Source organism: Tachysurus vachellii, chromosome 3 (genome assembly GCF_030014155.1).
Source record: "Tachysurus vachellii isolate PV-2020 chromosome 3, HZAU_Pvac_v1, whole genome shotgun sequence".
NCBI classification, from domain to species: Eukaryota; Metazoa; Chordata; class Actinopteri; order Siluriformes; family Bagridae; genus Tachysurus; species Tachysurus vachellii.
In genome coordinates this window covers 15,090,966-15,158,559 of record NC_083462.1, presented here as the reverse complement: position 1 = coordinate 15,158,559, position 67,594 = coordinate 15,090,966, and the positions used below count along the sequence as shown (strand labels likewise).

Sequence of the window (67,594 nt, the reverse complement as noted above, 5' to 3'; positions counted from 1 at the left end):
TTCCGTCAAGCCAGTATAGATTTCTGGGCCAGATGCGGCAATTCCGAAAGTCCGAAGTGTAATCCCCGCAATTCTTCCCTTCAAGGTGACTATGCAGATATTCTAACATAGGTCACAGTGGCAAGTATCACCCAGTATAATATGACGGCCGATGGTGCCAGGGGCAACTTGTATCGCCAATGGCTGATAGACTCAGCCCATCAAGTCACCACCAACAGCACTTGTGTGGTATGTCATGACAGGTCCAAACAGCTTCCCTATATAATGCCCATTAGGGGAATAGATGAATGTGATAAACCCCCCTACAATGATACACATCTATGCCCTGCGCTCTGCCTGCTAGGATCAGCGGCCAGGACACATGGGCCGAAATGGATGGGCAATATAAGTAGATCCTGCACATATCAACCTGTAGCCTCGCCAATTCCAACAGATATGACAGTTAAGATGCGACCTAACCAAGAGTTTCCCCTATGTATTCGTTCGAAGGGAGCAGTGTGGGTGGGATTCCTTCCTAAGGTGGCCTGTAAAAACACGTTAGATGCTCATCATCCCATAGTAAATGTGCTCCCACCTTGTAACACATCAGAGTATGGTTGTGAGACGCCCGTCCCAGGATTAATGACTGTTCCCAGTCTTAGATTCGGCACACTGCCACTGGCTGATATCTTTTGGTACTGTGGGGATACAGCACTCCAAACGCTCCCCCGAATGTGGCATGGCCTATGTGCCCCAGTTGTACTAGAAGGGGGTCTTACAGTGCTGGCATTAAATGACTCCCTCTTAGACCGTCTCCTGACTCAAACCCTCACTCACGCCTCACGCGCAAGGCGAGATGTTTCGAAGTATTTGGAGCACACCAACTCCTCTGTGCTCCCGGCCTGGTCAGAGGACCCCCATATATACAGTATATAGACTGGAAAGGAGAACCAGTAGGCGTCTCAGAAGAACACAGAGCACTTTCTGAGAGCACTTCAACCACATGGACTGTCCTGCTACCGCATGTACAAGCACATAGAAACATGAAGTGGATAAATTATATATGGTACAATCAGCAGCGCTTCATCAACCATACGATTGCCGCCTTGGGGCTCATTTCAGAACAATTGCACGCCACAACACTGATGACTGTAGAGAATCGATTTGCTATAGATCAAATGCGTGGGCCAGAACAAGGCGTATGTGATATGATTGGTACTGAGTGTTGCACCATCATCCCATTGCACACGGGTCCTATGGGACCATTATCCGCACTACTAACCCTTATGAAGGCAGCCCGAGACCAGATGGTTCGGGAACTCGGGCGCACCAGATCCCGCATGGTATAAATGGTTGCTCTCAGGAGATTGGATAGCAGGGCTGATGCGCATAGGCATGATAATTCTTGTAGTATTATTAGTCATAGCTTTTATTGCTTGCTGTGGAATACCACTACTACGTGCTCTGATTGACAAGACAGTCCATTCTCTCTTCGGACAGTACATGCAAATGCAGATGATAGACGTAGATATAGAACCAGACCTGTTTCCACTGTTGGACGAAGACAATAACAATCCATACGGGAACTGATTGAGCTTAAACACACCTGTATTATGTTGTCATAATGTCCCGTGTCTATTGTCCCTGTTTGTCCATGTCCCCCATGTCCCTGTGTGTACAGAATAATGGATTGTCTCCCATTCCGGCGTCCTCCACGCCAGCCAACTCGCCGCCACTATTCATGTGCCTGCCTTGACTCTGATTCTGACGGCCTGGCGTACCGCTTTTACAAAGCATCCAATGCCCCCTACCTTGCTTGCTGTTTTTCATGCCGAAAGTTGGCTATGGAGATCGACCTGTCTGCTTATTGCTGGTGGCTGTATCTTAGACTCGACAGAGAGCCCCAATGGACCTGGAGGTCTTACCCGCCCCGAGTCTCGCAGGATCAGTGGGTCACTCTTCAGGAGGACGCACGTCCCATCCCACTGATACTCTCACACGCAGATATCATGCTCAAGGAAGGGTCATGGATAGCTTGGCATCAACCAGAGGACTACTGTCTCACAGACAGACTCGTCCTACGTGTACATGCCTATGAACTCCGACGGTGCATTTCGGTGGCATCACTGTATGGACCGAAGACGAGACACGCATATGTTATCTCGCGTAATATCCAGCAGACCACAGTTCGACAGTACTATACCCTCTTCTTTTGCGGATATCCAATCTGGACCACCCACACCAGTGGGGCACAAAAGAGCCTGGCAATCCTCCCGCCACAGCCTGCCTGGCTGCATCCTGTATCCGTAGTGATGGATCCAATCCATTACGATAGGCTGTAATCAACGCCGTTTCATTCCAGCCACTCACAGCTGCTAGGCTGCGAAACTTCAAAGCATAGTCAGTTACTTTCATGTCACCTTGTTGTAAGTGATACAACTCGTCACATGCTGAGGAATCAGCATCAGAAATATGAAATACTTCCTTGAAATGAGAGATAAATAAAGCATATGACTGCACTGTCTGGGAGTTCTGTTGCCACAACGAATCTGCCTTTCCTCGGAGATGTGAGATGATGAAGGCTATTTTAGAGCGCTCGGTGGGATATTGTTGAGGTTGCATCTTGAACACTAAAGAACACTGCAGCAGAAATGTGGTGCAATTCTCCGCCGAACCAGACTAGGGCGCCGGGCTGGCCATGGGAGATGTGACTACGGTAGCAGAAGAAGAAGATGGTGCTATGGCTCCACCAGAAGATCCACCAGTTCGCGATGGGATCCGACGCTGGAACGTTCATCGTGCTTCCGGTCTAGGTCTGGTCTTCTGTCAAGAAACACATGCCACGGGCCAGGGTAAGCAAAACCAAAGTGATGTTTATTGAAGTCTGTGAGCATATGAATCGAAATAGAACTGTATGCTGTAGTACAAAGTAGCTGCACGCATAAACACAAGCTGGGGATAACACAGGGAGAAGAGACACGGGATCCTTAACTGGAGGTAATAGAAGCAGGAGATAAACCTGTTGCCCTGAATGCGAGGGAGGAGGAAGGAGAGCCGATTGCTGTAAACAAACGGGAGTCTGGAGCTTGAATGACTGCAGGGAAAAAATCACGTTAGTGCATACGAGACCAGACAAAGACTGAGTGACTGAGAGTGGCTTATATAGGGTGTGTTGAATGATGATTGCAGAGCAGGTGGTGGTGATTAGTACTCAGGGGAGTGTGACTGCTGGTGAGTGAGAGAAGGACCTGGTGACTCCGTGACAATCATTCAGCAAAGATACATTAAAATGCCAGTATGCAATTCTATGTTTAAGATTTGCAATAAAAACTCTACATCTGACTAAAAAGTGGTCTGAGAAACTAACAGGTGTTATTTCGCTAGTTTTAAAAACATTGAAATTATGTTTAGAACAATAAAATCTGTCTAATCTAGCTAACGAAATAAAATTGTCTTTGCAATGCACCCATGTGTATTGTTTTTCATTCCCAAGTTGTCTTCTCCACACATCTACCAGATCATGAGTTTTAATCAGACGTGTAAGTGCATACTTTGACGCTGCATGGGGTTCCGTGTGGTTTCTATCCACTGAGTCATTTTGAGTACAGTTAAAATCTCCTCCTAAAAACAGATAATCTTTAATATCACAGCTGGATAAAAGTTCACATAATTTATTTAAAAATAAAACTCGTTCAGGGCCTTTAGTTGGAGCATACATGTTAATAAATACAAGATTAAAAAGTTCAAATTTAGCCTTAACCAACATTAGTCTACCAGCAATAACCTCTTGTGTGGTGTAGGATTCTGGTACAAAATGTTTGGCAAAGAGAATGCCCACTCCAGCACTTATTGAACTTAGTGAACTTAAAACTACTTCACCTTCCCATTCCATCATCCATCTAGATTCATTGTCTTTGTCACTATGCATTTCCTGTATAAACATCACATCTACTTGCTTCAGTCTCATTAATTCATAAAGTTCAATTCTTTTTTAACATCCCTTCCTCCCCGTATATTTAAAGAAGCAATGCTAAAATTAGACATAAGAAAAAGTATAACATAGAGGAAGACTAGCATTACGTCACAGAGTAATCAGTTACAGTATGCACTGTCTTCCTCATCATACAGCAGATCTTGTCTTGTTCTAGTTATAAGCTTCTTTAAACGGTAGACTTCCTGGTGTATGAAGCTTTTATTTTTGTCCCTTATTATGGTCGTGGCAGAGTCCACAAAACTTTGTCTGTCAGGGAAGTGCTGGTCTACTTTAACTCCTTTCATGTTTTTTGTTTTTTGGAGAAACCTCTTAATCTCTTTAGCTGTGTATGTACCTGCCTGTTCCTTATTGTGTTTGGCCTCATCACTGTCTGTGTCTGTGTTGGTGTCCTGCTCACTGCCCGACTCCATCACTGCTTCTTGACTGTTTACAATTTGTTTTTCCTGTTCTGTTTCAACAAGCCCTTTCTTCCTAGTCTGTGGGCCACTACTGCCTGCTTTAGACTTTCTCTTGGATCTGACCACAGTGAAACCTACATCTCCTGTGATCAGATCCGTGTTGTCTGTAGCTACAGACTCTTCACCACATTGGTTTACGACTGCCTCTGTGTTCTGTTCTGGATTATCGTTAGCTTTTGTATTTTCCTGTCTCCATCTGTTCTGCTTCTGGCCCAGTTGTTTTCTCTTCTTCTTGACCTTCTGTGTTACTTTTTTGCTTTTTTATTTCTTCCTGCCTTTCTGTCTGTACACTGTTTTCCTCACTGTCATGCTTGTCTTTTTCTTTCTGTATTTCTGTCTCCTGACCACCATCAACCTCTTTCTCAGGACAGTTCCTGAACTGTCCCTCCTGACCACACCCAAAACACTTTAACACTCCAGAAGTTGCAAAAATGACAAATTCCTCCCATTTTCTTTGACTTTAAACACAATATTCAGGTCTTCATCCCTGTTGTTTAAAATCATGTACACAAATCTCCTATAGGACAAAATGTGCTTCATCTCGGGGTCTTTATAGCCTGTTGTAATCGGTTTTATTTCAGACACTGGTTTCCCAAATCTAGTCAGTTGTTCTAGCAGTACCTTATTGTCTATGTAGGGGGGACATTGGACAAAATAACCCTTTTCGAGGGGCTACTGAGGGGAAAAACTTTGACTAGCATGTCTTTAATCACAACCCCTTTACAGACCACAAACTCAACTTTGTGAATCTTGTCGAATCTCACGAATATCACCTCACTCTATCACTCCTCTATGGTGCATGCGACAGTCAGTAGTGCCGCTACTCGATCCGTACAGCAACACGATCGGTTCCGGAACAGCGCATGTGCGAAATGACGTCACTTCCTGTCATCGCCGACGTTTTACGACAGTCTGCTAGACTGGGATCAGTTTTGTTCTGCTCGACTGGGATCAGTTTTGTTCTGCGCATGTGCTGGATTAGAAACATGGTGGAGAGAGACGAATATTTGTGATAGCGGTATGGATTCCTTTCAATTTTATGTACAGCTTCAAAAATTTCTTTTAAAGAGAGAAATTCCAGACACTCCTACAGAGTTCCAGAAGGTGAAACGTGCGTCTTCCAATTTTACCATCAAAGGTAATTGTTAATAATTTAAATGTACCGATAGATTTTATAATGAATAAAGTAAACTAACTCACGTGTACAGCATGGGTCATGTGTTTAATTTACAAAATTATTTTTAAAATATTAAGCCACGTTAACCAATTTTTCAGTTCACATATTTGGTTATCGGGGGGCACGGTGGCTTAGTGGTTAGCACATTCGCCTCACACCTCCAGGGTCGGGGTTCGATTCCCGCCTCCACCTTGTGTGTGTGGAGTTTGCATGTTCTCCCCGTGCCTCAGGGGTTTCCTCCGGGTACTCCGGTTTCCTCGCCCGGTCCAAAGACATGCATGGTAGGTTGATTGGCATCTCTGGAAAATTGTCCGTAGTGTGTGATTGCGTGAGTGAATGAGAGTGTGTGTGCCCTGCGATGGGTTGGCACTCCGTCCATGGTGTATCCTGCCTTGATGCCCAATGACACCTGAGGCATAGGCTCCCCGTGACCCGAGGTAGTTCGGATAAGTGGTAGAAGATGAATGAATGAATAATTAAATATTGTGTTTTAATCTTATATTAATGTGTTAAATAGAAACATACACAAGCAAAAATAAAGTTTGTTCCCATAAAGCTCATTCCAGCAAGATCATACTGGTTAACCAGCTACACCAGCCCCATTTTGCTTGATAACACCATGACTATGCTGGCCACCCAGCTATACCAGCACTATACCAGCACTGACCAGCATTATACCAGCACTATACCAGCATGAACCAGTAAAAAACAGCCTGGACCAGCATGGAATTCATGCTGGTTTATGCGTAATTTTGCAGCATCGTATTTCCTGAACAGCCACAAAACTAGCATATGTAGTTGAACTTCCAGACTGCATCCACTTTTTGAAATAATTTTTGCTCAGATCAACCTACCGCAACAGTTCCGAAACGGCTTTTTTCTCTCATCTCCATCCGGATATTTTCCAGCAAAGGCTGTGTGTTTATTGTGGAAATGCCTAGCAACATTTGACTTTTTATTGTTAGCGAATATTTCACCACATATTAGGCATACTGGGAAGCCGCTCTCGTCAGCAGTAACAGCAAATAAATCTGTCCACGTCTCATTAAATGTTCTGTTTTCTTCAGAAACTTTATCCATATTTTTTCTACCTGGGGTTGAAATGCTTGATCCAAATTGAACGGAATTTTCAATTCCGCGCCGGTGGATTTTAATGTTACAAGAGCATCATAATCTTACAATTTTGAATTAATTTTTTTTTAAAAATAACTAACTAAAATAAAATCAATTTAAATTAAATATTTATTTTCCAAATCTACAGGGAGCCGCAGCAGACGGATGAAAGAGCACTTTTGGCTCCGGAGCCGTGGGTTGCCGACCCCGATCTATACCATTCCAGTTTATCAAGTACCGTGGTGCACTTAGATTTTTTCTTTCACAGGTGCATTATGGGAGTATTCCAACATTCATTCGCATCCTAGTTCAGTGGTTTGTTCTTTACTTGCTTCTTCAAATCGAATTTAATAAATAAAATTGAAATAAAAACAAAGATCTCTAAAGAACCAAAGACAACATGACTGACAATCCCAGTGTGTAGACTACGAGGAGTCACAGAGTCCTTTCCTTTCATTTCCTTTTCGTCCCTTTCCTTTCCTATCCTTCCCTTTCCTTTCCTTCCCTTTCCTTTCTTTTCCTATCCTTTCCTATCCTTTCCTCACCTTTCCTTTCCTCTCCTCTCCTCTCCTCTCCTCTCCTCTCCTCTCCTCTCCTTTCCTTTCCTTTCCTTTCCAGTAGACAGTGATGTTCTCCTCCTTGTTTAATTCAATAGAAACAGTTTTCTCTAAACCTCTTTCTAACATCTGGCCTGTTTGTCACCGGTGTGTTGGGGGCTTCTACAAAAAGACTGACACAAGACTGATCTAAACAAATCTGGTCCTAGGTTTGTTTCATCCACATGATAATACTAAATAATACTAATAATAATAATAATAATAATAATAATAATACACTCCTGCTGAGGCCATGGATTAAACCGTTACTACTACTATTTTATTTACTCCTTTACTACTACTACTACTACTACTACTACTACTACTACTACTACTAATAATAATAATAATAATAATAATAATAATAATAATAATAAAAAGAAGAAGAATATGTATTTTTAATTAATATCTTACATGTTATTGGCACAAATAATAAAAACAACTGTTTTTGTTAGAAAGTAGAAACTGTGTTAGGAAGTTTTAAAAGCCAGTTTCCTAGTTTAAACACTAGGTGTCGCTATAATACAAATATGATATTAATGATATTCATTTTACAAAGCTACATTAATGTTGCCAATCTATTGAGGACACTGAAATAAAAAAAACCAAAAAAAACGAACAAATAGAAAGCCAAGTTGTTCAACGTTGTCTTTGTCTAGTTTGTCAGGAATCAGTTTCTGTAATTAAGTATGAAGCGTCTGAACAATTCTTCAGCCCCAGGGACATCACTGTGCCCGTTACAATGATTAACTGGGGAGTGAAATCTGTCACGTATTCAGCACAAAAAGTTTGGAAACCCATGTTTTAAAGAATAGTATTAAAAGGTTGCCATAAATTAACATTTTCTAATAGTTTTGCCTTTTATATTTGTACAATGGTGGACAATTAAATGTGTATTGTGTACTGTATTAAGTTACTTATTAGGTATTTAAACATGTGCGTGATATCCAAACAAACTGATTTCTTTTGATATGAAAGACAAAGAGAATATAAGTAGGACAATCCCATATATCGGTTTATCAGTAGTACTAATTTATTACCTTAACAGGCTAATAATAATATAAATAAAAGATACTTATAAATATTCATTTACATACCCATCAGACCAGAGAGTGTAATTGTCAGTATACTGTACACATTTTACCCAAAGCATTACCCTCTGCCCCAAAACACCAATGCCCGGATTTATCAGAGGTATAAAAATACTTTGTAGATAGTGATTTTTGTAAATATATTAAAAACAAAATCCTAGTTTTATGCAACAGAATATTACAGCTTTCTCGTACCAGTAAACACACTGAGAAGAGTGACACTTGAAGGAAAAATCTGACCAAAATATTACACTTGTGATACCTTTCATCAATTTTTTAGCAGTGTTAGCATTCTGGGACAAGATGCTCCAGCAGAAGGGGGGCAGCGCAGGAGTGTCTGGGTTTGCAGCAGTGTTGCACTGAGCATTGCAAAATGTTGTAATATATAATATATTATTGCAATATATTGACTTTTTGACAGTTCTAAAACTAGGATGCAGGTAAACTCTATTTTGATTATATAAATAAACAAGGAAATATAAAATTTGCTAAGAAATGCTAACATGCAGGGTTGTGTCTATCTTCCAACCCTGCCTCCACACACACACACACACACACACACACACACAATGTCAAAATGACTTTCATGCGGTTGTCATGCCTACTGGTTAACTCTATATGGAGTTTTAAAGACCTATTGTTATGCCACACCAAATTATACTACACATGCTCTTAAAATGAAAACAGGCAAGACCTGAAGATATTTTTGTAGATGTAGATAATCAAACTGTGCTGATAATAAATATGCACTAAATAAATATGGTCTTAGTAACTGACTAAAGGGCTGTTGAATATGTGCACAGACATGCATTAAAATTGCTCACTAAGCAGATAACATAAACCTTTTCATTGCAGTGATCATCTGCAGGCTTCTTCCATGAATTTAGTGCATTTATTAACAGCATTGTTTAAGGCCTGCATTTTCATAGCAGAGGAAGTGCAATTTCCCAGTTAATGGAAATGTCATGCTATTTTGGTCAGACTCAGCATTTGTTTAGTGTGTTTTTTTTAGTGTTTGCACTGCGTTCATGGTTAAACATAAATGAATGATCATACATAGGTAGGCAGAGCAGTATGACAGGGTGTGATGTACAAAATCTGCAACTACATTTGAATTTTTAAACCCACCATAAATACAACACGTTACTGTCTTTGAATCATTTGCGTCTATTAGAGACCGAGGAAGTGCGTGTTTTTTCATGTATTGAAAGTGATTTATACACAATGTTTTGAAATAGATTAGACTATATATCTAATCGATTACATTAAACCCAAAGCAGAGACTTGACTTCAGCCACATTTAGCGTGAACTTGTTTAGAACTTTTAGACAGTTTAAGAGAAGTTAAGGTCAGAATATGATAACGATCAGCTCATTTCCCTGTAGACTGTTACCAGAACATTGATAAACTGGTAATACAATTTAAGATTTAATAGCTTCTATTCAACGTGTATGTAAATAAATATTATTTAAATTAACTTGTGCGTTAATCCACACTTCTGAGTCATAGTTCACATGCCTCAGGGTTTCACTTAAGATTACCCGGGGATTTGTCCATTCGGACTGTGTTGCTACAAACCCAGGGGACTGTGACTTGTCCCTTTTTCGCATGATAGCTTTGCAGTATGAAGTACTGTTCCAGTGATGTGAGTGGGTGGGGATTGGTGCAAAGTTTTTAGGCTTTGGGATCTGCTTTTGATGGTACTAGTGTCATTAATGCCTGATGGGGAAAACAGAACAGAGGGACACAGGTCCTGTGCTGTGATTGTTGTCAATCCTCCAGGAGTTAACCCAGTCTGCACCAGTTGGGAATTAATCCAAGGTATGACCTGGTCTTCAGGAGTAACAGGAGTAAGGGATTGTATGGAATGTCCTTTGGTGCAGAGAGGGTTATAGATATCGGCTGTTTGTGGCAAAACCTTCATGGATTCGATAAGAAAGGCAAGGCTCTTCATTACCCGGCTAAGTTCAGCTACTTCCTGTCCAAGGGAGCTTACCTGGAATACATAATCAGCAATCACTCAGCATTAATAAAGAGGATGATAATTTCTTTTTGTGCACAGTGTAGGTTTACCAAGCTTTAGGTAATTAATGTAAATTAATGCAAATAGGATGACAGTGATGTTGCAGGACAATGATATAATGTTTTCATTTTTCTTTTTTAAGGAAACAAGGCACAGCTAATCACTTGGCTGGTTCCATTCTTACTGTGAATTAAATTGGGGGTTGCATCACAATCTGGTAAATAAAATGAAGATCACATGATGGACAGATCAAAATATGGAGGCCCATTTGTGAGCTACAATAATTATAGAGCAATCTGTTGTTGTACTTCCAAAAGACAAACATATACTGTAAGCAAACTTTGCCTACTGTAAGTGTAAAATGATATAAACTATTTTACAGTACCTTATGGTCAAGATGGCCTAAATGTCCCCTGGTCTCTTCTGATTTAGCCGCTAGCTCAGCCGAGCTTACCTGCAGAATACCTGGAATAAAGAGCAAATGCAGATAAAAACAAAGAGAGTTAAAGACAGTTAATTTTATAGTACCAGTAATCAATTTATTAAATATACTACATTAATTTCCTTCACATTTACACACTTTCCTCACATAAACACGTACCTGTTTTACTGGTATTTGTGTTTGCTGAACTGTTCTGAAAACCAGAAGTGAAAGAGAATGCTGAAGAGTTTCCTGTCTCTGTTCCGTCACTAGCTTCTGTACCATCAACAACCCTAAACACAAATGTACACAAGGTGTAAAAATCCAAGAAACCATCCATGAATCCTTGTATATATAACAACAGTTGACAGCAATGACAACAATAAAACAAATAATATTTTAGTAGATTCACACTGTTTTTTTTCCATTCCAGAAAAGCTCACTGGTCATGAGAACAGGATCTACTATAAAGCTGGGACTCAGGTTTTATATTTAGGTTTTATTTTGAGTTCAGTGTTTAGGTTGGTTAGCCACTGAGGAAAACCTTGAGTGAATATTTTTTTTAATCTATTGTGAAATTTGTCAAGTTTCTTGTCAAAAATACTCTGTCTGTTTTTTGTTGGTGCCATTTTATTCATTTTGTTATATTTTAATTATTTAAATATTGTATTCATATTATGTTATATCCCAAATGTACATGTACTATACATACATATACTGTATGTACAGTTTATGCAATAGTGTGTGTGTGTATGTGTGTGTGTGTGTGTGTGCACCTGGGACTGAGATTAGGGAGGTCAGGTTTGGTAACTGCATTGTGTTGAATGTGAAGTTCTTCCTCATGTCGGTGAGAGTTTGTGGTTCCACTGTGTTGGCTCAAGCTTCCATTTGTCCTCCTCTCAACCTATGAGGCAATAATCGCTCAGAGTTATTACGCCCCGCTGTGAGAGTTCTAATGCTGGAGTTGGGGGATTACTGTCACTATCCCATCTGGATGCTCACCTCTAATGCTGCAACCTTCTCCTACAGAAAACCTAACTAAAATAGACTTATCACAGGTATTACTGCTAATGACAGAGAAAGATTTAATGAACATTATGCAGCTAACAACATTTTGCAAGCAGGATTTTTACTTTCAGGCCCCATAAAAAGTACCTGAATCATTCTTCCTAAATTTATCCCAAATGCTTTCTTATCTAATTTGTTAGGTGCTAGTTAGTAATGTGTATTAAATAAAATAAAATGTGTATTAAATTTCTCCACTGTGAATTCTCTCTCCACCATTATGCCTTCAGGCATGACAAGACAGGAGGTGGAAAAGACGACTCGTTGTCATGATGATTGTCACATTATCATTCCATATCATTCTGCTCTTTTGGTGCTATAGTACCTTTAGCCATGCATTGTTAGACAAATGAGCAAAGAGATGGATCCTCATTAGGGAAATGAGCCCAGAGCTCATTAAACGTACATTTACATCTGCTAACGCAGAGAGATTTACCAACAGTCTCCCAGAATTATCATCCATGATTGGATCGCCATCTGACCCCACAGAACTTGATCAGGTGACTGACTATTTAGAGTCAGTGTTTCGCTACACCTCAGATATTGTAGCTCCACTTAAAAGAAAAGTAATTCGAGAGAAAATGCTTGCACCTCGGTACAATGACAACACAGAAACTTTAAAACATTCAGCTAGATAAATAGAATGTAAATGGTGTCTAACTAAATGATCAGAAATAGCATGGAAGGAAAGCCTTCATAGCTACTAAAAAATCTCTTAGCGCTGCCAGATCAGTGTATTTCTCCAACCTTATTGAAGATAACTAAAATAATCTAAAATTTTTATTTTATACTGTAGCAAAATTAACTAGGGATAAAAACAGATGCAGAATGCAGAATTAGCCTTCTTTAAACTCAAGAACAGTTTCACTACGGCCCCCAACCTTAAGCACCCTGACCCCAATGCGCCTTTCGTTGTGGAAGTGGACAACTCCAACTGTGGGGTCGGGACATTCCTCATCCAATGCCATGGTAAACCAGGAAAATTATACCCAAGTGCCTTTTACTCCAGAAAACTCATCACTACAGAGGCTAACTACAATACTACAATAACCTCCTCTTTATCTCCAAGATCCCAGTAAAGGTTGTAGCACAGCAGTCATGCTCATACACATGAATAATACTTATGAAATGTAACAGTCAGGATTTAGGCCTCATCATAGCACAGAGACAACACTGGTTAAAGTGGTAAATGACCTGTTACTGGACTCTGATCAGGGTTGTGTCTTTTTGCTGGTGTTGCTTGATCTTACTGCAGCTTTTGATACCATTGACCATGTTATTTTACTTGATAGACCAGAACATGTTGTTGGTGTTGTAGGTAATGTAGGTAATGTTCAGTGGTGTGCAAGGTTCTATTTTAGGCCAATTGCTCTTCTCCTCATATATGCTACCCCTTGGTGCAATTATTCATAAACATGATATTAGCTTCCCCTGTTATGTTGATGACATACAGCTATATGTTTCAGATAAGTCAGACGTGAGACACCAGCTTAATAAGACTAAAGATTGTGTGAAGGACATGAGACAGTGGATGCTTAATAACTTCCTTCTGCTTAATTTTGACAGACAGAAGCTCACGTAAATAATATCACAAGAGTAGCCTTCATTCATCTTAGAAATATTGCTAAAATAAGAAATATGATGTCACTACATGACAAACTACAGAAACACTAGTTAATGCATTTGTTACCTCTAGGTTGGATTACTTGTATACTTTACTGTCTGGATGTTCCAGTAGGAGCATAAACAAGCTTCAGTTAGAAGGTTACAATCATACCTAATATTTTTCTATTTTTCTCCCTTCTCTCTCTCTCTCTCTCTCTCTCACTCTCTCTCTCTCTGAGTCTCCACAGGTTTACAACCTTAGGAAGTATTCTTCAGACAGCAACCCTGGAGACTGTTGGACATGGCCAGGGAAACTTGAAAAGAGCAACTCTCACTGTTCCACTCTCTCATAGAGTATATGCAAAACACGCAATACCGGATCAAGCAAGTGGCAAAGATCATCCAAAAGCACATGGAAGATGCCCAGCGAGAGCAACAGTGGCATACAATAGACCGGCTCAGCCCCAAGAGTTTCACCTGGGTGATGCAGTAATTCTCCTTGTCCCCAAGACTAACTGCATGTTCCTTGCCTGATAAAGGCTTTGTAATAACTTCAGAGGCTCAACAGGTATCACTCTTTGACAGCTATCCATACCTTATGTGGATAATCTATTAGATCTGCAAAGAGCCTGGTTTATCTCCACACTGGATTTGACCAAAGGCTACTGGCAAGTGGCTCTAGCCCTAGACACCAAACCCAAAACTCCCTTCACCAGCACTACAATCACTGGCAGTCCTTTGGCCTGCATGGGGCCAACCTTTAAAAGACTAACGGACATAGATTTGAGATACCAGTAGCAGTATGTAGCCGCCTACCTCGAAGATGTGGTCATCCACTCCTCCACTTGGTAGGACCACATGTTCCACTTCAGAGAGGTCCTGGGAGACATCCAGAATGCCAGGCTTACGGCAACCCCACAGAAATGTCACCTGGGGCTGACAAAGTCACAGTTCCTGGGATATTGCCAGGGCCTTCTCAATCCTCAACAGAAGATGATTGAGGCATTTAAGGAATACCCATGACCCAGACAACAAAGTAACAGAACATGTCTTTCTGGAGTTGGCTGGATACTATCACTATTTTGTGCCTAACTTCTCATCTTTAGCCTCCTCCCCTCAGACCTCGCCAAAAAGGGCTAGCCGGACTGTGTGCCATGAGCCAGTGTGAGATAGTGCGGGCATTTTAAGGGATGAAGAGAGCTTTTCCCTACCATCTGGAACCCCGACTTCAGCCTCTCCTCCTCCTTCACGGTCAAAGGGGAGGAGCACCTGGTCCTGCACATGTATCTTTTTATACAAAATCGCTGGTGAATCCTCCCAAGCTAAAACCCAAAAGACATGGGAAAAGTGGTAGAGAAGAGTTATAATAATCTGAGGCGATGAACCCTTTCTTTGCTAAGCACGCTCCTTTCTGCCATCTGCCTACCAGTTTATATTTCTGTAAACAACTGCATTGTTATGGGATGATGTAACTGTTGCAGGTTGCAATAACGTCATCACAGAGAGATGATTCAGTGGCCAGGTCAGGAAGTATAAGAGAGGAAACAGAAAAGAAGACCAAGTGGTGGAAGTTGAAAAGGAAGAATGTTGTGAGGAATTCAGACAGAATCTGTGACAGGCTTTGGATGGTCAGGAAGAGCTTCCAGATGACTGGGAAACTACAGCAGATGTGATCAAGGAGACAGGAAGGAGGGTGCAAGGTGTGTCATCTGGAAGGAGAAAAAAGATAAGGAAAGATGGTAGTGGAATGAGGAAGTAAAGGACAGCATTCAGAGGAAAAGGCTAGCTAAAAAGAAGTGGGAAGTAGGACCAACCAATGAAAATAGACAGGATTACAAGGAATTGCAGCACAGAGTGAAGAGGGACATGAAAAAGGTCAACAGAAAGCATACGATGAGTTATATGAGAGATTAGACATGAGGGAAGATGAGAAGGACTTGTACAGATTAGCAAGACAGAGAGATAGAGATGAGAAGGATGTACTGTACAACAGATAAGGGTGATTAAAGCTAGAGATAAAAAGCTACTGACAGGCAGGGAGAGTGTGCAGAGAAGTTGGAAGGAGTATTTTGAAGAACTGATGAATGAGGAAAATGAGAGGGAATGACAGGGGAGAAAGTGTATATTTCACTAGATTGAGATGGTTTGGACATGTACAGAGGAGTGAGATGGTTATATTGGTAGAAGGAGGTTGGAGATGGAGCTGCAGGTAAGAGGTCAAGAGGAAGGTCAAAGAGGAGATATATGGATGTGTTAAATGAGGACATGAAAGTAATTGGTGCGAGAGAAGGGGATGCCAAGGATAGAGTAAAGTGGAAACAGATGATTCACTGTGGTGATCCCTAATGGGAAAAGATGTTTCAAGGTATTTAACACTAGATGTAATTATCAGTAAATGAAATCTGAACCCATCATCTCATATTCATCAAATTACCTCAAACCCAAATGTATAACAAAGACAAAAGATTTGGTCTTGCCATTTCAGAGTGGACTAAATATACCCCAGAGTGTGAGGGAGAATGTCCCCTAATGGGTGCACACCTCATGTCTCCTTAAATCTTTGCTGATCCCACAAAAGCTCTGGTCCAACATCACTCTTGATTGACCTCCTGACATCTCAAGCAATACCAAAAGGGCGGAACAAACCGTGGTCCAAAATTTTAAATAGAACCCCAAGACAACAAAGGACATAGTGTGGTACAACAACAGGACAAATGCCTTAGCCTTTTGACATTAGCATTGTGGGTCAATTAATGCATACACCTAAGTTTTTCTTATAGCACCTCAACATAAAGTCATACATTTGTATTGCATACATTGGGTATATAGCTGTACCAATACCAGTTGAGTAATAGATATCAAATATATGAAATGTAAGAATAAATAAAGAACAATGGTTATTGTCTTTAAATGAAGTTGGGGTTTGCCCAAGGAAATGGCTGATGAGATTTTAAAAATATGCAATGCTTACATGGCTCCCTTTCTTCTCTCTGAGGTTGTAGGTGAGGTCTTGAGTGATGTCCTGAACAAAATGGTGGGAGTACTCCGGGTACAGGTCTAGCACCTCATACAGTCCCCTCAGATTAATGCACTGCAAATCACAATATGTCAGTGCTTTCACGTCTGCACTTGTCTTTATCACCCAGTTTTCCACTGACAAGTTGGCACCAATCAGGTCCCCTTTACCTGTATATGCAGACACGTGTACAATAAAGTGATGGTCAGTTATGGCCATAGTGAGAGAATATATAATGGGGTAGATGTTCACATATAAATCAGTATTCAAAAATCTGCAGACATACTAAACATCATCAAAGTGCTTTAAGTGCTGATTTATATCTCTCTATCATGTTCAGTGAAACACACATGCTAGTGGTGATACAGTATCATGAACTTTTACATATATCTTTTATGTATATACACTGTACATAAATGTACATGGTTACATTACCATATATCTAGAGGAATATGTAAATATTCAGAGTTACTAACCAAGAATTGCAAGCACCATGCCATCCTTAAGCACCTCCATGGAGCCAGAGCAGACAAAGAACAGGGCCTGCAGTGCATCTCCTTGTCGCAAGAGGTATTCTCCAGGTGCGCAAAATGACGTCTTTATGTGCAGCGACAGAGAGCGAAGACAACCATGGCTCAGAGATGAGAACACAGTCAATTCCAGAATTTCCTTGTTCAGGTGCATGGCAATGTCTGAACGCAACTCATCAGGGAAGTCTTTCAGGAGCTAGACCAAGAGAAATAATACTTACACAATTAAAACTCCAATTAAGCAATCAACATGTGTTAAAATAATTAACAGCAATGATTTGCACTTTATGTAACAACAGTAAGTGACATCCAGGAACTGTGCTTTCTTAACAAGTCAAAGAGTGTAGTACTGATGCTTCACTCTTCACTACTGCTGAAGTTCATTCATCAGTCATCTTTCTAGCCTGACTGGAGTCTGTCACTTCCTGATCTACTTCCTCGCTCTCATATCGTCCCACTCCTCCTTCACGCTCTCAATTCCCTCCTGTCGGTGCACCATCTATTATTCATAACTCTGTGATTTAGCGACGTGTTTATATTCTATCTCGTTTTTCCTCACTGCTCGTGCTTCAGATATAGGGTCTTGGTTCAAAGGTAGAATGAAGAAACTCTGCCTTTCTTGTCATAATTACCCTCTCATTTAACTGACTATAAAATCTTTCTAAGCAGTTATTGTTAATAATACAAATATATAAATTATTTCACTATATTCAGCCAAAAGTGTCATCAATGCAGTCGTTTCGTAAAACCATCAAACACACTGAAAATGAAGATTAGTGATGTAGTTATTTTTTTTAACTCATTCTCAGAACAAACAAATTGTACAGACAGTGGTACCTCATTTGAGTCTATGCCATTGTTGACAGACCAGGTCGTCTGGAAATATTCTAGCATGCGCTGCTTGAGACTCTGCGGCAGGTGATGCACTCTTATGAAGTCCTTCAGGTCTTTTGTTCGTGAATGGTACAATGACCAACGTGAATACATGCGCTGAATGATGGCTGTCACATTACCAAATACTACAGCATGCATTAGTGCTGTCATGGAGAAAATCACACACAGACACACACACACACAAAACAACTTTAGTATTTGTATATAAGTTTTGCATTAGTAATTACTGTACATTTGGTATGTACAGTATCTTACAGAAGTGATTACACCCCTCGCATTTTTGTAAATACTTTATTATATCTTTTCATGTGACAACACTGAAGAAATGACAATGTGCACCAATGTAAAGTAATGAGTGTACAGTGTGTACAACAGTGTACATTTGCTGTCCCTTCAACATAACTCAACACACAGCCATTAATGTCTAAACCACTTGACACAAAATTGAGTACACCCCTGTGAAAATGTCCAAAATGGGGCCCAATTAGCCATTTTCTCTTCCCGGTGTCATGTGACTCATTAGTGTTACAAGGTCTCAGGTGTGTTAAATTTGGTGTTATCGCTTTCACTCTCTCATACTGGTCACTAGAGGTTCAACACGGCACCTCATGGCAAAGAACTCTCTGAAGATCTGAAAAAAAGAATTGTTGCTTTACATACAGTAAAGATGGAGTAAGCTATAGGAAGATCGCCAAGACCTTGAAACTGAGCTGCAGCACAGTGGCCAAGACCATACAGCGGTTTAACAGGACAGCTTCCACTCAGAACAGGCCTCGCCATGGTCGACCACAGAAGTTGAGTGCACGTGGTCAGTGTCATATCCAGTGGTTGTGTTTGGGAAATAGACGTATTAATGCTGCCAGCATTACTGCAGAGGTTGAAGGGATGGGAGGTCAGCCTGTCAGTGCTCAGACCATACACCACACACTGCATCAAATTGGTCTGCATGGCTGTCGTCCCAGAAAGAAGCCTCTTTTAAAGATGATGCACAAGAAAGCCTGCAAACTGTTTGATGAAGACAAGCAGACTAAGGACATGGATTACTGGAACCATGTCCTGTAGTCTGATGAGACCAAGATAAACTTATTTGGTTCAGCTGGTGTCAGGCATGTGTGGAGGCAACCAGGTAAGGGGTACAAAGACAACTGTGTCTTGCCTACAGTCAAGCATGGTGGAGGGACTGTCATGGTCTGTGGCTGCATGAGTGCCGCCGGTACTGGGGAGCTACAGTTCATTAAGGGAACCATGACTGTAACATACTGAAGCAGCACATCATACCCTCCCTTTGGAGACTGGGCCACAGGGCAGTATTCCAACATAATAACAACCCCAAACATGTAAATTGTGAGGTGGATCCTCCATAATCATGACTTGTTTGTCCAGCACATGCCACAGACACTTAATCCGATTGAGCACTGGAGTATTTTAAGGGCAAATCATCATCTTCAACTATATGTCATTTTCCCCTTCTGTTAGTCACCACATGTATCACTGAGCCTTGGGCACCTACAGTATAACACTTGATACCTGTTTATCCTTGGACCATGTTCAGTAGGTATTAACCACTGCATACTCTGAACACCCCATAAGACCTGTTGTGTTGGAGATGGTCTGGCACAGCTGTCTAGACATCACAATTGGCCATTGTCAAAGACTCTCAGATCCTCACACTTGCCCAATTTTCCTGCTTCTAACAAATCAACTTTAAGAACCGATTGTTGATGCTTAATATATCCACTTGATACCTAATATATACAACCCACTGAAAGATGCCATTATTACCAGATATCATTACTGATCTGCTTAGATCATTAATACTGATGTAAAAGCCAGTATAAAAGTGACTCACTTAAAATATTACAGTACTGCACCCTTTATCTAGGTTATTATTATCAATTTGATCTAGGCCTTCCGGAGCCTCTGAACATTAGAGAGTTATCTGATAATAAGATGATGAAAAAATTACTCTATTGTACTGTACGTGCTTGGCGTTGTCAGAAAGTCTTTCTGTGGACTGTATGTGTTGTTTAGGTGTGTGTATATGTTATTGTGGCAAAAGTTAACAGTGGGGAACAGTCAGTTTCAGACAGAGGGTGCACAAAGAAAAGGCCATAAATTATTGGTGTAAAATACAGTATTAACACCCCATTGTACACCACAGCCTATTTGCACATGGTGTAAAATGAATAGAAAATGTTAGGCACCTCCTCGGGCAATCAATAAATATTAAAATATTATACTTGGTTTAAATGTTTTTTGTTTTTTTTTAATGTTTTTCTTTTAGAATTCTAAACAGAAATACATGGTCAAACATGTGCTTGTTGAAAGACTGATTAAAGATTTATTCCCCTGTTCTAATGAGCTCCACTCTTCTGTGAAGGCTTTCTACTAGATGTTGGATTGTGGCTGTAAGGATTTGTGTTTGTTCAGCTACAAGATCATTAGTGAGATCAGACACTGATGGTGTAAGAGTGAGGAGGTCTGGGGTTCAGTCAGTGTTCAGTTCATCCCAAAGGTGAAGGACACTTGGAGCTCAGGGGCATTTTTCACAGTTCCATTAAAGAGAAATTGTAATGAGTGAGCATAGAAAGACAATCTATAACTGTGTGCTCCCAAATTTGTCACAACAGTTTGGGGAAGAAGCACATATTTGTAGTAAGGTCTACTAATGGTCACACATATAGTGAACATCAGATAAACATGTCCTTACTTACTTTTAGTTTTCTTCCATGCATGATGCATAAAGGTAAAATAATCATGCTTCAAGTTCAAAAAGATTTCAAAATGTTACAGTGCCAGTTGTCACTTACTTACACACATGCACACAAACACACACCCACCTCCAATAAGCATTGTGCAGATAGAGAAGATCTTCTCAGCATCAGTATTAGCAGAGACATTGCCAAAGCCCACACTTGTCAAACTGCTGAGAGTGAAGTAAAGTGATGCGATGTAGACACTGCGCAATGATGGACCGCTGTTAGCAGATCCATTCACTGTGGTATAAGGGAGCTCCAAACGCTTTCCCAGCTCATGTAACCAACCTAATGAGTTTTGCATGGATGACCAATGTCAGTTCAATCACGAGAAGAAAAAAAAATCCAAAGTTAATTTTTCATCTTGCATTAACTAGTTTTTTTTGTAGAACTTCAGTTACCGTATCCACTGTAACTCAGTGTAACTCAAATATTGTATAGCTTTAATCTTTTAACTGTGTTGAATGTAGGATAGCAAACCTGGTTCCCTAGAGGACATAAAAACTTCAAAAACATTGATTGCAAGAAATAATATGAATAAATTTAAAGACACATGAATGAGCACTGACAAGAAAGTGCCATATTGGGGACTATTCAAATGCACATGTTCCATGAAATTAATATGGTTCCTTAGACTCTACAGTAAACCAATTATATCTAAGTGATCTGCAAATTACCCTAATAAACACTTGGAGTATGTAATGCCACAGAAGGCATAGTACGTTCATAATCTAATCTCCATCAGCTCATTATATATGTGGGATGTAGTAGCTCAGTGGTTAGGGTGTTCGACTACTGATCGGAAGGTCATTGGTTTGAATCCCAGGTCCACCAAGTTGCCACTGGGCCCCTGAGCAAGGCCCTTAAAGCTCAATTGTTCAGGTGTATAAACTGAAAAAATGTAAGTCACTCCGGATAAGAGTGTCTGCTAAATTCTTGATTTACCTACTGGATGGTGGTGCAGCATGAACTCAAATGAACCTACCACTGGGTCAGTCTGTGGTTCATTATGAATGCATGAGAACACACCTGAACAGATCTTAAAGAAAAGCCACTTAAATGACATCCACAAACCCCCAAAATGGGGGACACCATGGACAGGATCCTGTTCAAGTCATTTAATTTAATTTCTTTCTTTAATATTTGAATATGAAAATAATTTTTTCTCGATTTAATGTGAATTATTTACAGACTGTCAACCATGTTGGAATTTTTGCTTATAATTTTAGTTGGCTTTAAGTTAGATGTGAATTTTCCAACTCATGAACTCATGTCTTTATTTATTGTTTGTTAAAACTTTAACATGAAATACCCGTTTATTTTAGTGAATTCAGTCGCATGCCACTGCACTGATGCTTCACAGTCATTCATATTTCAAGGCATGACCTACACATTTAGTCAATAAAGTTAAATTTCTTTGCCTGCTCTGCTGTACTAGTTTTGCACATTTTGCATTAACATCCTTTTAAACAAATAAAGCTTATGAATTCTGAGTAACATTATTGTTCAAAATTTTGGTTCACTTAGAGAAGAAATCTGAGTCTGCTGCTATAACTGAGCTGATACCAGGGAAAAAAAAAAGAAAAAACCACAATGAGACATTGAATTGAAACTCTTCAAAGATTAACAGGAAATATTTATACAGAAAAAAATTGTGCCATTTTCTGTATTATCAATATGCAACATTGGTAAACAAAAACAAGGTGTGGTGGTTAACACATTTACTGATGGTTTGATGAGTTGATAATGAAGTCTGGGTTCAGTGCATGTTTATCAGAACAGAATGAATGTCTAGGCTAAAACAAGACGAGGGCATAAATGATGTCATAAACAAACAATCTCGCACATTTCGCCCAGGGCAGAGCATGCCAAAATATATTCAGAATATATCAGTTATTTACTAGTTGAGTAGGTGCTTGATAAAGTACCTGAATACTCATGCTCATTTCTAGTTGATTCTTGTTTTGATTTCATTTAATAAATTAGGTGTGTTAGCTTTAATCAATTCAGTTTTTTTATTTTTTTTTTTTACTTTTTTTTTATTGGATTAACTTTTTTGGTGCACTTAACCTTGATGTCATTGAAAGAGGTTACAGATGATGATACAGAAGTGACGTTAAACTACATTTTCTCTGGAAAGCAAACAGATCATTGTAGATAACAACCCTCACAACCAGTCTGGAAAAGTGGCTGCTCTTTCTTTGGGATTCTTTGGGTCTGTCAATCTAACAAATTAACAACAGATTTCTAAACCAGACATCCAGTCGAATTTTCTGGAAAGATTACTATCTTATGTCTATCCAAATCAAGAAACAGATATCTAAAATGATTTTACCAGATTTACTTCAGTTTTTTTTTTTTTCACCAGACACTAGTGAGGTTCACCAGACACTAACATAATCAACTGAGACAAACAGAGCTTCTAAGAGCCAAAATTGGGTTCTTTAAGCAGAATTTCATAATAATATCTCTATGATTTTCTGAGAATATTTTATTTTAATAACAATTAAGGCCCCCTGACCCGAGGTAGTTCGGATAAGCGGTAGAAAATGAGTGAGTGAGTGAGTGAGTGAGAGTAACAATTAAGGATTATTTAAGACAGACACAAAACATCAGCATTGAATGTTCAAGTTTTACTTAATGAATTACTTCAATTATTTTTAAGAACTAGCAGATGTATGTAGCTCTGTGCAGCTCTATGATCAATCTGTGTGAGCTATTTGGAGCAGTGGATTCATTTATTAATTCTGTCAGCAAGGTATCAAGGTTAGATGTATAATGTCTGCACATTGCCTTTATATCTGCAAATCTATCTATCTATCTATCTATCTATCTATCTATCTATCTATCTATCTATCTATCTATCTATCTATCATAACAGTAATATATAGTAATTCTCCCTAAATAGTAACCAAAATAAATTAATTCTGTGTTTTCACTGCTTACTTGCCAATAATTATGTTGTATTTAATTTAATTCTTTTGAATAAATGTTGAGTTTTCATTGCCTTGCCTTAGTCTATTCCTTTATTTAGTTATTCTGTTTTTTATGTTTTTGGTTCTTTTCCAGTCTCGTTTGTTCACTTGCATCTGAGTCCCTGGATTCTGTGACAGAAACCTTGAAGAGCATCTTTAGCACCTCACATTTATATTCATCCTCTGGCCCTTCCTTGCTTTCTCTTTCTCTGTCTGTCTGTCTCTCTGTCTGTCTGTCTGTCTGTCTGTTTGTCTTTGTCTCCCTCTCTCTCTCTCTCTTGCTCTCTCTCGCTCTCTCTCTCCCCTGCCCCAACACCCTTTTCTTTGCTTTTCTCTCTGCCCCACTTTGATCTTTTCTTTCAAACAACAGGAACAATTTTATGCACAGGGACATTGTCATGCTGGAACAGGTTTGAGCCTCATAGTTCCAGTGAAGGGAAATTGCAATGTGACACAGACATTCTCTACAATGGTCTTCCTCTAATTTTGTATTAACAGATTAAGGAAGAACAACATGTGGGTTTGATGATCAAAAGTGCCCATATATACAGCCATATAAAGAAAGAATGGAGTCAAGCTCCAGACTGGATTAGAATATATGAAACATCATGGGGAAGCTCAATTTAGAGGAACACTAGCTATCCTGTTGCCCCAGTATGTAGCAGATATACTGACCAGTTCTGTAGACATGTATGACTATATCTCCATCGCTTTCTGGCAAGCTTGGGCTGTTAATCCCCTCAAGGGCAATATTGAGTCTCAAAATTTTTTAGAGTTGATCATTTACATTTGAGTGTAAAAAGCATTTAACAGATTTTTAAGTTAAGTTACACCTCCAGGGTTGGGGGTTCGATTCCCGCCACCGCCTTGTGTGTGTGGAGTTTGCATGTTCTCCCCGTGCCTTGGGGGTTTCATCCGGGTACTCCGGTTTCCTCCCCTGGTCCAAAGACATGCATGGTAGGTTGATTGGCATCTCTGGAAAATTGTCCGTAGTGTGTGATTGCGTGAGTGAATGAAAGCGTGTGTGTGCCCTGCGATGGGTTGGCACTCCATCCAGGGTGTATCCTGCCTTGATGCCCGAAGACGCCTGAGATAGGCACAGGCTCCCCGTGACCCGAGGTAGTTCGGATAAGCGGTAGAAAATGAGTGCGAGTAAATAGTATTAAAATAGTTATTAGTAATATTATATAGTTAATACAGTAACACTTAATAGCACTATAGGTTTTTCTGTAGTACAACAGTTTTTCATTGTCAGCTTGTACCAGACAAATTTCAGGCAATAGTTGCTATGGTAACTACTGTCCAGACTCAACCTGAGTTCACTGGTGGCACAAGGGGTGGCAAAGGGATCTCCATCAGTTCTGATCAGAAAGCCCTCCTAGAAAAAGCCCCTCATTTCAGCTTGGGCCTAATTACAGAGAGAGGGAAGAGTGAGGCTGCAGTAGATCAGTGAGGCCTTTCTTCTGATTACCTCCTCTGTCAGGAGTCCCTCAGGCCCAATCTCTTGTCATTTTCATATCTCTTCCTTTCATCTCCTCAAGTCATCCATCACCCATGTGACTCCACACTAGTAGTATAATTACCCTGTAAGCTGTTTTTCACTCAATCTCCTTTTGTCGCTATGTTGTTTTCACTTTTTATTATATAATACTGATTGAATTATCTCACTCTGGGGTCTCTTATTTACAAGTGATAAATCTCTTCAATGAGCATAACGAGAATAGATATTCAGAACTGATCAGCTCAATTAGACCGGTGTAATTCCATCAAGGATGTTTTTTATGCCACTCTGAATTTCTTGTTGTGTCACTCCACAAATTTTTTTCTTGATTCTTATTTAATAACGTGATGTAAAAGTAATTTCCATGTGCAACAAGAGATATAATTCCGAGAATGAAGAAAGACAGAATGAGTTACAAGCTTTGCAGACTGAATATATAGTAAAAGTGGAACTATTGATGTACTGGTTATAAGAAGCCTGGTAATAACATTCTAGTATAACATCTATAATATATAACATATAATATCCGACATCTCGGATATTTTGTATATTTACAAATGTTTGAGCATAACTATCTCACCGATATCCCATGTCGTGTTCACATTGCTGTCCATCTCCTTCTTTCCAATGATGTACCAGATACAGGCCATCCAGTGGGCCAACAGGGCAAACATGGACATGAGCAGGGTGAGCACCACTGTGCTGTGCTGGGAGTATCGGTCCATTTTTTGCAACAGACGCAGCAGGCGCAGCAAACGTACCGTCTTCAACAAGTGCACAACCGAGATCTGTCACACAAAGTTAAACCATTACTTTGGCATTACTAACATAATGAGCTGTAAATGGAAAAAGACAGAAACCACGGTCAGTAATGGCGATGTTTTTTAAATCACTTATTACTTATTTAAATATTTATATAATATACATGAACAGTGAATAATAATTGGGTATATCATTTAGGGCTCTTCAGTTTACAGTGCAAGGCAAATATGTTTTTTATTTACCACAAAGCTTGGAGGCTCAATTCTGCAATGCTACTCATTAAAAAAACTAATTAACACACAGAGTTGACCAACAACTATAGACCAATGTATACCTGTTTGAAGGCAATATAAAAAAATCTTATTAAATAAAAATAAATGTGCATATATAGTACAACTGGGACTAATGATGCAGCAATAAAATAGACTTCTATTAATTGTTTTATTTTAATGCTTGGTATGTTCTCATTCCTAAATTCTATAATCATATTAGTCCTTTTTATTACTCAGTTTAATTTATTTTTACATGATATAAATACTTCTGAGAAGTCATTCAGAAATTACAAACATACCCCTGATTAGCATAGTTATCATTAGTGCTAAAGGAAACCAATGGTAAAGCATGTGAGCACAAAAATTAACACAAAGACAATCATGAATGTATACTGCAAGCTACTTACAGTAAATATACATAAACATTCACAATTATTTAAAGTTCAATTACAATTGATAGGGCACCATAATAACATGCACGCACACACACACACACACACACACACACACACACACACACACACACACACACAAACACACACTCCTGTGTGGAACTAGCCATGGCAGGAATCGGAAGATTATGTGCAGTATGCACATGTATGCAGTCACATCTCAACTATGCCATACTATTTACATCATCACTAACCACACAGAGTAGCACATGCTGTCTGTCAGCTTGTTACACTGGTGCCCCAGGCAGAGTCTGTAAATAATACTCATTATATTATCTATTATTATAATCACAGTCTCTTTCCACAGAAGGCAGGCATTCTCATATCTCACAGCAGACAAAGTGATCCACAGCATAACAGACTATTAAATATTAACAAGGGGGATGATTAATAGGAGGCTATGGCAGTGGCTTTTGCTCTAAGAACATTAATGTTTTTAAGAGATGAATACTGCACTTTGAGGACCACATACAGGTGCATCTCAATAAATTGTCAGGGAAAGGTACATTTATTTCAGTAATTCAACTCAAATAGTGAAACCCGTGTATTATATAAATTCCGTAAACACAGTCTGAAGTAGTTTAAGTCATGCCAATCAGCTAATCAACTCAAAATAACCCAAAGGTTTCCTGAGCTATCAAAATGGTCTCTCAATTTGGTTTACTAGGCTACACAATCATGGAGAAGACTGCGGATCTGACAGTTGTCCAGAAGACAATCATTGACACACTTCACAAGGAGGGTAAGACACAAACATTCATTGTGGAAGAAGCTGTTCAAAGTGTGCTGTATCCAAGCATGTTATGAATGTTCAATGGAAGGAAAAAAATGTTGAAAAAAAGATGCACAACCCTGCAAGAGAACCACAGCCTTGAGAGGTTTGTCAAGCAAAATTCATTCAAGAATTTGGGTGAACTTCACAAGGAATGGACTGAGGCTGGGGTCAAGGCATCAAGAGCCACCACACACAGACATGTCAAGGAATTTGGCTACAGTTGTCGTGTTCCGCTTGTTAAGCCACTCCTGAATCACAGACAAAGTCAGAGGCTTCTTAGCTGGGCTAAGGAGAAGAAGAACTGGACTGTTGCCCAGTGGTCCAAAGTCCTCTTTTCAGATGAGTGAAAGTTTTGTATTTCATTTGGAACCAGGGTCCTAGAGTCTGGAGGAAGGGTGGAGAAGCTCAATACCCAAGTTGCTTTAAGTCCAGTGTTAAGTTTCCACAGTCTGTGATGATTTGGGGTGCAATTTCATCTGCTGCTGTTGGTCCACTGTGTTTTTTGAAAACCAAAGTCACTGCACCCGTTTACCAAGAAATTTTAGATCACTTCATGCTTCCTTCTGCTGACCAGCTTTTTTTTTCCAGCATGATTTGGCACCTGCCCACAATGCCAAAAGCACCAAAAGTTGGTTAAATGACCATGGTGTTGGTGTGCTTGACTGGCCAGCAAACTCACCAGACCTGAACCCCATAGAGTATCTATGGGCTACTGTCAAGAGGAAAATGAGAAACAAGATACCAAAAATGCAGATGAGAATGGCCTAAGCTACTAGCACAGGCTTTTCAGAAAGCAATTAAATACATTTTTGCCTTTGGCAAGTATGTCTCCAACACTCAATGTAAGGCTGTGCCTCAGCAAACACCTACTGTGAATAGCAGGCCTTGGTTCCGAGGCCATTAACACCCAACCTGACTGGGCCGTGATAAGCAGAGAAAAACCCTAACCCTAACCGCAAGATATGCCTTAAAACACCCTTTGAGAGTGTAACGATTTGACTATAGACATGGCTTTTGGAGATTTTGGAGCTACAGCCAGCTAAACCTGGATGTGAGACTTACCAGTTCTCCTAGTTTGTTATTGGAGCTGGACCAAACCCTGTTGGTAATCTGATATTCCTGCATCACAATGTAAATGGGGATTCCAAAGTAAGTTTTAAAGCAGGTGGGTCAGCCAGACAAATGAACAAGTCAAGAATCAGTCTATAATGACCATAATCACAACATTAATGTCAAGACTCGGATGGGGGGACCCAGTCAGTAGGAGATTTAATGAAAAACTGAGAGCACAGCACAGCCAGCAAGTCCAAAAATAAGACAAACAGAAAACGGCCTAGAGTTCAAATCAACTAAGATGGCTAAGAAACAAAAAACACTTTCAAAGACTTGCATCCAACATAAATCAGATACTAAACATAGATCCAAAAAACATCACCATTCACCAGCAAGACATGCAACATTACTGACTGACCAGAGAATAATACAACTAAGAAAAAACACCACAATAACAGCTGGCGGATGAATAGCAAAATTAACATTGAAACAACAATGAAATGAAAGTCATAATTAAGCGGACAGACAAAAGGAATCGCAACAGCTGACTATGAAGGTAAATAGACTAGACTGTCAGGACTCAGCCCGGACTTTTGGCCATGTGCCTTTGTTTACGTTCCTCGTCACGTGTCTGCCCCGCCTTCGTCTGCTCCTCCCTGTCTCCACACCTGTTCCTAATCGTGTCTCATTGTCTTTTGTATTTAACTGTGCCGCGTTGCCTTGTGCAGCGCGGAATCTACTGTTGTCTTGTCCTGTCTCTAGTCCGTGTCATGTTTTGTGTACTTCTGTTATTAAACCCCGTTTATTTGTCTATCCTGCGTCTGGGTCCGTTTTATGCCGCGTTCGTGTCAGAAGATTCCACCGCACCAGGACCCAGCAGGATAGCTGCAGCTTGGACCGGCCGATTGGGAGCATTTTTTTTTTTCTTTTATTGAATTTTTTCTCTTCCCCTGGACTTCGCGGTTTTGGTGACATCGGTCCGCATTTTTCCGGTGAGGGATGCCGCTCCGCTTCCGGTTTCTCCGCGGGGGGTGCCGCCTCACTTCCTGGTTGCGGGCCATGTCACCAGCCCGAGTTTGGTTTGGTTTTTCCGGTGTCCTGTGACATCGCCCCGCACCTGTCCGGCGGGGGGCGTCACTTCACATCTGGTTTCCGTGGAGGACGCCGCCTGTTCGCGGGGGGTGTTGCAGGCCCGCGTTTTGCCCTATGTTTTTTTTGTTGTTGATTTTTCTGTTCTGTGGAGGATTTTTCCCGCCCTCCCCCCCTTTCTGGTTTTTCTGGCCTCGCCGTGTGCCTTGCTCCCCCCACCTGCCTCGCCGTGTGCCTTGCTTCCCCCACCCGGACCCCGTCGGGGCTATCAAGACAGGTTGGCGCCTCAGGAGCCGCGCCTTGGGGGGGGCTCTGTCAGGACTCAGCCCGGACTTTTGGCCATGTGCCTTTGTTTACGTTCCATCGTGTCTCATTGTCTTTTGTATTTAACTGTGCCGCGTTGCCTTGTGCAGCATGGAATCTACTGTTGACTTCTCCTGTCTCGACTTTGTGTTGCTGTTTCATGTTTCTTTTGTTAATTAAACCCTGTTTATTTTGCTATCCTGCGTCTGGGTCCGCTTTTACCCCACGTCTCATGACATAGACGTAGTACAAAATGGTGGGTTCCCCAGAACGCTACGGACCAGATGGCCGCCAACCCAGAAAAGGAAGAATGAGCTGCGTCAGCTTACAGTTAAGCTGTGGTTTAACACAGTCTTTGATGAAGCTTATTTAAGCTCAGTGGTTATTGTGTTGGACTTCTGATTGTAAGGCATTGGACTAATAATTGGAAGGTTGTGGGTTTGAACCCCAAGATCACCAATAATAACCGATCAAGTCTGTTAACCCTTAATAACTCAGTTGTACAAATGTGATAAATGAAAGTTGCTCTGGATAAGGGAATCTGTCAAATGCTATAAATGCAAGGTGAAACCAGGGTTGCTGTGGTGTGAGTAGTGGCAGCTGACCTGCTGGGAAAGTGTATGGTACTTTGGCTGGTCAAAATGAGGTGCATGACAAGATCAATTTGTGGATGTCTTAGATCATGCCACCAAACCTTCAGAAGGTGTGGATGTCTGAGGATAGTTGAGTCTTAGGACTCTCCATTGTAGTTGAAGCTTTGACAAAGGAGGAAAGATCCAGACAATGGCCCATGCAATTTAATGACCATTTCATTATTTCTTTGATACTTAATATTGTTGGTCTTGGATATGAATCAAGAAAAATACTAGGAACAGTATACAAACAGTACTTCATAACAGGGCAAGTGTTTGCTTATTTATTTATTTATTTATTTTATATTTTTGAATTAGAACAGTGCACATTAATCAACAAATCAGCAATGAGCATCAGTGTAAATATGCCAGAATTAGCACAATAGCTAAATTTCATCCGGTGTCCTAAGGCAGGTATCATAAAACACAAAACATGCATGTACACATATTACACAAAACAACAGAGACGAAGTACAGTAAACAGCAGTCACACAGAAGTTAAAAGGCCACTATGAACAGACATCCAATAAGAAAATGATTTACATATGGGTACATCGCTGGTTTGATTTCAGCCATTGTTTGGCCATTGAGTTGGTAATGTATTCCAAGACTGTGTGCCTCTGATAGACACCACCATTTGGCTAAATTTAGTTCTGCGCCATTGTACATTACAGTCTCCTCTGGTTAATGCCCTAGTGTTTACTATAATGTTAGGGGTTTTTTTTGTATAAAGTCTCTTAATGGTGACAGGGCAAGCCCATTCAAAACTTTAAAAATGAGACAGACATCCAAAAACGTCTGATAACTGTCAAGATCTAGAATATTATATTTACTTAGAATATTACAGTGATGAAAATGTATAGGTTTCCTGTCTAGAATTTTCAATGTTTTCTTGAAGTGAGACTTGAGGGGTTTTAAGATGCTCTCGGTTGTACGAGACCAAGTTGTATAACAGTAAGTTATGTGAGTAAATACCATTGCATGCATATAAGCCTTTAATTATCTCAAAGAAATTTGCTTTAGCTTTACAGTCCTGATTTACAACTTTATTTCTAAGTGATGTAAAAATCTGACGGTCACTTGTAATCCCTGTTTTTAAAGATTTTTTAAGTGCATGATCTCGCTCTTTCATTAATTTCCTAATGTCATCATTTAGCCAGGGAAGGTTTTTTCTTCATTGTTTTTATTCCCTCTTTTTTGTAAAATGCTAAAATGTATTTGACGCTATTAATTAAGATGTCAGAACTAGCGTCAATATCATTGTTGTTCAATACGTTAGCCCAATCTAGTTGTTGCAGTTCATTTTTCAGATTTTGTTGATCACCTTTGGGTATAAAGTAATGATGAGTAACTCTAGTAGGTGTCATTAATGTCCAGGAGCTCCCTGATTCTTCTCCCGTCCGTGCCCCGCCCGCAAGGAGCTGCTCGCCGGCTTACTAACTACACACACCTGACTCTCGTTACACACTCATCACCCAACCATATATATATACCCCTCTCTCACCCTCACTCACTGTCCGTTATTATCTATGGTTCGGCTGTGCATTCCTCGACACTCCCGTGTGTATGTTCAGCTTCGCGCTTCTCCTAAGCGCTCCCCAGGATTTTACACAGACTGCTTTTCATTCTAACTCAGGACTTTGTGGGCCGCGCTTCCACCGCGCACCACCGGATTACACATAGTTACTGCGAGTTACGTGTTTTTTCATAATAAACTCTGTTTGCTTTCACTCTGGCTTCCGCCTCTGTGTCTCGCATAACAATTAAGTGCTGTCTCTTAATTTTTCTTGAGCACAAAATAAAATTGTGGTCGGAGAGTCCAGATAGAAAATTAAAGTCTTAGAAATTCTCTCAGGCTTATTAGTAAATATTAAGTCAATTGTTGTTTTTGACATTTGTTATTCTTGTTGGTCCTTTTATAGTCTGTGTTAAATTATACTTGTCTGCAAGTTGTTTCAGTTTCTTTCTGTCTGACCTATTGTCCCAGTTGATATTAAGATCACCCATAAAAATGATTTCCCTTTTAGAATTACACTGTTTTAAAATTGTCTCAAATTGATCATAAAATATATCCTTCGCAGAGGGAGGTTGATACATACAAATCACTATAAAAGACATTGCTGTAGACAGTGTTATATTCAGAGCAATGCATTCAGCATTAACTTCTACCGGCCACCTAATTAATTCACATTTAAAATAGTCCCTAACATAAACCAATACTCCCCCTCCTCGCCCTGTTTCTCTGTCTCTTCTGAATACATTGTATCCTGGAATGTTGACGGCTGCTGAAGGTGATGAATGAATGAAATAACTTTCAGATATTCCTAGTATATCAATATTAGATTCACTTAATAAATGTTCCATTTGCTCTGTTTTATTAACAATACTACGAATATTAATATGGCCCAACAAAAGACCTTTTGGTTTTGATTGTGAATCCCAAATAATTTTAGCATTGTTAAAAGTTTGAAAGAAATGCATTTTATGTTGTTTCTTAATTGCTGGATTCAAGGATTTTAATTTTACAATAACAGAGAACATTTTTGTACAGTCAATGGAGGTGCAATGAGGTCACATTGTCTCGAAACCGAACATAGAGTTACAAACGGGTCATTTGATTTAGACCCTGTAGACTGAAGTTGCGATCCTGCTATGTCTAATTGTATCCCATCTTGCTGTGATTGTAGCCCCGCTAACGGTAACTGCAACTGCAGCCCGGCTGGCTGGTGCTGTGGCCTTGACAGTAATTGATATGACCCAGCTTCTAATGTTAAAGCTCCAGTTACCTGGAGTCCCAGTAACCAGTCCCGGTTAGCTGTAGTTGAAGCCCGGCTAGTTGTGGCTGCAGTCCGGCTAGCTGTGATAGTAACATGTTTATCTGTAGTTAATGATAGAGGCCCAGTATTTACTTCAACATCACCAGCCAAGAGTAGTATAATCAAAAGATGAATAACTTCCAGAAATGGTCTATTTGGGACTGATGGTTCACGTTTACCTGGGGGTGGCCTAGCATGGCCATAATCCATATATATATCATACAGAATGATGGTTTTTGAAATATATATATATATAAGCAGTATTGGTATCAGTATCGGTACTGTTTAAAGTGTATAAATAAGTATCAGCATTGTATCCTTGCAAAAAAGTGGTATCGCTCATCCCTAATAGATAGATCGATCTCCAATAAAATCCAACAGGAGTTTGGAGTCAAACAATGCTAAACTCTATTTGTCTCAATTAAGAGGTAGTTAAGTTGTTTGTTTGTTTTTTAGTAAAGCGATAATGTGAAGAAATGTTACCCAGCATCAGCGTTGCTATGCAACCTTTAAAGCAACTATGTTCACGAAGGTAAATGTAGTTCCTGCACTTTCCAAAAATAAATCTCGCAATGTTTTCGACTACATTGTATACCTTACAGTGTTTATCGAAATTAGTAAAAGTGCACGTGTTCCAGATCATCTTGTTTTTGCCACCGTAGTTAGGATTTTGTTTTGGGGTAAATAAAAAGCTTCCGCTTCTACACGACGAATCTGCTGATCACTGGGAATCAGAATGATGGCATACGTGAGGTACCTGGATGACGGCTGCACGGCAGTTGTTTCAACTAGCGAAATTAAGGACTTTAACTACGACATGTTTGACCAAACTCAGGTTTATTGGATACGATGGAAGCAAGACTTCTTCAGGGCACAAATACTGATGCTTAAAGGTATGTAACTTAAGCAGTAGTTGTTTTATCGTAACTCGTTCACTGCACAATATTAACAAATGAGTGATATATAGTTTATATGTAGTCTTATGTAGTCTTATTTTGTTTCTATAATATTTCAGAAAATAAAGAAGCCATAGAGCAGGAGTTGTCTAAAGGCAAACAACTCCGGGTAGCACCTCTTAAAAAACATGGTCATCGCCACCACATACTACTTGTTCCTCGCTAAAAGAGTTTTCTTGAAATGGGTTTTGTTGTGGTCTTGCTGGGATTATACTAGCATCCAAAAGCCAACATACTGTATGTTGACCAGCACACCAGCATCGCAGGCTGGTCGGCCTGCACACCAGCATCCCAGACTGGTTGGCCTGCACACCAGCATCCCAGGCTGGGCGGCCAGCACACCAGCATCCCAGGCTGGTTGGCCAGCACACCAGCATCCCAGGCTGGTTGGCCAGCACACCAGCATCCCAGGCTGGTCGGCCAGCACACCAGCAACCAACACCTAATGCTGGACCAGCATACCACCATCCCAGTCTGGTCTGCCAGCACACCAGCATCCCAGGCTGGTCGGCCAGCACACCAGCAACCAACACCTAATGCTTGACCAGCATACCACCATCCCAGGCTGGTCTGCCAACACACCAGCATCCCAGGCAAGTCGGCCAGCACACCAGCAATCAGCACCTAATGCTGGACCAGCATACCACCATCCCAAGCTGGTCCCAGCATGCAAAATATACCTTATGCTGGTGACCAGCAATGCTGTTTTCTTTTAGCAGGGAAGTTAAACTCAGGAGAAGATAAAAAGATACAAAGGCAGTAGACAGACATGCTGATGGCAAAATCCAAGTTGTTTTGATGTTATTAAAGGGTCTTTGAATCAAACACACAGAACCTGCCAAACTGTGTGTCTGCACCTTGGCAGCCATCTTGGTTGGCCATTCAATTTTTACCCCTAGGCACAGAAGCATAACAGTGTGCAGGATTAACTGGGAACAGACTGTGATCATCCTGGTGGACTGTTGTCCTGGGCATTGGTGTCTGCGGTATCTTTGTTGCAGTCTGTAATGTGTTCTGGCAAGTGGAGTTTTTGGTAATTACACAGAATTCTATTAGACAGAATTGTATTATTATAATATAATGTAAATTATAAATGTTCAGGATAAATAATATACAGAATTGATTTCTGCTGAGTTGTGTCTATCACTCCACAGTACAAGCAGAAAACAAGAAATGTTTACCTTCTCTAGGTTTCTAAGGATGCCAGTGACATTGTAACATACTGTAGCTAACACCAACCCTTACCCTTGAGCATAATGTGTGCTTTAGAATTGTTTAATTATAAGCAATATACTGATAATTGTAGTGCTTATAATAAGCAAGCACTGATTTGTGAAAGGAAATGATAAAAACAATGATTACTGAATTCTGCCTCTCTACAGGAGGTACTGAAAAATAAACACAAGTTACAACTTAACAGGCCACCAAATGATCAGACACTTGCTCAATCACATATTCACAATGACCTATAACAATTGGACATCTGAATTCTCACTGAAGACACAGCACATGTTTCAAAGTGCTTTTGAGTAGGAACAAAAACACTATGGAAAAGTGCACACTATCTATTTGTAGCAGCAATGACTTTAATGGAAATATATTGATAATACCAGGAAGAAAATCCAGACCATTTATTTAATACCAAACAATTTGATCTATAATGCTGTTGATAATATTGTTCTTGATTAGCACTTAGACTGTTTTACTCCCCTAAGAGAGACTGACTTAATTTCACAGATTTTCTCTTCAAAATGATCAGCCTGCATACTAGATCACTTACCTACATGTTTCTTTAAACTGATACTACTACAGATGCTACTGAACCCCTTTTAAAAATAAGAAATTCTTCTCTTATCACTGGCCCTGTAGGCAAAATGTTTTAACCTAGTGGTTATCAAACCTCTGATTAAAAAACCCAACCTTATCCCAAGCCAGCTGTGCAACTTTAAGCCAATATCAAACCTCTGCTTTATCTCTAAGATCCTAGAAAATGTTGTAGCTCAGCAGTTATGCTCAGACCTACAGTACATAGGAATAATATTTATGAAATGTATCAGTCAGGATTTACTGTAGGCCTCATCATAGCACAGAGACAGAGACAGCACTGGTTAAAGTTGTAAATGTCCTGTTACTGGCCCCTGTCAGGGTTGTGTCTCTTTACTGGTGTTACTTGATCTTACTGCAGCTTTTGATACCATTGACCATGTTATGTTACTTGATAGACTAGAACATGTTGTTGGTGTTAAAGGGACAGCCCTCACCTGGATCAGGTCTTATTTGACAGATCGATATCAGTTTGTAGATCCAAATGGTGACCACTCTAAACTTTTAAACTCTAAACTCTAAGCTAATGTAATGTTCGGTCTTCCGAACATCGGTTTTAGGCCCATTGCTTTTCTCCCTATATATATATATATATATATATATATATATATATATATATATATATATATATATATATATATATATATATGCTACCCCTTGGTGCAATTATTCGTAAACATGGTATTGGCTTCCAGTGTTATGCTGATGACACACAGCTACAGTATATGTTTCAGCTCAGTCATATGTGAGTCACCAGCTTAATAAGATTGAAGATTGTGTGAAGGACATCAGACAGTGCAGTGGATGCTTACTAACTTCCTCCTGCTTAACTCTGACTGACAGAAGTTCTTCTACTAGGACCACAGACAGCCAGAAGTAAGCTTTCTGATTACAGAGTAACTCTGGATGGTCTTTCTATTACATCATGTGCAGCAGTAAAAGACTTTGGTGTGATTATTGACACCGGTCTCTCATTTGAAGCTCATGTAGATTATATTACAAGAGTAGCCTTCTTTCATCTCAGAAATATGATGTCACTACATGATGCAGAAACACTTGTTGGATTATTGTAATGCTTTACTGTCTGGATGTTCCAGTAGGAGACTGCACTTCTATTTTATTCACACTGCTCTGGCTCCCAGTCAAATTTCCATTGATTATAAAATACTATTACTAACCTATAAAGCACATAATGGTCTCCGGCCACAGTACTTTAGAGATCTTTGGGGTTTTTTTATGATCTGTCATGCCTACTTCAATCAAAAGGTGCAGGCTATTTGGTAGTACCTCAAGTACAAAAGGCTACAGCAGGGGCAGAACTTGTATGAACATTGTTCATCACATGATAACAATCATACCTAATATTTTGCTTTTCTCTAACCCACCCTCACTCTCATTCTGTCAAGCTACACATGCCACCACGCTGTTCTTAGTTCCTAGTCTGAGCACCTCTTCTTCTGCCCTACCCCTGGTTGGAGTCTTGTAGCCTGGTGGTCACTCTGCTGGGGATTGATCTGCATGGACAGACAGTGGGAGGGAGGTTAGGGTGGAATTTTAACCAGATTGTTTAACAAAATCAAAGTGAGAGGATGCTTGATGAATGGAGAAGAAACTGTACTGGTACAGATATTTAAGGATAATAGAAGATGTGCAGGCTGGCCGTATCTATAGCAGCATAAAATTGATTAGCCACACCATGAAGGTATGGAAACGAATAGTAGAGTCTAGGCTGAGAGCAGAGGTGATGATCTGTGAGCAGCAATATGTTATCATGCCAAGGAAGAGCACTACAGATCCTATGTTGCTTTGAGAGTGTTCAGAGAAAGTCAGATGGAGTTGCATTGTGTATTTGTGGATTTAGATAAAGTGCAAGACAGGGTACTTACAAAAATGTGTACAAGTTGGGAGTGGCGAGAAGTATGTGGGGGTGGTGCAGGATATGTATTAGGACAGCATGACAGTGGTGAGGTGTGTAGTAGGAATGATGGACTGGTTCAAGGTGGAAGTGGAATTGCATAAATAATCAGTTCTTAGCTCATTCCTGTTTGCAATGTTGATGGACAGGTTGACAGGCAAGATCAGACAAGAGCCTCTATGGACTATGATGTTCGCGGTTTACATTGTGATCTGTAGTGGGAGTAGGGAGGAGATTGAGATGAGTCAGGAGAGGTGGAGATGCGCACTCTTGTCAGTAGGAAAAAGACAGAATATTTTTACATAAATGAGAGGGAGGGAAGCGAAATGGTGTGGTTGCAATGAGTAGAGGTGAGGAAGGTGGATGAGTTTAAATACTTAGGGTCCGCTGTCCAAAGTCATAGAGAGTGTGGTAGAGAAGTGAAGAAGAAAGTACAGGCAGTGTGTAGTGGGAAAATTTTAAAGAGAGTGGTCTGACCAGCTGTAATGTATTGATTGTAAACTCAATTGGAGAATTGTAGAGGTAGGATGATTTGGAGACAAAGTTAGAGAGTTGAGATTGATACTGTTTGGCCTCATACAAAGGAGTGATATGGGGTATATTGGAAAAAATTATGAGAGAGAGGTATTCTTTACAGCTTTCATATCTTTAATTGATTTTGACCAGTCTAGGTCAAAGGTCATTATCAATCATAAACAAAATCCTAATTATCATAATTATCTTATTTACCATCATTATCATAATTATTATAATTCTGATAATTTTACTGATAAGTATAGATAGGTAACATCTGTGTAGACCAAAGGAAGATCAGGGGGTTTTATTCCTGTCCTGTGAAAGCGTAGCTCCTAAAGGGGGTTCCCACACATTCCACTAATTAAAGGGGGTTCCCACACAGTCCAATAATTAAAGGGGTTCCCACACAGTGCACTAATTAAAGGGGTTCCCAACAGTCCACTAATTAAAGGGGTTCCCACACAGTCACACACACACACACACACACACACACAGAGTCAGATACCCTTTCTTGGGTATCAAATCGCACAAGAGGTGCTTGCTAATGTTTCTGCAAGGAGCAAAAGAAATGCTCTGTAAATTATTGAAAAAAAATTGAAATCTGACGATGTTGCTTCGTTGAATGATGACGGTGAATTTATTTTTAATGTACAAACAATCAAAGGATCTCACATAGGGGATCTGCTTGAAAATCTCATGGCACCTCATAAAGTTTCAGACTATCCGAGGCCTTTAGGTTGATCTGAATTATTACATACTGTAGCAAGACTAAATATACCTTTTTCAACAATACCTAACAGGTCTGTTCGACGTGAAATATCCAACATAAAATGATCTAATGGTAACCACCCTTCTGGAATCGTTTCCCCTTCTTCAACCCCTAAAATCGTAGACTATGATTCTCTCACCCTCTTTTTTTAAGTCGCCCGTTCTTAGTCGTTCTGATTGGTACGAGTTTTTAAATGACTGACGAGGACTACATTTGCTACATTGTATTTGTTATCTTTTATTTCTATTAACTATGCATTAAGAATTTTCTTGTGCAACATTGTGATTAAAAAGTCCACTACGAAATCCACGCGAATTAAACATTTCCAACACATTGTGCACAACTAAACAAATGTTTTTTATTTACTCTAGGGTACATTTTTTTCACAAAAGACACAACCACATTATCGTTTATATTTAAATCTTTGCTATACATAGTTGTAGTAGTCATATACGATTAAACGAATAATAGTCATAATAAAAAGAAAAAATACACAATGCTGTCGGCAAACAAACTGAGGTAAAATCTTGAACTTGTACCGGGTTATGTTTTATTTTGCAAAAGTTCTGTCTCAAAAAGTAATGAAAAAAATCAGGAAAGAGTTCATAGTCATAGTCTGTTTCTGTACGAGTCAAAAAACTTTATAAACCTTTCGTCGTTAAGACATAAAGCTAGCCAGTTCTCACCCAGCATGTGTCTCAGATTTGTATTCATGATGAACAAGACGGGGAACTGACTCAGGGTACTTGTAGGGAACTTGTCGCAAGCCACCACAAAATATTTTTTCTATTTCTTGCTTGGTTATTCAATTAATTATGCCTATGTTCTGTTTATTTTAGATTTATAGATACCTCTCAGTAAGCATTAAGGAAAGACATTGTGCAGCCTCATGTTCACTATTTTTTTCTTGGTCTTTATGCACACACCCCTTTTGGACGCCTACAACATGTGCTGTCATTTCAGATTCGCTCTGTACAACTAATGCATAGATTATAGGTATACCCAGTAATTTCACATTATATATGGTGGGTAGCACCTAGGGTTTCTATACCCATCCTGTTTCCATTTCTCTAGTTAATGAGGCTAGATTTCTTTCTCTTCTGCTGCATACACCAGCTTGGCTAAGAAAGGCGTTGACCTTCAGGTAAGTGGTGGCAATGAGACAACAGAAGTCTTGAGCTGTTTCGCTCAGATAATGTTTGTACTTTGGGGGATATTTTTGAAGCCACAACTAGGGATTTTTGTTTTTTGTGTTTTTTTTCTTCCTCTCTCTCCATTCTTCTCTTTTCCCCTTGAAAAAGACCATATGGTTTCAAGTTACCTCAACCCAATGTATTACTCTGGATGGATGCTAAAACTTTGAAGATTGGTGAAGGTGTGCGCCTGCCTTTCACGCTTTCAAATTAAGGTCAGACTCTAAAATTACACCAAGATTTCTGACTTTATTTTGTGTCTTTAGAACCCTAGAGTCAAGGTGTGTGTTAACCTTGAGAGTTTCATCTTTATTTCCGAATACAATGACTTCGGTTTTGTCTTTGTTTAACTGGAGGAAGTTTTGACGCATCCAACTGTTAATTTCATCAGTGCACTTACATAGAGAGTCAATGGGGCTGTAGTCATTAGGGGACAGGGCTAAGTATATCTGGGTGTCATCTTCATAGCTGTGGTAAGCAATTTGGTCCTTTTTCATTATTTGACCAATTGGGAGCATATACAAATTAAAATTGCAATAATTGCAATAATTGAGCCCTGTGGGACTCCACATGTCATGGATGTCCACTCAGATTTATGGTTACCTATGTTCACATAGTAACCTCTCCCTTTTAGGTATGATTTAAACCATTTGAGGACCATCCCAGAAAGCCCTACACAGTTTTCCAGTCTATGTAAGAGTATGGTGTGATCTATCGTGTCAAAGGCAGCACTAAGATCTAGTACCACCAGCACTGATATTTTACCTGAATCAGAGTTTAAGCGAATATCATTTATTATCTTTATGAGCACTGTCTCTGTGCTGTGATGTTGGCGGAAACCAGATTGAAAATTGTCCAGATAGCCATTTGAGTTTAAGAATTTTTTCAGCTGATTGAAAACAACCTTTTCAATGATCTTGCCTATAAAAGGAAGATTTGAGATTGGTCTGTAGTTGCTAAGTATGGTTTTGTCTAGGTTACTCTTTTTTAGGAGAGGCTTAACAACTGCCGTTTTTAGGGACTCTGGAAAAGTGCCTGTAAGCAGAGAGGTATTTACTATTTTTAAGAGGTCAGTTTCTAAACAGTTAAGTACATTTTTGAGAAAGGATGTGGGGAGGGTGTCAAGGCTGCAAGTTTATGCTTTAAGATGTTGTACTGTTTCTTCCAAGGTTTTTATATCAATTATGTCAAATTCTGAGAAAATGACAAATTTCTGAGGTTGTTGTAATGAGGTCTGACTGACCACATTACAAGATGAGGCCGTATTTATTGCCATTCTGATATTACTGATTTTCTCATTTTGATTTGGGGGGTTTGTTAGTCTCTCTACAGTAGCAAAAAGAGTGCGAGTGTTGTTTATGTTGTTGTTTATAATGTTGTTAAAATAATAGTGATCATCCTGACCTTTACTGGAGCTATACCATCAATAGTATCTTTAACTTTTAAGTTAAAATTTTCAAGGAGAACATCAACAGAGTCTGCCGATAAATTTGGCAACATTGATATAGCATCCATAAATACCTCACTGGTGTTTTCATTTATGAACCTTTTTTTGACATAGACAGATCTAGCATCAATGGCAGGACAGATAAATAAATCAAAGTAAACACAGAAATGGTCAGATAGCGCTTCATCCTTGATAACAGTGGATGAAATGTTTAGACCCTTGCTAATGAGCAGATCAAGAGTGTGTCCCCTATTGTGTGTAGGACCTTGCACATGCTGGGTCAGATCAAAAGTGCTTAAAACATTTAACAGTTCAATTGCAGTATTGTTTTCTGCATTGTCTATATGAATGTTGAAATCTCCAGCAATAACAAAATAATCAAATTCAGAGGAGATTCTGTGAATTCATCAACAAAAGTTGGGGTGTATTTGGGAGGCCTATAAATAATTGTAAACAGAATGTGTGGTGTGCCTTTTAGAGCAATACACAAATATTCAAAAGACTGGTAATCACCAAGTAACATTTGCTTGCATTGAAACGCATCTTTGAATAAAGCAGCTTTTCCTCCACCTCTTCTAACAGCTCTACAGACACTTATAAAAATATAAAAGTATAAAGTTGGCTGGGGCTGATTCATTGAGGACTGTAGCGCTGCAGCTGTCATCTAACCAGGTTTCATTTAGAAACATGAAGTCCAGGTTGTTAGTGGTGATAAGATCATTAACTAAAAATGATTTGTTCTTTAATGAACGGATGTTCAGAAGTGCTAATTTAACAGTAACTGGTTTTGGCCCTGTATCCATCTCAGAATGACGTCTAATAGGCAGTAGATTAGATAGAGTTGTCGTGCGGCTGGAGAGGGCCTTCGTCTTTCTATCACATATCAGTGATAGGGAAAGCTAAAGGGACATTGGGCTCACGCTTGTTCTGAAAACATTTCTGATCGTTACTGCTGTCATAGCGGGGACCCAACACATACAGTATCAGTTACCAGTGCTGTTTGCAGATGAGGGCTGGTGTGATCCCTGATGTTGAGGCAGAGGTTGGAGTGCTCTCTCAGATGGAGGGGGAGGGGGAGGGGGAGGGCAGGCAAAAGTTGCCTTTGACTCCAGAAGATATTAAAATTGTCAATGTAATTCAGTCCTCTCATGGTGCAGGTTTTTTGCAGCCATGAATTTAAACTTAGTAGCCGAGAAAACATATTTGTTCCTCTGGCTGGGAGAGGTCCACTGATGAATGATTGAACTTTCAGTCTTGCAAGTGTTTCTAAAAGTTCATTGAAATCCCTCTTAAGGAGCTCAGACTGCTCTTTCCAGATATCATTCTTTCCCACGTGTATGAAAATCCGACTGACAGACTTATGTTTCATCAGAATGTTGCAAAGTTCCTTGTTGACATCAGAAACCGTTGCCCGAGGAAAACAGTATGTACGGGTAGCCTTGCTTCCAATGTTTCTGATAATAGTCACCCACTATCAGCGTGCTTGGCTCGGCTGTTGTCTGAGTGGAGCGCCACTGTCTGTATGATATTGAGCGTCTGTTAACTCTGTTAGCTACTGGCTGATGTGATCTGTGTCCATTTACATTTGGGGATTCTTCGCCCAAACTCACTAGTGCTTCAAATCTATTTTCAATCCGCACAGGGGGTGGTAGAATACCAGTAGATGATGCTAATGCAGCAATTTGTGACACTCGTGACAGTCTAATGTCTTGAACACCTTTGGGTCTCGCACCCTGTTTATGCCATCGGTTTGTGTCCTCAATCACTATTAGGTTTCTCTGAGCTCACTATGACCTGTTTAAAAGCATTAGGTTCACAGGACTCACCAGCTTTATGTTGTGAGGGACCACGATGAAGCTCTGCTGTATGTTCTGGCAGGGTCGGCAGCTCCGCAAGTAACTTTGTTTCGAGAACTGCAATCTTTTGTAGAAGTCTGTGGCAGTTTGAGCAGCAGGTGGATTGAGATCCAAAAGAAGGCATTTTCTCTTCTGTTCGAGTGTGGGCAGCTGTGTTGTCCTGATTTAGGATTGTAAACTGCTGGCAATAGCAGACTGGTAGACCGCTATGACAAATTCCCCAAGTTGTTGAATATTCCAAATATCAATATAGTTCCAGGAATTTGTAGTTTTAGTGTGAGTGCCCAATTGTTTAGTTTGAGCACTGTGCTGAACTGCTGGTAGTTAAATCAAAAGATAAAAGCGAAAAAGCAAAAGCGCAAAGCACAGAGAGCAAGTAAGAGCGTCCGAACAGTAGCGAAGCAGGAAGCAGGAAATAGAAACATGCCTCCCCATCACATGAGGATTGGATACGAGAGGTATTGCAATGCATCCGCCTCGAATAAATCATACACTCTATCAAAAAGATCACTGAAGGCTTTTTTAAATCTGGAGCCCCATACTGTGGTTTACTGGGAAACCAACAGTAACATCTGGACCTTCTCATTAGAGCCTTATTAGAACCTTATTGTTAGACCGCCCCTGAGAAGACCTTTTTTTTCCCCTCCCTTCCTCATTATGTTCTTTTTTTTTCTTCTTTCTTGTGGTCTCTGGGGATGGTTGTGGGTGTTGGGCCAATGGGGCATCCATGGCTAACCAGTGTACAGAACATAAGGGTTAAAACTCTAAACAACAAAAAAAAAATTACAAGCCAAATCTGCAGACTCACCACACTAACGTTGAAGGCATAGAGGAGATCAAAGGGCAATGCAGCCACCAAGTCGATTATTAACCAGGTGGTCATGTAGTGGATGCAGATCTGCCGAGCATCGAAGATCACTTGTCCAGATGTGCTCACATATGTAGTGCGAAAGTTAAACAATATGTCTACAATGAGTATGAAAAAGATGTTTAGATGTCATATTAATTGCATTCTATCATCTTAATGTGAAGATAATAAATATAATTTTGATATTGAATATGATTAGCTAAGCAAATAAGTGTTTGAGTTCTCTCAAGTAAATGCACTATATGATGTTTTTGCCATTTTGTCACTTGTCACTTTATGGAGTCCTGAAAAATATAGATAAAACAATGATACATGTGTATTACAACCCTGAGCTTTCTCACCAATGATAAAAAGGATCTCCACAGCGATGTCACTGACAGTGGTGCTACGTGTCAAATCTTCATCACCAATAAAACACACATTGTATGGCACAGTCACAGCCACATAGAAAGTGGCTAGTAGGATTAGCCAATCCCAGCCGGCCTTGAATGTGCTGAAGTGAAGGAGGATGAACTTGGACTTCTTGGCATCTGCCACTTTGTACTCTGGCAGTGCTGGCAGATCACCGAAAACATTCTGGTAACCATGACAGAAAAGATGGAAAAAGAGAGGGATTACTAATTCAGCTCAAGTCCAAAATCGCATGTTTTTCCTGTTATTTTCTGCCTTCATCTGGCACAACAATTTCTCTCATTCATATCTTTATTTTAGAGCAACAACAGCAAGGGTGCAATGGTTTATAATAATAATAATAATTATTATTATTAGTTATTAGTAGTAGTAGGAATAGTGTGTTGGCATCCAGTTTAACTCACATAAATATTTGAAATTTAAAAGGAATATGGGTTTCTTAAGACAGACATATTTCAGAATCACACTCATTATCTCTCAACAACAAGAAGGTTTGGATTTTGTGCAATTTCAATATTAATTTCAATATCAATATTAATTGAATATTTGAATATTATCAGACTCACAACAAAAGAAATTGTGATCCTGGTCTCACTTGATTTCTTGTCAAATCCTATTTTTCATTACCACTAGAATAACAAGGTGAAATTCCAGACCATCTAACGGTCATCCAAAAGCTTAACATACCACTACTAGATTTTTAATTAGGATGAAATGTAAATCATTTCATGGTCTCACATTCTCTCACCTCATGCATCCTTTCGTGTACACTCCATGCATCGTACCTTGTTGAGTTTGAGTTTGTTTTTTTTCTGCCGGTTGTGGAGATGTCCTGAGATGTTATGGAGGACAGTGTTAGAGTGAACATGAGCAGAGCTGAATGAAGATCCACCTTTAATCTGGCCATGATGATGCTCTGGGAAAGTGCAAGTACCAATAATATAAAAAAAACAGAGATACTACAAATTCAGATATGGTACAAAAAAGGGTATGACAGCAGAAACCCAAGATACAAACACATTCCAAATACTAACACAAACACCAGAATCTAGCATCAGTTTTGGAAATAGGCCATGTCTTCTGAATGAATCCACTGGTAAATTTTTTGATCCTACCTGACACTTATGTAAGGAGGTTTGAAAGATATTTACTACATAATGGTTCCAACTACTATTCACCTTTCCTGTATAAACTTTTATACACTAAAGAAAAATAGACCCTTTTTCATTCTGTGCAGTAATTTTGCTGCTTTTTAATGCAAAAGAACAAGTCAGCATAATGTTATTTTCATTTAAATAGTGAATAAGAGGATGTACTGTACAAACACCCGCTCACCATGTATTTGCACATGAATGGCTGTAAGTTTGGACATTCAGACATTCAACACCAGGTGCAAAGCTGACAGTCTTCTATACCTGACCTATTTAAGTTTAAACCCTAATAAAACCAAACCAAACACAACACTGAAACTCTGAAACTTAATGCCAATAACAATATTTTAAATCAGAAATACCTTTAGACCTAATAATAAGAAATAAAGTGACCAAAGAAAGTAGAAAGAAAACAAAAGCAAAAAGAAATTCAAGGATGTATGAAATTCACAAAACCTTCTTTCTTTTCAACTGGGATGACTTTTGCTTTGGTGTCTGTGATGTCTTTGAATGAAGCGAGGAAGAGAACAACGTCGCCTTTCTCGTTCTTAATAGGCACAATGTCCAGAAGACACCAGAACACACCACCTGCATTAGTGACAGAAAAACTCTTAGAGCTCAAACATTACAATGTATTTCCCATGAGTGCAGTCACCCAACCAGACCCTTGTTCTTTAAATGAATTAAATACTTAGTGTGTGTGCGTGTGTGTGTTTGTGTGTAACAGCCTTATACTAGGATACTTGGGGAAACCGTTTGATTGCTTGCAGCTGGTGATGGTCTTATCAAATCTCTTGTATCCACTTGAAACAACCCTCACCATTACCAGGAATAGGAAAAAGTGGAAAATACAAATGAGGGATATTGTTAAATGGCTTGTTTTCTGTGGATGCTCCACTTAGTTTCAATCACAAACAATATAGCAAAATAAAGAATAATATTTAAAGCTTATGGCAGAATAAGCTTAGTCTCAGTCATGGCTTTTATAATAGCTTTATTGTTATAAAATCCTCACTCGTTATTATTTTTGTTAAATTTTGTGAATGTTCTGTTTGAAAATATTTAACACATCACACATTTCAGCCAGCATAATAAAGGGGCAAATATTAATCACTGAAGGTGTATGCAAAATCTTCTGTCACTCACCTTTCTTCTTATAGAACATAATCTCCTCTTTAAGCTCACTGCGCTCTTCAAGGGCAGAGTCCACACACAAGATGGCATGTTCACTGCTCTCGGGCCCATAAAGAAACCTGCATGCACAACTCTGCTGCATGACCTCAGTACGTGCAAAACCCGTCAGCTCGCAGAAGCCATCTGAACAGTAAACTATGGGAAACCCCTTTGCTACCTGTGCGTTAGCCAGGATGAAATTGCTATCTGTGGAGAAGAACACATACATGATCACATTGTACGTATTAGGATTACAATGTTTAATGTAATTACAGTCAGCAGAATCTAAAAATGTCTGTGAAAATTTGAAGTTTGATAGTTTATTTAATTCAATGCAATTCAAATTTATTTGTATAGCGCTGTTAACAATTGACATCATCTCAAAGCAGCTTTACAGAACATAAACATAAAACAAAAGGTTAATATAAAGAAAAATATAAAGATTAATATAATACAAAAATTCTGGATTAATATTAGATATATTTAAATGTATTTGTATTTATCCCCAATGAGCAAGTCTGAGGTGACTCAGGCGACTGTGGCAAATTAAAACCCTCTTGAATGGTAAAGGACAAAACCATGAGAGGAACCAGACTCAAAGGGGAAATATACAGTCTGATAAATGTTGTATTGATGGGGAGGTTGTTGTCCTCAAGACCACATGGAGTTGGCATCTCCTCTTTAGTATAGCAGTGTCAGGATCCAGCCCGGACTTTGGCCATGTGCCTTTCTCCCCGCACCTGCCTCACCGTGTGCCTTGCTCCCCTCACCTGCCTCGCCATGTGCCCTGTTCCCCCTACCTGCCTCGCCATGTGCTTTGCTCCCCCCACCTGCCTTGCCGTGTGCCTTGCTCCCTGCTCCTGGATCTCGCCTGGATCATGGTACCCTCGGATATGGTCATTGATACGGGATTGGCGTGTCAGGAGCCGCGCTTCAAGGGGGTACTGTCAGGATCAAGCTCGGATTGTCATGTGTATTTAGCCGTGACGTGTTGCCGTGACGTGTTGGGTGGAATCCTCATTATTTTTCTGTGCCCGGAACACGTTTTTGATTGAGACATACATAATACATATAACTAAGTATTCTAAGTATACTTGGCTTGTAGTGTTTATGACATTATTGAAAACTATTAAATACTTTTTCACACATACACCCTGTTCCAAATGATTATGCAAATGATATTTTTCTCATTTATCTAAATAACTGATGTAAATAACAGTCAGCATAATTCTCATGTTATCAACTATTAAGAGTGCAATTCAAATTTTATTGCACAAACTTCCTAATGATGACAGCATTTTTTTAACATAAAAAAATGCACTGTTCCAAATTATTACGCACAGTAAGGCACACTTCATAGGTTGTAAAGAACTGAAAATTGTCATTTGTTTTGTTTGCAGCATATTTACTGAAATCAAAAGCTATTTCAATTAAACTTATAACAACATTTTAACTTTTTAAACATTTTAACAGGTCACGTTACATTTTAACATTGGACCCCTTATTTGATAGCAGCTTCACAAGTCTTGCATCCATTGAACTTGTGAGGTTTTGGACAGTTTCTGCTTGAATTTGTTTGCAAGATGTCAGAATAGCCTCCCAGAGCTGCTGTTTGGATGTAAACTGCCTCCCACCTTCATAGAGCTTTTGCTTGAGGATGCTCCAAAGGTTCTCAATGGGAGTGAGGTCAGGGGAGGATGGAGGTCACACCATGACTTTCTCTCCTTTTATCCTCATAGCAGCCATTGATGTAGAGGTATTCTTTGCATCATGAGATGGTGCATTGTCATGCATGAAGATGATTTTATTACGGAAAGCATAGTTCTTCCTTCTGTACCAGGGAAGAAAGATGAACTGATGACACACAACTATATGTTTTAGCTTAATCAGATGAGAGACACCATCTTATTAAGTTTGAAAAAAGTTTGAGGTCATTAGACAGTGAATGCTTACTAACTTCCTCCCGCTTAACCCTGTCAGAACAACTCTACATCATTGTTTTAATTTAGACGTGGCTCATCAACAGAGTTCTGGATGCCACCATTCAGTTTTGAGTGAACCAACGGTGGCTGCAACCAACGGTGATTCCATCAACTTCCATCAGACCAACTACATCTGCATGTGCTTTGATGTGACCGTCTCCAAGACCATCACCACACGCTCCAACCAGGAGCTGTGGATGACTGCCAAAGTATGTGTGCTGCTGAAGTCTAGAGAGTCCACCTTTAGAGCAGGGGACAAGATGGCCTTTAGAACAGCAAGGGCCAAACAGTCCAGACCCATCTCAGAGGCAAAGCACGCACACGACCAGGGAATATACAAAAACTTTCAGGACAGCGGAGACCCAGCTCATGTGGCAGAGCATCCAAGACAACTTCACCTGTCTTTGACAGTGACACCATCCCTCCTATATCTGCTGAACAACTTCTACACCCAGTTTGAAATGCAAAACAATGTATCATCTTCCCCATACCAAAAAAGTCCACAGTGTCGCACTCACACCCATCATGATGAAGTGCTTTATGGCTTGTCATGAGACACATCGAGATCCAGCAACCCCGATGATTCCAATACCATTACCACGATGATCTGGCCCTCACCCACCTGGACAACAAAGACACATACATACATAGACTGTTCATAGACTTCAGATCAGCATTCAGTACAATCATCCCTCAGAACCTCAATGAAAAGCTGAGCCTGCTGTACATCTCCCTCTGCAACTGGATCTCAGGCTAACTGACTGGGAGACCTCAGTCAGTCGGGATCAGGAACAGAATCTCCACAGAGCTGGAGCCCCTCAGGGCTGCGTGCTCAGTCCACTGATGTTCACTCTGCTGACTTATGACTGTACAGCAATGCACAGTTAGAATCACAGCGTCAAGTTTGCCAATGACATGACCGTGGTGGGTCTCATCAGCAAGGACAATGAGTCAGCACACAGAAAGAGGTGCAACAGCTAACTGCATGGTGTAGAGCCAACAGCTGTCTCTGAATGTTGATAAAACTTAAGAGATGGTGGTTGACTTCAGGAAAGCACAGGGTGACCACTTTTCACTAAACATCGACGGATCATCTGTAGAGATACTCAGAAGCACCAAATTTCTTGGTGTTCATCTGGTGGAGAACTTCACCTGGTCACTCAACACCAGCTCCATCACCAAGAAAGCCCAGCAGCGTCTCTACTTCTTACCATCTTCTTACCATCCTTCGCACCATCTGAGACCACAAGGCCCTGTAGCAACTAGTGAGGACAGCTAAGAAGATCACTGGAGTCTCTATTCCCTCTATCATGGACATTTACACATCTACACATTTACTGCATCCACAAAGCCAACAGCCTTGTGAACGACATCACCTTCTTCTCACATACACTCTTCGCCCCACAACCACCCCTCACACACATTCTTCACCCTCCTGCCAGTAGGTAAAAGGTACCAAAGAATTCAGGTCCTCACACCAAGACTGTGTAACAGTTTTTTCCCTTGAGCCATCAGACTTCTCAGCACCAAGAACTGAATTGATCTGAACTGCACCAAACTGGCACAAACACACAACAAACACACTTATTAAATATAAATCTTTGTTTACAACACTGATAATATGCTGTTAATGCAAAGTGAATTTAAAGCTGTTTTGCACAAAAGTCACACTGCTATTGAAAGTGTACATATGTTAACAACTCTCTTACTGTTTACTAATCTCTATTTGCACAATGCCTTTACAATCTGTACTCTGGTTTCAATCTGTTCTCTTTCCCATCTTGGAAACTCGGTTATCAGAATTAATGTTTTCCAGTCATAATTACAACTTGAGGGGTCAGTCATTCATGCCCAACTTCCTAGTGGAAACTTTCCCTACGTCTCAAGATGAATCTTTAGCAGCAGCAGTGATCCAAGGCAGTGATCTTTTGTTCATCTTCTGATTTGCCACCACAATCAGTGACGTTTGAGGAGCTCCTCAAGGTGGTAACACACACTGTATCTAAATTGAATTTAGATTGGCCTGAAGAGGAATTTAGTGTCTACCATTCTAAGCTAGACGGCCGCTTTCTAACTTCAGGCCACAGGCCACCTCCATGCAGGCAGCTGCCATTTTTCTCAGACCTCCATGCCGAGGTATCGACGTTACTGATACCGAGTGCCGATAGTCCACTCTATAGGCCATTCAATGGATGCGGCAGTTGCCACGGAGAGGCACTTGTGGCTCAATTTACCCGGGATTAAGGTCACAGATGGCCCAATTTCTCTTCAGGGCATGTTTGGTGACACAGTGAGTACAGTAAGCACCAAGTGGTGAAAAGGCAGTCGGCAGCCTTCAAGCAGCCTGAGCTGAGCGGTGTTGCTTCGCCTCTAGGCATCAGCCCTCACTCCACAAAGGGGTATCACCTTGTCCAGTGCCTTGGCCAGTGGTGTACCCCTTGAAGATATATGTGCTGCGGCAACCAAACCATAAGACTTTCACCTCCAGGTTTCACAGTTGGCAAGAGGATCTTTTGCTGAAATGCTGATGGTCTGCAAATAATTTAGTTCTAGCCTCATCTGTCCAAAGCACATTATTCCAGATGTTTAGGCCTTTGTCTCTGTGTTGTTTCACAAACTTCAGTCTTGTCCTTATGATTTTTTTAGACAGTAAAGGTTTCCTCCTTCACACCTTCCATGATAATTAAAGTTGATCAGTCTCTTAATGATCATAGATTCATGAACTTTGACATCAGTTGTAGCAAGAGCTTGCTGTAGGTCCTGTGATAATATTATAGGGTTTTTGGAGACTTCTTTAGGAGTGAATTTGTTTGGACATCCTGACCTGGCCATGTTGGCAGCTGTTTTATGTTTGATTTCTTATTTGATTAGCTGTATTACTTGAATCTTCCAACATTGTTAAAATTAACATAAAATGCCCATATGATTAACTATTTAAAAAAATACACATGCTTTCATGGGGTGTCCTATTTTTCTTCCTAAAAAGTGAGTACAGAAGTAAGTACACTCCTCACATTTTTGTAAATATTTTATTATATCTTTTCATGTGACAACACTTAAGAAATTATACTTTTCTACAATGTAAAGTAGTGATTGTACAGCTTGTATAACAGTAAATTTGCTGTCCCCTCAAAATAACTCAACACACAGCCATTAATGTCGAAACCGAAACCATCACAGGTTGCCACTGGAGTCCTCTTCCACTCCTCCATGATGACAATACGGAGCTGGTGGATGTTAGAGACCTTGTGCTCCTCCACCTTCCATTTGAGGATTCCCCACAGATGCTCAATAGTGTTTAGGTTTGGAGACATGCTTGGCCAGTCCATCACCTTTACCCTCATCTTCTTTAGCAAGGCAGTGGTCATCTTGGTGGTGTGTTTGGGGTCATTATCATGTTGGAATACTGCCCTGCTTCTCAGTCTCCGAAGGGAGGGGATCATGCTCTGCTTCAATATGTCACAGTACATGTTCGCATTCATGATTCCCTCAATGAACTTTAGCTCCCCAGTACCGGCAGCACTCATGCAGCCCCAGACCATGACAGTCCCTCAACCATGCTTGACTGTAGGCAAGACACATGTCTTTGTACTCCTCACCTGGTTGCTGCCACACATGCCTGACACCATCTGAACCAAATAAGTTTATCTTGGTCTCATCAGACCACAGGACATGGTTCCAGTAATCCATGTCCTTAGTCTGCTTGTCTTCATCAAACAGTTTGCAGGCTTTCTTGTGCATCATCTTTAGAAGAGGCTTCTTTCTGGGATGACCAATTTGATGCAGTGTGTTGCGTATGGTCTGAGCACTGACAGGCCGACCCCCCACCTCTGCAGCAATGCTGGCAGCATTCATACATCTATTTCCCAAACACAACCTCTGGATATGACACTGACCACATGCACTCAACTTCTGTGGTCGAAGATGGCGAGGCCTGTTCTGAGTGGAAGCTGTCCTGTTAAACTGCTGTACGGTCTTGGGCACTGTGCTGCAGCTCAGTTTCAAGGTATTGGTGATGATCTTATAGCCTACTCCATCTTTATGTAGAGCAACAACTCTTTTTTATAGATCTTCAGAGAGTTCTTTGCCATGAGGTGCCATGTTGAACTTCTATCCAGTATAAGAGAGTGAGAGCGATAACACCAAATTAAACACACCTGCTCCCAATTCACACCTGAGACTTTGTAACAATAATGAGTCACATGACACCGGGTGAAGAAAATGGCTACTTGGCCCCATTTTGGACATTTTCATTTTCACTGGACATTTTCAGGTGTACTCACTTTTATGTCCAGTGGTTTAGACATTAATGGCTGTGTGTTGAATTATTTTGAGGAGACAGCAAATTTACACTATTATACAAGTTGTACACTCACTACTTTACATTGGAGCACAGTTTCATTTCCTCAGATTCAGTCACATGAAAAGATATAATAAAATATTTACAAAAAATGCGAGGGGTGTGCTCACTTCTGTTAGATACTGTATATAAACTGAAATTGATTTATACACTGAAAAATGTAATATACAGAATAGGGATTAAATATACAGTAGTGCAATGATTGCATTATTTTATGTTCAAAGAAGCATAGTGTAATGGAGATGGACTCAGTTGTGTGTTAGAATCCATATGCAGAGATTTATTAAGAAACAGCAGTGCAAACAAAGGAGTAGGCTGAGAATCGTGGTCAGATAAACAGGCAGTGGTTCAATAACAGGTAGGAATTCCGTAGAGCAAACAACTCCAAATCATAATCCAAATAACAAGGTCTAGAACAGGCAATAAAACATACATGTGGCAAACAAGGCAGAATGGAAAATGCTCGGTAAGGACAGTGGTAAGCTGGCAATACCTCGCAACATGTTAAACACTTCAGATGGCTTTTAACAGGTGGCTACAGGAAGTAGAGAGAGAGGAAGAGCAAAGTCAATACTCGGGCAATGGCGCCCTCTTGAGGTCGGTTGAATGGACAGCCGAGTTTACAGAATCCCCCCATGTTCTCCATGGACATCCCCTTGGTCGAGGTGCTGGACGGTCAGGATGTGCACGGTGGAAATCCCGGGTCAGAGATGGGTCCAAGATGTCCTTGGCGGCCACCCAGGATCTTTCTTCAGGACTGTAGCCCTCCCAGTCCCAGTACACACTTGAAGGGGGTGAGTCCTGTAGATGAGTGAGTGAGCGAGTTTCTAGCATATTCGGCCCAAGGTAGAAATTCAGCCCAACATTCTTGTTCCTGACTACAGTAAGATCTGAGGTAATGTCCTAGTTCCTGATTCACTCTCTCCACTGGCCCGTTAGCTTGGGGATGGTAGCCTGATGTTAAGCTTACATTGATATCCAGCTATTTACAAAAAGCTTGCCATACTCGAGACGTGAATTGTGGGCCCCTGTCTGAAACTATATCTTTGGGTATACCATAGACCCGAAAAACCTGATGAAACAGGGCTTGTGCAGTCTCCATAGCAGAGGATAACCCCTTTAGTGGGACCAGAAGACAGGCTTTAGAAAATCGATCGACTATTACCAGAATTGTGGTGTGACCCTCAGAGCTGGGAAGATCAGTGACGAAATCCACCGCCAGATGGGACCAAGTTCGCTGAGGGGTAGGTAGAGGTTCCAACAGACCAGCTGGGAGTTTTCGTGGTGTCTTGGATTGAGCACACACACTGCAAGGCTTAACATACATAGAGACATCATTAGACAAATTTGGCCACCAGAAAGAATTACACACAAGTTCCTCCGTTCGGTGAATACCAGGGTGTCCCGAGCTCAGAGACGTATTCACCCATTGCATGATGCGTTGACGAAGAGATTCAGGAACATATAGGTGTAATGGGGGGACATTCTGGTGGTGTTGGTTCAGTTTGCTGCTCTCTTTGTATCTCCTCCATTATATTCCAGTGAATGGGTGCCACAATTACTGATGAGGGTAAAATTGGTCCTTGGCAACAATAATTTTCTTCAGACTCGTATCTTCTTGACAATGCATCCGCTTTACCATTTTTACTTCCTGGGCGATATGTGACTTGTAAACTGAAATCTTGTAAAAATAGTGACCATTTTGCTTGTCTTTGATTCAGACGTTTTGCACTCTTAATATATTCAAAGTTTTTGTGATCAGTAATCACCTGAAATGGACGAGCTCCCTCATTGATGGCAGTAATGTTGATTGGTGGCATGCATGGAATTACAGGTATGTTGAGTTTTGTAACCAGTTCATGATGGATTAGGTTTAGAGCTGATCCAGAATCTATTAGCACTGAAACACATTAGGCAGAGCTTGCATAAGTGATAGTCATAGGGAGAGTGAAACATTTATTGAGCATATTAGCTGGATGCATACTCACTTTACTCAGTGTAGGTTTGTTGGGGCAAAAACGACATTGATGTCCTGGTTGACCACAGTAAAAACAGAGTTTGTGGACCCGCCGCCGCTCTCGTACTTCCATGGATGGTGTAGTGAATCCGATCTGCATGGGTTCACCAGGTTCCAGATAACTAGCAGCAGAGTAGTCATTGAAGTGGTAAACGGGCTCGTGGGACTGTTACGAAGCAGATAATCAACGCGGATAGCCATAGATATTAGTTGTTGTAAATCCATTTCCATATCCTTACACGCTATCTCTGACTGTAACTTAGGATGTAGACCAGGTTTAAATATTGGCTTCAATGCTGTCTCGTTCAATCCACTTTTGTAAATCGACAGCGTATTCAGCAGCAGTACGATTGCCTTGGCACATTTACATTTACAGCATTTGGCAGACGCCCTTATCCAGAGCGACGTACATAAGTGCTTAAATCTCTAACATTGACTACATTAATGTTGGCTCACTAGGTTACATACTTAAGATACCATGAGTTTAAAACAATTGTTCAAAGTTACAATGAAAAGTGTCAAAGGTTGTGTGTGTGTGTTTTTTTTTTGTTTTTTTTAAAATGCAAAAGATAAGGAAAGAAGTACTAGTTGAAGTGTTTTGAGGTAAGAGGGAGCTGGTCCATTTTTGGCTTTGTAGGCCAGCATCAGTGTTTTGAATCTGATGCGTACAGCTACCGGAAGCCGGTGGAGGGATCGCAGCATCGGGGTGGTATGGGAAAACTTTGGCAGGTTGAAAACAAGCCGGGCAGCTGCATTTTGGATCATTTGCAGAGGACGGATTGCGTTCATAGGTAGACCTGCCAGCAGTGCATTGCAGTAATCCAGTCTAGAAATGACAAGAGACTGAAAAGTACATGAGCAGCCTGTGTGGACAAAAATGGTTGAATCCTTCTAATGTTGTAGAAAGGAAACCGACATGAGCGAGTCACATTAGCAACATGAGAGGAAAAGGACAGTTGATTGTCCATGGTTACCCCAAGGTTGCGAGCTGTGGCTGAAGGGGAGATCAGATCGTTGTGAAAGGATATAGCAAGATCATGACCTAGGGATGAATCACCTGGGATGAACAGCAGTTCAGTTTTGTTAGGATTGACCTTTAACTGATGAGCAGTTATCCATGATGATATTTCTGCCAGACATGCTGAGATCCGATCAGAAGCTGTGGAATCTGAGGGTGGGAAAGAGAAGATAAGTTTTGTATCATCAGCATAGCAGTGGTAAGAGAACCCATGTGAGGAAATAACTTCACCAAGAGAGTGAGTATACAGGGAGAAAAGAAGAGGACCAAGTACTGAGCCCTGTGGGACACCAGTGCAGTGTGTGCGTGGAGCAGATGTCTCTCCCCTCCATGTTACCTGATACGAGCGTCCTTCCAGGTAGGAAGCGAACCATTCCCAAGCTGATCCGCAAATCCCAAGACTCCTGAGGGTGGACAAGAGAGTCTTGTGGTTGACCGTATCAAACGCTGCTGAAAGGTCAAGGAGGATAAGGACGGATGACAGTTTGGCTGATCTGGCAGCGTGTAGAAGGGCTGTCTCTGTGGAATGAGCTGCTTTAAAGCCAGACTGGTTGGGATCTTGGAGGTTGTTCTGTGAGAGATAGACAGACAGTTGATTATAGACAATGCGTTCAAGAATTTTTGAAAGAAACGAGAGAAGTGATACTGGTCTGTAGTTACTGATGTCTGATGGATCCAGAGCAGGTTTCTTTAGCACAGATCCACTAACTGCATAGAAATATCGCGTCCCACTGCAGGGTACTCAAAAACTTCACGAATTTGCTTGCAGAAATACGTGAATGATGTACGTAACAGATCGTCTTGATCCCACACAGCAGAGGCCCATTGCAGAGGATTTCCAGAGGAAACGATGAAGAATCCAGCAGTTTGCCGGGCTTGCTGTCCATGATCGTCTCTGTCTAGTGTCTACTTTTTCCCCTCAATTTTTATATTCTCAGTTTTGACATGTTCAGGAGCTGTTAAGGATTGTTATTGAGAAACAAGTCAGACGAGTCAAAATAACTTCCATGTCTGTGTTTCTGCAGTTTACTTTACCATTTTGTCATCATTTTGTTTTTATATATGCTTTATGGTCATCGATAAATGCCAATGAGCTTTTTCAGGAAAACCCTATGTATATTTATACATAGGGTTTTCGATAAATGCCAATGAGCTTTTTCAGGAAAACCCTATGTATTTTTATACATGCATTCAAAAAACATGCAGAAATGAGTTTGAAGGAATCAACAAGTTCTGAAACAATTATAAATGTTTTGAACAAATGATCCCAACATGCTGCAGAAATGCACAATTGGTTCAATGACCATCCTAGATTTTCCAGTCTGTTACTACCAGTATATTCCCCATACCCCAATTTCACATAAGGATTTTTCTTAGCATGGTGGTATAAGAAACATGAGAAGGAAGAATTTTGCAGGTGATGAAGGACGTCCGTGTTGACACTTGAATCCATCCTAAGAATTTTAATATGCAGCCAGATCCAGGCTTTCTAAGACCCTTGCTTTGGGAGTGTGAACATCTTTTGTGGATGAGATCCTCAGCCCCAGGCCAGAGATATGATCCAAAGACTATGTGGTAATGTTCAAAAAATTTACTGAGAAAAACAATTTTCATGTATGTTATCCGTGGCATTTGTTCACTGTTCCTTTTTTCCTGCCATGCAGATTTATGTATTTGTTGAGTTATGTAGGTCACTGGTCCATGTACAGCATGTCCTCGCAGGACCAATTACACAATTCTCTCTTTTCTTTTTTATCTTTCCAACTCAGGATCTCTACACTGTCCCAAGAGACATAATCATTGACATTTTCTCAATATGTGTCAGTTTTTGTAAAGCTCTACCAGTGCTTTTTAGTGCAACGAATCCATCCTTAAGTAAAAAGAAATCAATTTAATAAAACATTTTATAAAAAGTAAAGGTTTTTTTCATAAAAGAGGGTTTCTTTACCATATAAATCACTTGTAAAGTTTTAAAACACATTTTAATCCCCAGTCCATTCAGTCAATTTACAAAAACAACAGTACAAAGGTGCTCAATATAAATTCTTCATTGTACATATTTGTTAGGAATGTAACCACATGACATAGCATATTGCTTATGATAAGGTTCTCAAATGGATATGTTATTGTATAGAACAATACAGGTCTCTCTGGTGGATCACGAGCCAATTCCAGTAAGTCACACATGTGCAAGTCACTAGTAAGTCTCAAGTCATGAATGTCAAGTCAAAGTCAAGTCGAGATTAATATTTGTCAAGCAAGTCTCAAATTTGCGACTTAAGTCTGACTCGAGTCAAGTCATATGACTCGAGTCCCCCATCTCTGCATTTCAATAATAATATTTTTAATTTGTTTACTTATATTTGGGTCACCATACTTAGCTGTATGTCACGTCATGTCACGTCATTTATATATTCAGCATTGAATTAGCCATGCAGGTCATTTAAAGTATCTTGAATGCACAGGATTAAAAGGGATAAAGACGGACAAAAGGGAAAGAATCTCCAGGTTGGTTTGTTTCTATATAATTGAGTTGTGTTTAATAACAATAAGCATTTGGCTTTGGGCTGGTACACAGAAATTTGTCACAGTTTTGACAAGTTTGTGATTAATTGGGCAGGAAGCAGTCAATCTAATGCAGGAACATGAAGTGAGAGATAGAAGACAACAGTGCTGATGGGTTTATAGGAGCTAGAAGTTTAAATAGAAAAAACAATGTAATGTAAATGTACTGGAGATGGACAGTCTTCCTCTGAGAAAGTCCATCTTACTTTCTTTATTCTTTATACGCTCTATTTTCTCCACCTCCTGCAGACGTAATGCATTTTCTGGGTTTATTTCTTTTAGTTTAGTCTTTTAAGTTGCAGGTTTAATTTACAACACAAACCATATTTGATTCAATAATTTGATTGCATACAAATACAAACATTTTGTGCAGATATTAAAATGTAAAAGGAGAGAGGGCAGTGGGAACATGTTTGTCCTGGCCTAGATTGTTTTCAGGCACTCCCTACACACACACACACACACACACACACACACACACACACACAAGCTGAAGTCCCAAACTGTAACACCTGAGAGCTATTTAAAGAAACAGGGTATGATTAGTGAGGGAAGCAGCAGCCCAAGAAGAGGGAGAGAGAGAGAGAGAGAGAGAGAGAGAGAAGGGGGGTGGGGTGTAAAGGGGCAGAATTCTCAGGAGACTTTCTGGAACTTTCTATTTTAATGGGACTGTCTGACACACGTTCTTCTATACAGTATATTCCACACTGTACAAAGTAAGAATGGATGTGTGTATTTATAAAACCTTATATATATTTAGCTTAGGGTTAGGTGATGGTCACAGCATCAAGGAGACTTATAAACAGTACCTGATATGCCATGTTGAAGGTTAAAGCACTTTTATCTTTTATATTATGGCCACATCGTTGTTGACCTCAGTGACTTGCTGGTGCTCTGGAGGCTGATTGATGCCAAAAACAGATAACTGACTCAGCAGCAGCCTTTAAATTTATTTAACACTGCCTCAGATTCAGAGGAGCCTTAAGATTATCCTCAGGATCTCTTCTGTCTTTTCATGTGTTTCCTGTTCTCATTTTGCTCTAATCATTATAGTTAATCAGTCACACTTGTTTCTTCTTACTTCTGTCTAATTGTCTGTGTTTCCCATGTAATAGTGAAATAGGTGTATTAGCTGTAGAATTTAGCGAGGGATCCTTCAGCAGGTCCCTTGTGGTTTTCTGGTTTGAGATTTTCTTTGATATTTCTGGAGAAATAGCCTATGTTTTGTCAAGAAACACACCTAATAAGGTCCTGTTTTCGCAGACAAGAGCAATTCCAAACAAGTCCTTCATACAAAACTCTTTTAAAAACTTTTAAAGATTAAAGTGAGTGTTTTTTAAGTCTGTCACACAATATTTGAACACTAATTGACCCATAGTGTTCAAATCATAACAAGTCAGATTGCAACCTTTATCATGCTGAAGGTTGTCTTTAGAAAAGGTCTCAGGTACTCTGTAGCCCATGGGCAGAGCGTTTAAGGTTGAGACCTACGTAAACACTAAGGCCCTGTCTGAAACTGTGACCTCGCTCACTTTCCCTATTTACTCTTTAGACTGTTTTATATATAGAGCACTGACTAGGTGAGGAATGAGGGAGACACCAAACTGAATTTAGTAAAAACACACCAAGTGTTTCCTCGAGGCATTCACTAAATTCCAGGGGTTTCGTTACCACGACGTAAAGTGGGCGTGTGTCTGGAGGTCTTGGAAAAACGCTCCCTTTAAAAAAAAAAGAGCAAACCTATGATGGTTAATGGTAGATTTTATATTTTATATCTATCATGCTTTATTATCTTACAGTTAAGCTATTTTCGAAAACAAATAAAACAACCAAAAACTACGGTTAGGGTTAGGGTTAAGGTTAGATTATCAAATAGGCCACGCCTACCCGTGACGCAATATCTGTTACGCTGGTCTGAAATCCCTGGAAATAAGTGCATCCCGTATCCTTGACGGATCGACCATTTTTAACACTTAAGTGCACATGTGGTCACAAAGCAGTTTTACCAGTAAATGAATGAATGAATGAATGAACAAAAGTGAAATAATAGACCAACAACCTTCTTTATCCCCTTCCAGACATTGGAATAAAATCATCAAGGATCAGCCCAACAAATGCAATGAAATTCCAGCCGAGGGTCTTCCGATCCTCAATATACCTCTTGTACGTCTCCTTGCAGAAGGGGACTCTGACCAGATGACCCCTATCTCCAGTTACTCTCCTATTACAAAAATATTACACTATTAAATCATGTACTGCCTCTTGCCTATCCACAAACTCCCTGAAATATCCTGGACTTTTATTCACACTTTACAAACTCTCATTCAATTATTCTTTCCTTCTTATATCTTTGAGCAAAGGTACAATCCCAGAGAAAAGAGAGAACACCCCGCTTCAGTACCCTGCTCCAATTCTATGTTTTTATTTATCAGGTCCTTACCAACTTCTGTAAAAAAATCAAAGAACCTCAGGTGACAAGAAACAGATTTCAACATGAATTCATTTTTTGATTTATCTTAATTAGTAAATGTTATCTGTCGTATTTGACCAGTTTCCAGCATCGCTTCAGTTCATTGATGTTTGAGGGAATTTGCTTATGAATTTCTCTCTCATAAGATTCTCACCACAGCATATCAGTGCATTTGACTCTGAATTGGATATTCTAACACCTTTTGTTTATTCAGCCATTCAAGTGTTTATTTGCTGGTGTTCTTATCATTGTCCTGTTGCCTGACCCAATTTTTTGGCTAACTTAAGCTGCTGTACAGATGGCATCACATTTGTCTGATGAATATTCTGGTGTAAATTGGAGTTCATTGTTGTCTTAATCACTGCAAGTTCCTGTTTCTTGCGGTTGCAAAAGAAGCCCAAATCATCACTTGTCCACCTTCATGCTACACTGTTGGTATGAGATCTCTGTGTTTAGATTTTACATGATGATCAAATACATCTACTGGTCTCATCAGTTCAAAGGATTTTGTTCCAGAACTTCCATGCTTTGTTCTTCTTTCTTCAGTGAAGAAGAGATCTGTCATTTCTGTTTGTCCATATCTGAGCCTCAGCCACCGACACTGACAATTTATATTTCTTCAGTAAGAACTTTACGTACTTCATCACACAAAGTAACTCCCATGGATGACATTTTAGCTCTAAAGGCTCAAACCATATCCTTATCTTGGTATGTTGCAAATAGAAGAATTCACTGTAATTATTTATCATATGACATCTTAAAGGACATCTGGCTCCTATCACATGGAATTTGATAGGAGCCAAATTTGTTTTCCAGTCCAGATGAAAAGTCTGTTGGGTGACTGAAAATGAGGATTTTTGGAACTTTATCAGGTGGAAAATTTTATCCATCCATCCATCCTCTACACCACTTAACCTACTGATCTTTAGGCAATCTCAGGAGACTCAGGACACAAGGTGAAGTACACCCTGGAAAGGATGCCAGTCAGCCTATAACGCATGACTCTCGGCTGGAGGAGGAACCCTCTGGGCAGAACATACAAACTCCACACATGGCAGAGATTGGAATCGAGCCCTCAGCCTTGCTGGCCCCTAAGCCCCTGTACACTCATCCACCCTGAAGCACAAGAAGTAGTTGCTGGAGGGGGTTTATATCATTAGAAGAAAGTTTCCAAGAATTCAAACTAAATGAATCTCAATCTAAATATCACTTCTATTAGACTTAACAAGACAAAGGTTGTTATCTTTTGGTTTTATTTTTATTTTGTTATTTTTTGGAATGTATTTTGTAAAATCTTTATTTTCCAGGTAAACTTTGGTGATATTCTCTGTTTTATCTGCATTAGTTCATGAACAGACAGTGCTTATAAACGTACGGTGCCTTGCAAAAGTATTCACACCCACTGAACTTTTCCGCATTTTGACACGTTACAACCACTGTCACGGTTGGAGCACCTGCCTCGCCTCCCAAGCACCAACATAGAGAAGCGTCTCCGGAGTACTAGTTGCTTCCGGACTGCAATTCCCACAACCCCCACACCGGGACTAATTACGCCGCCAGCTGTAGCCAATTTCCCACGCTATTTAAGCGAACTTAAACTTGACCCCATTGCGAAGTCTCAATTTGCTTCTGCGATCAGTCTGTGCGTTTCCTTGTTTGTTCCCAGTTCCGTTTTTTGATTCGGTTTGTTTTTGGTTTCTCGATTGTTTGCTGCCTGTCCTGACCTTCCGCCTGTTTTCCCGTTTACAATTTCTGCCTGCTCTACGTTATTGTGTTTGCCTGCCCTGACCTTGCCTGTTTGATTATGATTATTATTAAAGCTGCAAATGGATCATCAACCCTACGACTCCTCATTACAACCACAAAGAAATTTGTTTTATTGGGATTTTATGAAATGGACCGAAAGAAAGTGGCACATGATTGTGAAGTGGAATAAATTATAAATGGTGTCCAAATTTTTTTTTACAAATAAATATCGGAAAAGTGTGCTGTGCATTTTTATTCAGCCCCCTTTACTCTGATACCCCTACCTAAAATCCAGTGAAACCAACTGCCTACAGAAGTCACCTAATTAGTAAATAGTCACCTGTGTGTAATTTAATCTCAGTATAAATACATCTGTGAAGCCCTCAGAAGTGTGTTAGAGAACATTAGTGAACAAACTGTGACGGTAATTGGCCTTAAAAGGTCGAGTTCGGGCGCCAGGGGTAAAAACCACCACAATAATTAATTTAATAGTTAGAGATACTACACAGAAATGACGTCACTACCAGCAAGGTGGAGGTGGAGTACTGGTTTGGGCTGGTATCATCAAAGATGAGCTTGTGGGGCCTTTTCGGGTTGAGGATGGGGTCAAGCTCAACTCCCAGTCCTACTGCCAGTTTCTGGAAGACACCTTCTTCAAGCAGTGGTACAGGAAGAAGTCTGCATCCTTCAAGAAAAACATGATTTTCATGCAGGACAATGCTCCATCACACGCGTCCAAGTACTCCACAGCGTGGCTGGCAAGAAAGGGTCTAAAAGAAGAAAAACTAATGACATGGCCTCCTTGTTCACCTGATCTGAACCCCATAGAGAACCTGTGGTCCATCATCAAATGTGAGATTTACAAGGAGGGAAAACAGTACACCTCTCTGAAGAGTGTCTGGGAGGCTGTGGTTGCTGCTGCACGCAATGTTGACGGTGAACAGATCAAAACACTGACAGAATCCATGGATGGCAGGCTTTTGAGTGTCCTTGCAAAGAAAGGTGGCTATATTGGTCACTAATTTCACTACATGTATCCAGTAAAACCAGGAACCACAAAAAAATCAATCAACATTTTCTGTTCCAGTTTTATTCCAATCAGATTACAGTTAGGTATTTCAGTACATCATATTATTCAACTCAAGAAAAAGGAAAAGAAAGAAAGTGAGCAGAAAATAAATAAAAACCTACTAATTTCAAGCCCAGATACATTACCTTTTAATTTCCTTACACTGAATGAGTGACACATCAACAAAAATTAAATATTCCAGATAATTAAATACAAAAAAATCTTCTGCAGAAACAATACAAGAAATTCTGGAATGAAGGAAACAGCAAAGCATAAGATGGCATAGAAAAAAGAGAAAATCTGCATCCAAAAGTTCAACAAAAGAAAAAACCAAGTTTATTTAGTGTCACTCATAGACTACTGAGCTTGAAACATAACTCGTAACACAAAATAATCCGGCAACTCGAGCGCCAAAAATAAACAAATCTCCCTAAACAGAAAACCCTCTTCAAAACATACTAATGGCACAAATAATGATGCCCTGAATTAGCATCTTTGACCACCATATACACCAGATCGGAAAAAACAAAGCTCTCTCTCTCACGCTCCAATTGCATACATCGCAGCAAATAGCTCTCATCACAACTTCCACTACTTTACGAACTCACTGCGGGAACCATATTCCTCAAAATACAGATCGTAAGCATTTAAAAGCAGGAAAAAAAACGTTGCAGTAAATGTAGCATTACCCCATTAATGCAACGCGGCAACAAAGGCATTACTCACAAGCCCTCCACTAGCGGGCATGACCGGAAATAACCTGCACCTGACAACAACGGTTAGCGAGCACATGAGAGAGGAGAGAGTGAAAGGTGCAATCGCACTTCCTTAAATACTTCCGGCCTGGTTCCCCGGATATAACTCAACAGCGCCACCCCAGTACGGAATAATAAAACACACTGACGACTGTCACAAAACAGCATCATGAAGACCAAAGAACACACCAGACAGGTCATGGATAAAGTTGTGGAGAAGTAAAACAGGGTTATGGTTATAAATTAATAGCCCAAGCCTTGAACATCTCATGTACGATCCATCATCCGGAAATGGAAAGAGTATGGCACAACTGCAAGCCTATCAAGACATGGCCGTCCACCTAAACTGAAAGGCAGTGCAAGGAGAACATTAATCAGAGAAGCAGCCAAAAGGTCCATGGTAACTCTGGAGGAGCTGCAGAGATCTGCAGCTCAGGTGAGAGAATCTGTCCACAAAACAATTATTAGTCGTGCACTCCACAAATCTGGGGTCTCATTTATAAAACTGTGTGTAGGATCCCTACTAAAAGTTTACGTATGCCCAAAAGCTTAAAATGGCGTACGGCAAAAAAAATTCCGATTTATAAAACCGTGCGTACGCACACCTGTAAGCAATGTTCCCTTTATAAATCACAGATCACCCACAGATGTGCGTACGTGAACCAGCCTCAAATAAATAAATAGTCAATGCAAATCACTGCGCGGGCACAAGAGTGGACCTCGTTATAATGAGTTTCCTCTGCGCTCTGTGGGTTTAAAAATGGGGTGAGGAGCCAGCGTCTCAGGGGGTAGCTACTGTCGCCTGCAGGTTATAATTATATTAAAAGCAACATTGTTATAATTATATTAAAAACAAAATTGTTACAGTTTCTACTTTTTAATATTGTTAAACTCACCAAGAAGCCAGCCATCACGTACTGAGCCTGCATTTAGACTGTTCCCTACACTGCTATGTGTCAAGATAAAGGAATCATGTGTTGAACCAGGCCAGCGTGCCTCAATGTTTGTGAGGGTCATGTTGGAGTCACATATGATTTGCACATTAATAGAATGCACATGCTTTCTATTAACATAAGCAAATTCATTTTCAGATGTGAACTTATAACAACATGAGCGCAGTCAATTGCGCCGATTACATTTGGGAAACCAGACATTGCTGCAAATTGCATTTTAATTTCGGCCTGTTCTCACACAGTGTAGGGGAACCTGATGTATCGACTACCCATATTAAGTATACCATTCAAAACGACAGATATTATGGCACTCAGGGACAGCTGTGATATACCAGACCTATAGGGTGAGATGATAGATTCCAATAGAATTATTTCATATACAAAAAGGTCTTAGACACAAAGTTGAGGATTACTTATAGTTTTTTTCATATAAATAATTTACCTGTCTGCCAATTCCCGCTGGAAACAGTCGGTTGCCAAGAACCCCAGAGTGGTGAGGACTTGTATTTGGACTGGGATGGCATGGTTCCGGCATGTTGCCCTCTCTAATACTGGACCCAATTCAGCACATAGATCTAAGAGCACAGCTCTAGGGAATCTAAATCGGCTTATTAGCCAGTCATCATAATGGGCCAGGATATCATCATGGTCCCTGAAAACTCGTTCTCTCCTTATTCTGCCATTGGCGTAATCCTCAAACAGTGCCAGCAGTGCCATCATGAAGCATTACATACCTGGGTCACCGGAGGATTTATATGTTTCTAGCAATTAGACTGATTGTTATCACCTTGACAAAATCACAGAATTAATTTGTGGGCGAAAATTTAAGACGAATATGTTATAGTGAACACATACTTCTTCATGACGGTTTTGTAATGAACACCGTAATAGTTAGGACCGATGATGAGTAGCGATTGTGCTTCATGACTGTATTTACAGACTTTGACATTTTATGATAGCTATATGTACATTAAGGAAAATATTTCATTTTTACACTGTGTTCTGCAGTTTTCTAATAAAAGGGTATTTCATGCTATTCTGTATCACATGTAGTCGCGCAATCTCCCCCTGCGCTCCCGTTGTGGACAATGTGACTGTAAGGCAGTGCTGATTATTCATTCATTCATTCATCTTCTACCGCTTATCCGAACTACTCGGGTCACGGGGAGCCTGTGCCTATCCTCAGGCGTCATTGGGCATCAAGGCAGGATACACCTAGACGGAGTAGCGCT

At 40.2% G+C, this 67,594-nt stretch overlaps 1 protein-coding gene across 3 annotated transcripts; it reads right to left on the bottom strand.

The window, feature by feature from the left end:
* Positions 1-8,160: 8,160 nt before the first annotated feature.
* kcnh8 (potassium voltage-gated channel, subfamily H (eag-related), member 8) lies at positions 8,161-65,383 on the bottom strand. 3 transcript variants are annotated; one of them, XM_060865940.1, is made up of 17 exons: positions 65,344-65,383; positions 55,758-55,952; positions 55,539-55,669; positions 47,401-47,634; positions 46,711-46,842; positions 45,889-46,019; positions 45,034-45,268; positions 44,633-44,790; positions 25,775-25,982; positions 20,803-21,006; positions 17,906-18,105; positions 17,015-17,264; positions 16,494-16,708; positions 11,629-11,756; positions 11,033-11,145; positions 10,817-10,896; positions 8,161-10,404 (listed from the first exon to the last, which is right to left on the bottom strand). In XM_060865940.1, exons 4-17 carry the CDS (start codon positions 47,528-47,530, stop codon positions 9,979-9,981), a joined length of 2,610 nt encoding a protein of 869 aa, XP_060721923.1. In that variant the 5' UTR covers positions 47,531-47,634; positions 55,539-55,669; positions 55,758-55,952; positions 65,344-65,383; the 3' UTR covers positions 8,161-9,978. The 3 variants fall into 3 exon arrangements, with proteins under 3 accessions (XP_060721923.1, XP_060721922.1, XP_060721924.1); XM_060865939.1 differs by lacking the exon at positions 65,344-65,383 and adding an exon at positions 57,465-58,114 and having other exon boundaries at positions 55,758-57,375; XM_060865941.1 differs by lacking the exons at positions 55,539-55,669; positions 55,758-55,952; positions 65,344-65,383 and adding an exon at positions 54,935-55,063.
* Positions 65,384-67,594: the final 2,211 nt, after the last annotated feature.

Coding starts and splice junctions, on each gene's coding strand:
- kcnh8 (XM_060865940.1), bottom strand. CDS start 47,530: ATGCAGCAGAGTTGTGCATGCAGGTTTCTTTATGGGCCCGAGAGCAGT. Junction 17,265..17,905: donor ATGGCATAGACTCAAATGAG/GTACCACTGTCT, acceptor CTCTTGGTCTAG/CTCCTGAAAGACTTCCCTGA. Junction 16,709..17,014: donor CATGGTGCTTGCAATTCTTG/GTTAGTAACTCT, acceptor CTGCATATACAG/GTAAAGGGGACCTGATTGGT.